Below are 60,948 nucleotides of genomic sequence, written 5' to 3' on the forward strand. Positions count from 1 at the left end.
AATAAAAGTCTTCTGGGGTCCGTTACAAGCTTCCGGTCCTCCTCCATCGGTTGCTTTTTCTTCCCGTGGGGTCCCATGTCTGTAACCCTTTTAGATACCTTCGCCATAGCTAGTCTCTCCCCTTATGGGGCCTCAATCAAGAATCTGGGAAAAATCAAGGATTGCCCCATTTCTGACGATACTCTTGCTTATGGGAAGTTCATCGATGCCCATAGTAAAATGTATGGGGATGTTTCCTTCGAAGAACGAACAGCTTTCCTTCTTTTTTGGCTGTCGAAATATCTATTCTTTAGCCCAACGCTCAAAGTGTCCAAGGACTATTACGACCTTGCCTTACTTTCGGCAAAAGGGAATCTTGTTGCCCTTAGCCCTCTTGCTCTGGCATCTCTGTACGGGAGTATTTCTTACGCTGCTCGACTAATGTCGAATTCCGAAGAGGATGGTGTCTTGTCAAGTCCGCTCTGGATTCTCCAAGCCTAGGTCGCATTCTACTTCCCTTTCATGTTTGAGAGCGTCCCTCCCTTCAATCCTAACATGGTTCCTTTGAAGCTTGGCATACGACTACTCCAAGCTGTCCCCTTGAAGGTCCCTGGTGATGTTCGACCTTTTCGGTTCTTTCTTCGACAACTTCTGTCTTATGAGGCTGATCGAATAGATTTCTTTCCTTATCGCTCAAGCGAATTCAATTTTTGTTTCAACTCTCGAACCTTAAAACGGTTCAACCACCGTGACTTTTGGACCTTTGTCCTATTCCCTCGGGACCTTCCAATCTGGCTATGTCTTAAGGGAATGTTCTATCCTGGCTTTGAACCATATTCCCCCCAATATTGCGCCGGGCAGTTCGGCCTTCGACAAGCGGTGCCTATGCCCATCCCTTATCTCATGGATTTCCCATCGATGGACAAGAAGATCTATAACATCAAGATTGATGGGCCGTTCACCTCTTGTGCCGAAATTACCACCATGATGTATCGGCGGTTTTCGGGGGACATCCCATCAGCACTTCGTTCAAGTCCCGGCGTGACTTCTGAGTTTACGACCTGGTGGACGTCCTTCGCCTTCGAAAGCCCTTTCGAAGATGCCATCTCATCCATCCTTCAAAGTAGCCGGATACAGCCCTTTGGTCCCGCTTTGAAGAAAACTAGGAAAAAGGGTGCAACCAAAACTCTCTCGATTGGTGGTCGCAAACATCCGACGACCGTTTTCGGTGAGTCTCTTTCTTCCTAATTTTCTCAGTATTACTGGCCCGGAGTGATTTTTGCTTTACTTTCGCTGTTAGGTGATGATTCTGACGACGAAGCCGATGAGGAGACGCTCACTTCTCTTAAACGGCGAAAGATGGTAGCGAAGAAGAGCAAATCTCCGGTGGAATCTTCGATAGTTCATCGGCACGTCGAAGCGTCTCCAACCGCTCATCTTGAAGATCCTTTGGTGGATCTTGATCCAAATGCTGGGGGGTCTAGCAATATTACCATTGCTGGAGGTTCGCCTGGATCTGCGGCTCCTTCGCCTACAGAACCTCAAGGGGAACCTTCTTCGCCGACCCTTGCCATTGTCCCGGCCCCGATAGTCGATGCTCCTTTAATAGCTGAAGATCCCTCAGCACTTAAAGACCCTTCATCTGCGGACGTTATTTGGGATCTTCCTGCTGCTTCTCTTCTTCTGTCGCCCATCGAAGACGTTCGAACTCATCTTGCTGGATCTTCTCGCTCTTCGGATCACCCGAGTATGCCTGAATCAAGCTGCTCGCCCGACTCGGAGATTTTCAGCAAACCGGGAATCATGCTATCTTGCTCCCTGGACCTTGTTCATTCAGGGGTAGCCTCCTTTGTCGACAATCCGTCGAATATTCAAAACATCCAATGCGTGATGGAGTGGTCGGTCAAAGAGGAAGTCGGTGTGAAACTTCCCGAAGGCCTAGTCCGCCGGCTGAAAACATTCTTGGAGCACTTTCCTACTCCCTTTATGCATTTTCGACGTTGTCGGGACAAGGTGCTTGCTCTATCGAATTTTCCCGATCAGCTCTTTTCTCCTAGCTCCGAGACCCAAGAAGCGGGCAACTCGTAACTCAAGGAGAACAGTCCCTTCAATCTGGCGTCGACGAGCTTGCTGCTTTGGATAAGAAGGAGGCTACCCCGGAGCAACAGAGGCTGGCGATAGAGAGAGAACTAGAGGAGACTCGAAGTCGGCGATCGACAGTACTTTCCCGTCGATCCTCTATAGAAGATCAACTTAAAACGTTCGCGGCTTCCTTAGAAGAGAGGAAACGAGCCGATTGCGCTCGGGTTGTGCAGGCAGAAGTAGACCAACGTCATACTAGGAATGTGTATATAGATAAAAATAAGAAGTTTGAACGTTTACTCTGTGAGCCGCTTGAGGGGATCAAGACGGTTTTGTATCCTGATTTTCGTCAATGAAATTCCCCCTCTTTCTCCTTATTTTCCGTATTGCATTCCGCCACGATCCATGTAATTGCCCACGTCCGAGTAACTGCCATCACAATCCCGAGTCGGTTACTTCAAAATCCCTTATAAATAATGATTGCCTCCAAATGCCAATTCAAACGAACTTTGCTATAAAGTTCACATGAGTACTCGTGCAGCTCCTCGCTTGTCGCGCTTCGACGCTTTCTCTCACAATGAGGCCAAAAGGGAACTTTCCTTATCATTCATGGATCACCAACCCAGCAATGGTCACATAATTTTGGGTCCGCATCTTACAAGTTTGCCACCTCCTTCTTTCTTGATTAATTGCTTTCCCCATTGTTTCGAAAAAGCCTTACCCTTTGAGCAGCCTATCATTTGTACCTCTGCTTGGCTGTCGAGTAATTATATATTTTCTTCATATCCAACCTTCGACCATCGGTTTTACAACTGGTACAAACGACTAGAAGGAGAAACAGCTACCACACGGGCACGGGCCAGGATAGATGTCATGTTGTCCTTCTGCGGTACATCTATTGATCCCTCGGAGTATGGCCTCGTCGGTAGTTTTGTTGCTTTTGGTCACCGTCATCGAACTGTTTCTTTTTGCCTATTGGTCCAGTGACCCCTACCCTTCTTGATATTTGGTTTCTGACCGGTCTTTCTCCATTTATCGACGGTGACTCTCGACCTCCGGACGACCAATTTTTCCTTGATATGTCCTGCTGCCTTGACCTGCCATATAGCGAATTCATGGATCGCCATGCTAAACCTTCGGGACCCATTCTTCTCGAGGAACATACAGCCTTCCTTTTATGTTGGCTTTGCAAATATGTCTTTTGTCTCCCCACATGTCGAATTTCCTCGGAATTCCTTGATATGGCCTATGAACCGACATGTGGTGTTGATATTGGCCTAGGCCGGATGTTCCTGGCTGCATTATATCGGGGATTGTCGGATGCTCAATCTTCGCCGATGGACAATCATCCCGCCCCCTTTTCGGGTCCTTTATGGATTCTGCACCATTGGCTCCGGGTGTACTTTCCTCATATGTTTTTCGATCAAGCACTCACTCCGACAACTGGGTCATCGAAAATTAAAAGGAATGATGTACCCATGGCGTTCAATCGGACCCTTATTTGTGCTCCCGACAACCTTACCCCTTTCGACGACTTTCTTATTGAGCTGTTGTCTCTTACCAGCTTTGATTTTTCCAGGCTGCCCGTCGATAATGATGTTTATAGCTCCTCCAGTGCAGATCCCGATTCTCGTCTTTTCTGGATAAGCGTGTTAGTCCCAAGTGACTTAGCCATGAATTTGTCTGGTGGCGGCGAATTCTCATCGGGATTCGAGATTTATAACCCACATTATTGTGCTCGCCAATTTGGGCTTACTCGGGGGATTCCAATGCCGGTGGTGTATTCTATGAATTTCCCCTTTTAAGGTTGCAAGGAAGAGGTAACCGACATGATGGGCTATATCGAAGTTGTACATGCTGTTCTCGGGCGCTTTGTATTTGTCGGCTTCTCTGGCCATCCTTGTAGCTCCTCATTTTTCGACAAGTGGTGGCTCTCCTACCGCTCCTCTTTGTTCTCAACCGGTGCAATGGACGTTCTCTCGAAAGTCCGTCGACACTCATTGGGCTTGCTGCATCCTTTAAGAAGACCTGCTTCTTTCGTTATACCGAGCATTATACTTGAGCAACCGGTCGATGAAGGTAAACCCTTTGTTGATATAAACAAAATGAAAGTGGGTACTTCTCTGCATTCTCGCTTGATGTAATTATTGATCTGGCTTTCTTCCCGGATGATTCATCAGCTTCTGACAGCCGCACGGATGACCTACCTAACAAATCGTGGGTTGTTCATATAAACATGGCGAGCGCCTCAGCTGGCCCGTCGAATAGTCTTTGCTGCGACTATCCATACCTTCGCGGCAAGTGGTTACGCCTGCATGACTTACTAGGAGGAGGATATACCGTCATATGTAACAAAACATATGTTGAGGACGAGATCAAAGCTCTCCTTGCTTTTTTGGCTCACTTGCCCTATTCGATCCAATGTCGTGCCCTTGGATTTGCTATTAATGAACTCTTCCTCACATTTGGCTCGACTTTAAGGTCCTTCGGGACAAGACAGCGTGAACTAGTGATCATCGATAAGTTGGAAGCGGATTCTCTCCTTGCCGACAATGAGCTGGCTTATCAACGCAGTGTTCTTGATACCCTGGAAAGTGACGGTTGTACCACCCCGCAAGTACTATCTGCACAATTGAAGGCAATTAAACAGCAAGAGGCAATTTGCGAATCACCGCACCTTGATATGATGCGGGCCAATCATCGAAAGGAGGCGATTGTTGACGCCAATTGCAACAGTGAAATGCAACTTCATAGTTTCGTCTTGAGTCTTGAACAGTACGTATTGTAGTCCGCTGTTGCTAGTCCCACATTAATGCCACCTGTCCTTATCGTCTTATTCTATCATTAAACCGCCGGTCTTAGTGTCAATTCTAAGTTCATCATGACATGATCTTCTCAAGATCATCCTTTTTCCATGCGGCATTTAATGAAAGACGTCGTTTCCGATTCTCCTTCCGAATTCAAATCGTCATGACGGTTCGACGTGGTTAATAGTCGGCGGGAAACCCGCCACTCGCGTCATTATGGTTACTTATGTGTTTCACCAATCGCGATATACCTTCTCGCCTCGATAACCGTCCACTAACTTTTACTACCTCGATCGTCGGAAGGTCGTGGGCGGATACTCGGCATCGTGGGACGAACCGTTCCTTGGCCTTTATTTATAAATAGGATCACTTGCCTAGAGTGCGTCCTCATCCAAACCCCTCTGCCTTTCATTCTTAGAGAAAACTTCTCAAAGTCTTAATGGAGCGTGCATCTTTTTCTACGGCTTCATCTCCCCCTACACACTTCAGCCGTGAGTTCTCGGCTATACGGAGGGAGATTATCTCCCTTCCGAGTTACACCTATACCATGCTGGTGGTGAAACCACGGGCCCTTGAGAAGCTGCATGTCCTGCTCAACCGCTCTGCGCCCCAAAATCTTCCCTCCGACCACCCGTTCCAGTCGGACTACGAAGAGTTCATTACACTCTTCGACTATGGGCTGGAGAAGTTTCGCCGGAATCTGGCGATCATGTCTCAGCATGATCTCACCGAACATGAAGTTTGGTGTAAGATCGAAGAGATTGAGAACGGCGAGGTGGTGCATAAGGAAATCTGCAATGTCCAAGAAGCCCTCCATGCCTCTCACGCTAGCGTCCTTCAACTTCGGAACATTGTTTCCGACCGCCTGACTCTCGGCCAGCGACACCTGCGAAGGCCTCTGAAGGAATCCGAGCAGCGGGAACACGAACTGGCTGAAGCCTGCGAGACCCGTTCCTTGGCCTCTATCGGAGCCCCTTTGGAGGGTCTCAAGGCCATGTTGGACTCCACCAATGGTCTTCTCGGGGGCCGGAAGGAGCACCTTCGGCGGCTGGAGGGCGATAAGGACAAGCTGGAGGCGGCACTGGAGGAATTGGCTGAAGCTCACCACCGTGCGAAGGAGGAGAACGCCAAGTTGGAATGCCGGCTACGGGGCTTCGTTGTTCGTTTCGGGGAGCACTTCCAGTGAAGTTTTGCTGGGGCGAGCAAAAGAGAGAGAGAAAGAGAGGAAGAGAGAAGGAGAGAGAAAAAGAGAGAAAGAGAAGGAAAGAGAAAGTGAGGGATGTATTAAAGTTTTATGAATGAATTGAATTTTCTCACTCCTTGTCCTCTGACTCTTCCTGCATTTCCCACATCGACGGGTAGAACTTTTTCAAATACTTTCCGTTGATCAAGCGCCGTAGTTCTCTTCCATCGATTTCCATTACTCGATATGCATTCCCTAGGAGGGCGTCTATTATTAAGTATGGTCCTTCCCACTTCGACGATCATTTGCCAAACTTCTCGCTATCGAGGTTCATAGGCAAAATAGTTTTCCACACCAAGTCCCCCACATCAAAATGCTTAGCTTTTACGTGTTTGTTGTAAGCCTTGGCAACCCTTCGCTTCTGAGCCATTAATTTTTCTAGTGCTGTAGCTCGGTTCTCTCCCAATTCATCAATGTTGGCGTACATCATTTCATCGTACTGCTCTTTAGCCATACCATCTTGGAGCTTTACCCTTAATGATTGCACCGTAATTTCCAGGGGTAGCACGGCCTCTTGCCCATATGTTAGCATGTAAGGAGTGACTCCGGTGCTTGATCTTTTGGAAGTTCGATAAGCCCATAACACCGTCGACAACAATGAGTCCCATTCCCTTGGGTTGTCCTCCAAATGCTTTTTAATCAATCCGATGATTATTTTGTTGGAAGCTTCTGCTTGGCCATTAGCTCGAGCGTAGTAGGGCGTCGAATGAATCATCTTGATACCCCTCGACTTAGTAAAATCCAGTATTTCTTGGCCTGTGAAGACTGTCCCTTGGTCGCGAGTGATGGTCTCTGGAATCCCAAATCGATGAATAATTCGCTCTTCGATGAACTCCCTAACTGTTTTTTGTGTCACGCTTTTGTACGACGCCGCTTCGACCCATTTTGTGAAGTAATCCGTGGCCACTAAAATGAAACTGTGCTTCTTTGACGAGGGAGGATAAATCTTCCCTATTATGTCCATTGCCCAACCCCGAAAAGGCCACGGCTTGATAATTGGGTTCATCGGTGCGGCATGTACTTGTTGGATTGGTCCATGCCTTTGGCATGATTGGCACCCTTTCGCGTAGTCGATGCGGTCTTGGGTGATTGTTGGCCAAAAATATCCATGTCGCCTTAACAACCACTTTGTTTTTAATCCAGGCTGATGCGCACCACGGATCCCTTCATGGACTTCCGTCATGACCAGCATCGCTTCCTCCTACCCCAAGCATTTGAGAAGCAGTCCGTCGATTGTCTTTCGATACAACTCGTTGTCGATCAACAGATATTTTAGGGCTTTTCTTTTGAAGTCCCTACCGCCAGAACCCGGGTTTTTCAAGTAGTTTATCAAAGGGGTCCTCCAATCTTGTTGGCCGCTGGTTTCTCCTAAAGTTTCGGATTGCTCAATCATCATTACCCGAGCATCTATCGATGGTAAGGTCCTTACCTAAGTAATGATGTGGTCTGCTAGTTCCTTCGATATACGATATCCCAACGCCATTTGAGCCAATTCGTTAGCTTCTGAATTTTCACTCCTCTTGACATGGATTAGCTCGTATTCGACGAACTTCGACAACGGTTCTTTCGCCAGGTGATGATGTCTAATAATGTTTTCATTCAAACATTGATACTCACCGCTTGGTCGTTTGATCACCAGCTGAGAATCGCCCTTCACTTTAATTGACCCGATCCCCATGTCAATTAAAACATTCCGCCCCACGATCGGGGCTTCATATTCGGCTTGGTTATTTGAACATTCAAAGCCAAGCTCGAATATGAGTTTTGTTTTTTGTCGAAAAGGTGATATAACCATGATTCCTGCGCCCTCTGAACCGGATGCCACTAACCCATCGAAATATAATATCCAAGGTGCAATACCAAGATAATTTTCATCATCCTCGACTTTTAAACCTGAAGGGTATTCGGTAATGAAATCGGATATTGCTTGCCCTTTTCTTGCTTTGAGCGGCACATAAACCAGATCGATTTCTATTAGAGTGAACGCCCATTTTGCAATCCGGCCCCTAATGATTGGCCTGCACAACATGTACTTAATTACGTCTGTTTTACAAATTACATGTACCGTAGTCGGCAGCATATAATGTCGTAATTTTGTACGGGCGTAGTACGGTGATAAACATAATTTTTCGATGGACGTGTATCTTGTCTCGGCATCGTTGAGCATCCTACTTAGGTAGTACACGGCCTGCTCTTTCCCTTCGTCGCTTTCTTGAGCCAGCATACTCCCGATCGTTGTATCGGGAGTCGATAAGTACAACTTCAATGGCCGTCCCGCCTTTGGTGGCGTCAGGATCGGTGGCGTGATAAGATATTCTTTTAACCTGTCGAAAGCCACTTGATGCTTCTCTTCCCACACAAACTCTCGCTCATTCTTCAATTTGAGCAATGGAGAGAAAACTTCGATTTTTCCCGAGAGGTTAGCTATAAAACGCCGCAAGAAATTTAATTTCCTGATTAACATTTGCAGCTGTTTTTTATTATCAGGAGATGGCAACTCCGAAATAGCCTTAGCTTTATTCATGTCTACCTCTATACCTCTTTGATGAACCAAAAAACCAAGGAAATTGCCAGCTTTTATCCCGAAAGCACATTTCAAAGGATTCATCTTTAACTTAAATTTGCGCATTCTCTCAAAAGCTTGCTCTAGGTGATCCGGATGACTTACCTGATCTGTCTTGACGATGACGTCATCGATGTAGACCTCCATGAATTCCCCAATCATATCGTGGAAATATAATTCATTGCCCTTTGATACGTAGCACCGGCATTCTTCAATCCGAAAGGCATGACGACCCATTCAAACGTTCCAATGGCCCCGGGGCATCTGAACGCCGTCTTATGAACATCCTCCGCTGCTATAAATATCTGGTTGTACCCGGAATGTCCGTCCATGAGGGACATCATTTCATTATTGGATGCCGAATCGATCAACATATCGGAGATGGGCATCCGGTACTCGTCTTTCGGGGTGGCCGCATTAAGGTCGTGGAAATCAACACACACTCGGAGTTTGCCGTTCTTCTTCTTGACATGCACAATATTTGACAACCATTCGACATACCTTGCTAATCTTATGAATCCGGCCGAAAGGAGACGCTTGATTTCCTCCTTAACTTTAAGGATCACTTCGGGAGCGAACCTTCTAGCGACCTATTGGTGTGGTCGAAATCCCCTTTTAATTAGCAATCGATGCTCAACTATGCTCCTCGAAAGACTAGGCATCTCATGGTAATTTCAGGCAAAACAATCCTTATATTTTCTCAATAGGTTTACCATTTGAACCTTGTATCGCCGATCGAGTAGTTGGCTCACATAAGTAGGTTGAGGACGGGCCTCATCTCCGAGATTGACCTCTTCCAGTGGGTCTTGAGCTTGAATTACCTTGTCGTCCTCCTTAATTGGGGAGTCTTCAAAATCTAAAATGCCATCTGCAAGCTGTGCGGCTCGATCACTTTGCTCGGCCCCGTAGGCCGCATACCTCTCGGCGAGGTTTTGCGCAAATGACCGACTTTCCATCAGAAAATCGGTCGATTGATTCCACCGATTCCTTTCTTGGGATCCATTCGGTGCTCCCTTGTCGAAACGGCAGAATGCAATATCTCTTGAGTCCACTTCAGGCGGCTTAGATATGCGAAGGCAATCATCTGGCATCACTTTGTCCCGGCCGGATATACGGGTCCAGGTAACACAAGTCCGGGGATTTGCTTTTACATATTCCACTTTGTCCACATTCCAGAATGCCAAGATCTGGTGAAGTGTTGATGGGACACATTGATTTCCATGTATCCAATCCCGCCCCAACAACAAGTTATAAGATCCGTCGGCGTCGACGACGCAGAAGGACGTCATCGATGTTTTAGATCCGACGGTCGGGTCGGCGACATATACTCCCTTTACTTCGGTAATCTCGCCGGTGAAATCAGACAACCGTATATTCGATGGGATTATTTCGTCATCATTCCTTCCTATTTTCTTGAAGAAGCGGTACGGAATGAGATTTAACGTTGAACCCCCATCCACCAGTACTTTCATTACTGGCCGCCCGTTGATCTTGGCATTTATATTGAGCGACCTCAAATGATTTGAGAGATCTTCCATGGGTTTTCTGAATTCCATGGTTTCTTCATCGTTGAAGCAAAACCGAGCCCCTTCCTTTTCTTGCGTCGTTTCCTTGTCGCCACCGTCAGCCGAGGTCGACTCAAGTCGAAACTCGTGTGGTAATTTAACTCATACCATACAAGAGCTTAGGGGGGAAACCGACCTGCTAGCAGGGGTTTTAAATCGGGATTTAGACGCAGATGTTTTACGTGTCTTTGTACCCTTGTCGTCTTTTTCTTGGAGTGGGTGTGTCTCTTCCGGTCGTCGCCGCCAAACCAGATTTCTTGGCCTCCGCAGTTTGGTGTGGTTAGGAGCTGTTGCCATTGAGCCACAACCGGCTGGAATCTCCTGTTGCCGTAGTATGCGGAACCTGTTCTTTCTCTGCACCCTTCTCTTTTGAGTTCGGGTCAAGATTTTCTCCTTTTCTTGGTCCTCCGTTACCTCATACCACGATCCCTCTACAAGGTTGCTTGGTATCTTAAGAGTGCGTCGACGATGTGGCTCATGGAGGCCTTGTCGAAAATTTCTGTCGAACTCCTTTCCCCATCCATAGTGGACTCTTCCTTGAGGATGTGGGGTCGGTGGACCATAGCTCACGTAATAATCAAACTTGCCGCTTGGCTCACCTAAAGTACCAATTGTAGGGTCCCCTTCGTCGTATCTCCGCTTAAATGACTTATACATTCTCCGATAGTTGGGATTTCTTCGAGGTCCGGCACTTTCAATGTGAAAAGACGTCTTGTCCTTCTGACTAATTCGACCGCCCATTTGGTACCCTTCCTCGGGTGTACTCATGTTTCCCAATTTTCGCCCGCAATGAGCGCATAAATTTGTTGACGTATGCCCTTTACTCGATTGCTTTAAAGACACCATTCCAGTCATTCTTGGAAAAGGATCAATGTCCACATCCATCGAGAGTTTCCCTTTATCTTCAGCGAAGTTGATCTTTCCTTGTCGAATCGCTTCTTGAATGTTCTTTTTAAGGACTAAACAATCCGATATGTTATGGCTCCATGAGTGGTGCCATTCGCGATACTTCTTCCCTGCTAATTCTTCTTTGGACGGTATCTTCTGTCCTTCTGTTAACTTGATTTGTCCGTCGGCCAGCAATATGTCGAAAATTTCTTCCGCCCGATTCGCATCGAATGAATAGTACACTGCCTCTTTAGCTTTAGCCATTATAGTTGATTTTTCTTTCATCCTTGCTGGCTTCGGTGCTTGGCAAGTATATGGCTTGTCGATGGTTAATTGGGCGACGGCCACTTCGACGAGCTCCGTTGATTCTTCGTCGAAATCGGGTGGCTCGACAAAACTTACATCTCCTCTTCGGGTATGCCTTTTGTCTTTTTCCTTAAGCGGACTCTCGTGCTTCGTTGCCATCGTAGACAATTCGAACAGATCTGCACATGGATGCCCCACCATCCGATCTCGTATTTCGAATTTCAATCCGTTGAAAGCAAATTCAATGAACGTCTTTTCTGGTAAAGGAACTAAACATTTGTTCCTAGCTTGTTTAAACCTTGCAATAAACCGGTCGACAGTCTCGTTTGTCATTTGCTTCATTGTTGACAAATCCGCTACCGACAAGTTCGACACCGTTATTTGAAATTGGCCATGAAACAAACGCTCCATCTGCTCTCATCCCATGTCAACACCGAATTGGGTGGTAGTGCGGTATACCATGTAAAGGCTGTTTTCGACAAGGACAATGGAAAGAGCCTTAATTTCCAGTGATCAGCATGTGTAGCATCTCCACATAGTGCTAGAAAACGATTGATATGTTCATATGTGGACTGATCATCCTCGCCAGTAAAAAGTGTGAACTCGGGTATTTTAAACCCTTTGGATACGAGATCGTATCTATCCAATCTGGGTACGGTTTTCGGTAAACATTAGCCCAGTATCCTACCATTAGGTCAATGTATACGGGTACCTGGTCAAACACCGGCTGATGGTATTGCGGTTGATATGGCATTTGATATCTAGGTTGTGGCGGATGATACATGGGTTGCACAACAGGTTGAAACATTGGCTCGGGACCCGGTGGTTGTAAAGCCTGATTCATCTGCTGATATCCAGGTCGTATGGCCCGGTGTCCATACTGTCCTTGTCCCCGGGCTTGGGGAAATTGATCCTGCCCCCTAGCCTGCCATTGCCCCCTAAAGGGTACTGCCTCCTGATTTTCGATGATCATGGGTACCGGTTGTTCATTGACAGGGACGGGGTTATCTTGGGCAGCAGCCTCCCGACGAGCAATATTCTCGTATTGTCGAACAGGGTGTCTCGGAAACATAACGGTATCCGCAGGTATATCTTGTCGAATAGGATGTCTAGGGAATATACCCGTGTCTGCGTTTATCGGGGATCTAGGTTCGTTGGCCGGTAATGCTTCCCCTCGTTGCAGAATCCGCGCAGGTGCTAAAGGCCGAGTGTTCCGTCCCGCAAGGCCTATATTTGGCGGTGTCGTTACCGGTAAACCGCTGCTTGCTTCTGGTACGAAACCATTCCCTTCTTGAGCATGAGGTGGGTTAGTTGTAGTCCCATGTTGTCCCGCAGCACATTCGTGATACGTGTTGATGATTAACGGCCCGACAACCTCGGTCATCCGCTGAACCATGTGATCAGCAAACTCATTATGGACTTATTCGATGGTACGCCTTATCGATGTTAACATGACAGGCGTCATTTCTGGACTTCTACTTGGCTCCTCAACGTTACGTCGAGAGACCTCGACATCCTCTTGATGGGCCGTGGATGACTCCATTCGTTGTATTTCTTCCCGGGGTTCGTCTCCACCACCGTCTATGTTGTTACGTCCTCGTGTGCGTGGCATAACACTTCTCTCGAACCGACACCAAGGGTCCCACCGGGCGTGCCGAAAAAGATTGTTGCGCGTCGAAATCCTTCGACGGGGCTTTTTTTGGTTATGGGTTCTAGGCCCAAATCGACTATGGCCCAAAGAGGGTTACTTACACGAGAATCTTTTATCGAACTTATTCCGTTCGTTTTCCGAAAAGGAGTTCGGGTCGATTTTGGACGAGAGAGTGTCAAATGCAGTAGATTTACACAAAAGGACGCGTTACAAACAGGCTTTCGACAACTTCGATGGCCCAATATGCACAATAGTAACAATGTGTGGCAAACTTCGACGCGACCCTGGAATTGAATCGACGGGATCGGGAGATGATATAGTACACAATGCTGGAATTTAATCAACAGCACTGGACGGGGGATTGTAGGACACAATACCGGAATTGAATCGACGATCTTGGACGGGGGATTGTAGGACACAATACCGGAATTGAATCGACGGTCTTGGACGGGATGGGTGAAGGGTGCAACACCGGAATTTAATCAACGGTATTGAACCTAATGAGTAGACGCCGGAATCTAATCGACGACACCTAACTCTGGATATGATACTCGCCGGAATTGAATCGACGACGGGAATCTGAAAACTATAGCTAGGCTAAGCTAAAGGCTAAAGGCTAAGAGCTAGTTTGAAAATGCAAGTGTTTTGGATTTGTTTTGTGTGTGTTGTATCTTGCTATTGCAAGGTATTTATAGGCAAGCTCTTTGGTAACCGCTGAGCGGTTTCTTCCTTTGGCCCCACGCTTTGCTCTTTTCCATAAGCCACGTGGATGACGGTTTCCCATTCTTCGCGTCTTTTTTACCTCGTGGGGATTACCGCCAACCGCCTCGATCGTGGCCTCCTTCCGCGCGCTTTTTCTTGCTCTAGAAGGAAGTGGCGCCAGAGTTTACCCCGACACGTGGCACCTTTCTGATTGGTACGTGCCTTGCTTCGGTGTTCCTTCCCGTAGCTGATCATCGCTTCCTCACGTGCTCGTCACGAGTCTTTCTTGGATTATTTTAAGTGTCAACACAAACATTGATGCATTAGCTTCACTGTTCATTGACTTCCGCATGCTATACTCGACTTCGATCGACTTCGCTGTAGTTCATTCGGTATCCCTATCACTAACTTTCTAAAAGAAAATTTGCGCACTTAATGTGGGATCAAGACAAGACGGGCGAATTATATTTTCACCTGAAAACCCAGACACGAGGTCCATGGGAGAGTTCACGGAGGGCAGGGCGGATGGTGCGAGGGCTGTCTCCCCCACGTCGCTGCATGGTTCCCAGTCAAACTTGAGTTTGGTCACGTTCGCATGAAGCGCCTCCTGCACTTCTGCTCTGTTCATGTACGCCCGAACGTAGTCCTCGCTGTACGGGTCAAACTTCATTATCTGCAAAACAAAGAGAAGGCACGAACCACATAATAAATAGTTTGTTCATATACAGCAGCCTATCACGACAATGAGACTTTGAACCGCAACTCACGGAAGCCTTCTTGGGGAGCGAGGTCTGGTTGGAGGACGAGCCCAAGGGAGCGTAGATGTTGTCCGGGTCGAGGGACGAGACGTCGTCGTCCGCATCAGCGGCGGCGGAAGTGCATTGGCTCGACTGATGAGAGGTGGGTTCGCGGAGAAGTCGCAGTACTTCTGAATCTCGTTCCACGTTTGGTCCGATATCAACGCGTGCGTCGCTAAGCATTCGTACATCCCTCTCAGATCTGCCTCGTCGTCGATCACAGTGTTCCCGATCTGCATAACCGGTCAATTAAAAGTCCACACGCACCCTATCGACCCTGGTTTTCTTTGTTTCAACATTTATATTCTTTGGAGTATGTACACCGAGAGAATTACCAAAAACATCCTAAATTTATTATAATTGTATCAATTCAATCCTAAACATCTTTTTTGCCAATCGGCTCTAAAAAAATTTTGTGCCAATTCAGTCGCTTGATTAATTTTGGTCTATCGACACCGATGTGGAATTTTTTAATAGTATTTTAATATTTTTTCATTTTTTCATTTTTTTTCTTTAGTTTGTTGTCCCAACACTTAGAGCCGGCGAGGGTGTCGTAGCCCTCGCTTGGTCTAGGCGAAAAAAATAACAAAAAATTCAAAAAATCAGTGAGATGTTATTAAAAAAGGAAAATAAAATAAAAAAGTAAAAGTAAAAATTATTATAATAATATTAAAATCGTTCTTGTCTGCGTTGATCGTATCACGTAGGGCGACTAGCGTTCACGTCGGCGATTTTCAGCCAAAGTTGGTCGAATAGACTCAATTGACAAAACGTGAAAATGTTTAGGACTCAATTAGTAAAATAAAAAAAGGCTTTTGACTGAAATGACAAGAGTGCATATGTTAAGGACTTTTTGGACAATTTTGCCCATGCATGCGTCGAAAACTAGTGAATGATGATCATTTGCATTTCTTTGAGCTAATGGATGAAGAACATTTGCATTTCCTTTCTCCTGTCAATTGCACAATCCTTCACGTATTGTTATGTACAACAATGTCAAACTTTTCAAGCAAAGTACTTTTCGCATAAATTGATTTGGTGTTTTATAGAAAAACTGAGAAAAATTCACATTTGAATTGACAATTCACGAAGTCCGATTGACAAAGCATTGTGTGATATAATTGTATAAAGTAGGATAATTTTCTAATAGGGGGAGAGAGATCTTACAGTAATCCCTTGGAGCTTAATAAGGGTCCGGTTTGCGTCCTTGTTGTGGTAGAGGATGTTGTGAGCAAACTGAGGTACATAATGACCCGCATAGCTCTCGCCGGATAGGTAAAGATTCCTATTCTTGTGTTCGGGAAATCTCTCAAGCCAATTAAGAACAAACACATAGTTGTCTTCTGCTGTTTTCCGATCTCCATTGGTGCTATAATCGGATGTAGTGTTCGAGTACGAGAAACCGACACTAGTCGGAGATTCTAGGAACAACACATTCGCGGCTGCCACATAACAATGATAGTGATAGTCAGTTAAATAGTTCGCAATTACATGAATCAGACAACATATGATCGTCATTCTATACCAATATTCCACGCGAATTTATTTCGATAAAGAGTTTTGCCGTCGCTATGGACTCGAAATGGCCCAAGTTCTTGCATTGCGCCGTAGGAAAAGGATGAGCAACCGGACCTGAGATTAGAGCATGAAACTCCTGATCAATATCTGTTTCCAAGTGCACTCGTAGAAAGCTTCAAGATAGTAGACGATACATAATTTTATAACTCGAGCTTACTCTTTGTGCAACCAGCCCAAGAAGATAGCATTATTAAACCGCATATCATGATAAGTCATAACTCATATCCCTGTAAAAATATGTTGACTGTGAAAAAAGGCATCCTTCCAAGTTAGATTTTAAAGAGAATAAATAGTGTTAAGATCTTCCGTTTCGTTGGCCATTATGAGATATGCTGACCTTGCGGGGAGGGAGATTTCCTAGGACAGATTAAATAATGGGCGATATATACATTACTGAAAGTGAAGCGAACTTGGCATTTTGTACCCTGAACCTGGCAATGACATTGGAGATCGAGCAGATGTGAGAGTCAAGAACACATGGTACCTCCGTCAAGCCAAAGAAGAAGAGGAAGAGAATCCTTATCACGCGGCGCTTCGGCCAAGTAGTAGAAAAATGCTCGACCCGCCATTTCATCAACCGTGACATAACCGCCGTAGTGGCCGAACTCTACCTGCGCCTCTCCGGGCAATCTCCGGATCCGGTCTTTCCCTTTCAGTCCCTCTTGAGAATACAGCCTAGTCTCGTGTTCATCCTTTAATCCATGGCGGTCGATCGCATGAGAATGGCTCTTGTCGACCCCGGGATTCCGGAACTTCGCTCTTTAATAGTGGATGTTAATGCAAGATATACGTGCCATACGAATTGGCATATGACTATATATGGATGACGTGGCTCATTTTGGATCGTGGTTCTATAACCTATGCCTATTGTCTAATTCTGTCCTACAAAAGTAAGTAAGCGATCGTATTTCCAAGGGATCTACTAGTCTTTCCTCCTTTCTTCAAAAAGTATTCCCAATTCTCATATATCTATTCCTTATGAAGCAACTTATGCAGATGAACATGGTTGACTAACAAATATTAGATAAGGTCACAAAAGAAAAAAAGTCGAATAGATTTTATTTGAATAATTGTCTGAAAAATCTTAAACCTATTATACGGCAGTCAATTCAGTCCTAAACATTTCGTACGATTTTTAGATATATTATTCAGGCTAATTTTGGCTAGCAATCGTTGAAGTGGACGTCGGGCATCCTACATGGCAAGATTGGCAATGGCATTACTTGGATGATTTTTGCAATATATTAAAAAAAATAAATTTATCTCCTTTTATTTTTTCCTATTTCCTTCCATCGGTCATCAAGGCCTCAATGATGGCTGATGGAGTTCGTCAACCACAAGCAAGGGCCGGTGAAGGCATTGCAGCCCTCACCTGTAGCCAGTGACTTGTGACCGATGAGGGAAATAGGAAAAATGAAAAGAAAAGAAAAGAAGACAAAGGAAAGACAATTTAGAAAATTTATTAGAAATTACAAGGGTCGTCCCCTAAGGATTTTCGGCCATAATTGAACCAGAAGGACTACTTTGGAAAGTCGTTAAAATGTTTATGACTAAATTAGACAAATTCAAAAGTTTGTAACTGAATTGGCCATTATACAATAGGTTTAGGATTTCTGGGGTGATTTTCCCTTTTTCATTTGAAACAACGAAACTTTCACAAAGTCTATCACTCGTCAATTATAACCAAAAGTTGTATTTTTTGTTTGTCCTTTTTTTTTTGTGTGTGTGTTAACACTACTCTATCAACTTGTGCTTCACTTTATAGCATATTCCACTTGTAACTTTTACGTAGGTGGTAATTATTTTCATTTTGTGATAGCCAAATAAAGAATTCTAGATTTATTTGCATCTGTTAATTTGTGTACTTCGTTTGTGGAAGAAGCCTAGTTAAGAGGAATTCCAATAAATAAATAAGGTGACTGCAATATGCCCGCAAAAATAAAAATAAGAAGTCCTGAACACATTTTTACATATGATATACTACCGAACAACTATATTGAAATATTTTCTTTTTATGGTGAGACTCGATGTGAGCTCCACAGATTCTCGACATTTTTTTTTTTTTTTGTGGATTAGGCTGATCCTTAACGAAAACAAAAGCAGAATGGAACACATTCCAATTAAATTAAACACCGTAACGTTTAAGCCCTAAAGAACAAATAAGCTCGACTCTGTCTTTGTGTTTGTCTCTCTCCGCATCAATTTCTTCGTTCAAAGAGAAACAATGAAGTTCTTCAATTCCTGAATAAGTGAAGTATTATCGCAAGCGTTAATCCGTCATCTTCAAGCACTGGTAGGGTCTATTTTGATGGGAGAAGAGAGCCAGCAAGGAAGTGAGAGATGAGAGAGAGAGCTCTCTTGGGCTGATAGCTCGGCACTTGATGCCCCGCTCCTCGCACCGTCGCAAACGTCAAGTCTCCCGCATACACTTGCACATACCCTCCGACCTATATGCGTCAAAAGACGGTGCGGATTACTTTTGGTTCAGCAAACCGAGCCAATCGATCCCTTGAGGAGGAGGCGATCCAAGACAAAAACAATCAAGGGTACGTAACTAGAAGGGGTCAATGTCATGAAAACAAATAAGCCGCCTCACCTCGCCTCCAAGGAACCAAGGACGCCATGGATTCTTTGTGCGTGTTGAAATATAAATAACGCGCGGAAACTAACCAGGATCTTGCAAATAAGTCAATGCAAAAGCACAGAAAAATAACGAGGAACGATAAAGGACACCAGAGATTACGTGGTTCGGTCCGAATATCGGTACCTACATCCACGAGAGTGCCAGCAAGAACAATCCACTATAATCGGAGAATCGCATTTACAATCGCTCAATAACTCTCGTGTTTCCCGCACCTAGATTATACCCAAACCCTAAGTGTTTACAAATAAAACAACTCAATCGGATATACGAAAACTCACGAAGACAATTCTATCGTGTTGAAGCACGTTCGCACGGCCAACAAAACGAGAACCCAGACGATCGGAAAGCATTCCTCTGTGCAGCTCCTTCGGCTTGTGCCGCTCCTTCTCTTCTCCTTCATATGGCTTTAATAGGGATGAGTCGGAGAGCCACAAAAAAGCAGAACCTTTACTATCTTTCTCTTCAATGGGTCTCTCAAGATAACATATAATATATATGTAATCCCCTCTTTGTCGCCCAAGTGTGGCAGATAAAGAAAAAAATTCCTTTTTTTTATTTGTTCTTTCTGCCCCATTACTAAGATGGAGGGCGCACAAGATATACTCCAAACAATAGAATATTCGTGTGCACTTCTTTTATTCGGCCGGAGGAGTCCACGAAGCTAATCCGATCAAATCTTGCATATTTCAAGATTTTTTTCATCTCCGTAGAAATTCAAACACGAGACACAAAATAACAATTCTCCACCTTGGCTCGATGTTTGAAATCAAAGTCATAGTGCTTATTATCCATGCTGCTCTCCTGTCGCCCTAATGGGCGATCACTCTCTATAGACGCTAATAGTGCTCAAGCAGAGCTTGAGCTTCGCCAAAGGAACAGGCTTAGTCATCATGTCCGCGGGGTTCTCTGCTGTAGCAATCTTTTTCACAACAACCTTACCCTTCGCTAAGACATCTCGGATGAAGTGATGCCTAATATTGATATGCTTCGTTCGTTCGTGATAAACCGGATTATATGCCGGATAAATCGCACCTTGGTTATCACAGTGTATATCAGCACTTTTCTGTTCTAACCCAAAGTCCATGAGCAAACCTTGCAACCATATCGCCTCTTTCGCTACAAAGGTCGGTGCCATGTACTCCGTCTCGGTCGACGACAAGGCTACGTGGTCCCGTAAGGACGCCTTCCAACTAACCGCACCACCCGCAAGCGTAAACACGTACCCGGCTAAAGACCCGCACTCATCCAAGTCACCCGCATGATCGGAATCCACAAAACCGGTGGTCTCACTGCCATTACTGTCCCTCCGGTATACTATACCAACGTCTGATGTCCCCTTCAAATATTCGAGGATCCATTTCACAGCTTCCCAATGAGTTTTACCCGGACGCTTCATATAACGACTAACTACACCGACAGCTTGTGAAATATCAGGCCTAGTGCATACCATAGCATACATAATACTACCCACGGCACTAGAATAAGGAACACGAGACATATGTTCCTCCTCCTCCTCAGGTTGCGGCGATAACTTAACTGAAAGTTTAAAGTGCTTCGCTAATGGCGTACTTACGGACTTCGATGATCGCATATTAAAACGTGCGACAATTTTCTCAATATACTTCTTTTGAGACAAACGTAGTAATCCTGCTGATCTGTCACGCAAAATTTCCATACCCAAAATTTTCTTCGCAGCACCTAAATCTTTCATCTCAAACTCAGCACTTAATCGCCTCTTCAAGACATCAATATCAGACATATTTTTCGCTGCCATCAACATATCATCAACATATAATAGCAGATATATCAAAGACCCGTTCTCCAATCTCCTAAAATAAACACAGCTATCCATCCGACTTTTTGAATAGTCTTGACTAGCCATGAAAGCATCAAAACGTTTATACCATTGCCTAGGAGATTGTTTCAGCCCATATAATGATTTCTTTAACAAGCAAACATGGTCTTCCTTACCCGGAATAGCAAACCCCTCTGGCTGTCTCATGTAAATCTGCTCCTCCAACTCACCGTGAAGAAACGCCGTTTTTACATCAAGTCGCTCCAACTCGAGATCCTGTGCAGCAACTAAGGCAAGTAAAACACGAATAGAAGTATGCCTTACCACGGGAGAAAACACCTCACTGTAGTCAATGCCTTCCCGCTGGATATACCCCTTCGCAACAAGCCTCGCCTTATATCTCGTTGCCTCGACACCGGGAATGCCCTCTTTCCGTTTGTAGACCCATTTACTTCCGACAATCTTCTGACTCTTGGGTACTTTAACTAACTCCCATGTCTGATTTCGATGGAGTGATTCCATCTCTTCACTCATAGCCCCTAGCCACTGCGACGACTCGGAACTAGCCATCGCCTCCGAGTAAGACGAAGGTTCATCTGTCTCCACCTCGTCACCTACGGTCAAAGCATAAGCAAAATCTGTATAAGCATAACGTCTTGGTGGTTTAATTTGTCTTCTCTGTCTGTCTGCGGCTATACTACACCGCAGCTGTCTTGGTTGTTCATTATCACCTATTTCGGGAATTGCGGCCTCATCTGCAATCTCAACATCTGTTACCTCCGAGGTCTCCGGAGTCTCCACCTGAAGCTCCACCTCACTACTAACACCATGATCCGTCCGCTCCGCTGGTTGTGTCTCGTAACTCCTCTGTCGAAGCATTGCAATCTCGTCGAAAATCACATCTCTGTTGATTAGAAGACCGGGTGATCTGGGATCGGTGCACCACGCCCGGTAGCCTTTCACCCCATGTGCATAACCCGGAAATATGCACTTCTTTGACCTCGGCTCAAGCTTACCATCACTCGCTTGAGCATACGCGAGACATCCGAATATTCGTAATCCGGAGTAATCAACAGGTTTTCCCGACCATACTTCCTCCGGAGTCTTCCACTCGATAGCAGATGATGGAGATCGATTAATCGGGTAAATGACCATGTTTACCGCTTCGGCCCAAAATTCCTTGCCTATTCCAGCATGCGAAAGCATGCTCCGAGCCCACTCAAGTAAAGTTTTGTTCTTCCGTTCTGCCACGCCATTTTGCTGCGGTGTCCCAGGCCTTGTGCGGTGTCTCACAATCCCTTCTCTCTCGCAGAACTCGGTAAAATCTTTACCACGTAACTCCATGCCGTTATCGGTTCTCGGGCACTTGATCCGTTTATCCGATCGCTTCTCAATCAATGCCTTAAATTTCTTGAACCGATCAAACACATCAGATTTGTGCTTCGGAAAGTATACCCATACCTTCCTGGAATAGTCGTCGATAAATGTCAGCATATAACGAGCACCTCCTTTCGAAGGAACAGGAGACGGGCCCCGCACATCCGAATGAATATATTCTACCGGTTGCTTGGTCGAATGAATACCTGTAGCAAACTTAATCCTACGCTGCTTCCCAAAGATGCAGTGCTCACATAAATCTAACTTACTTGTCTTTTGACCCTTTAACAACCCTCTATCACTCAGCATCGTTATACCCGCCTCACTCATGTGCCCTAGACGCATATGCCATAAACGAGTTAGATCGGAATCCGACTCACCCGATGAAACTGCAGCAGCTCCCGTCACGGTCTCTCCCAGTAGATGATAGAGAGAACTCACTTTCTTCCCTTTCATCACTGTCATAGCACCTCGAGAGATCTTCAGCACTCCACCTTCAGCGGTGTACTTACACCCGATATCATCGAGTGTCCCCAAAGAAATAAGGTTCTTCTTGAGCTCCGGTACATGCCTTACGTCCGTCAATGTGCGCACTACGCCATCGTGCATCCGAATCCGAACTGTCCCTATCCCCACAACCTTGCGGGCTGCGTTATTCCCCAACAGAACTCTACCACCATCTACACCGCGGTAAGTAGTAAACCAGTTCCTATGAGGCGTCATATGATAAGAACACCCCGAATCTAGCACCCATTCATCTCCCGACGAACCCGCAGTCACACACAAGACAGCCTCTGCATCACTAGTGGTCTCTTCAAGAACGTTCGCTACCTTGGTTGTGGCTTTCTGCTTATCATCTCTATTTCTCAACTTAGGACGATCTCTCCCGATGTGCCCCTCTTCGTGACACTCAAAGCACTTCACGCGTCCCTTGGACTTTCTGTGGCGTGACTTAGATCTGCTTTTACCTCTGCTGCTATTGGACCCTCGTTGTTGCTCTCTACCCCGAATCACTAGTCCTCGCGCTACATCCTGCGCTAGGATGTCATCTCGCAACTTTCTCTGCCACTCTTTAGAAAATAAGGCGGACTTTACCTCTTCCGAGGTAATCGTAGTACACCCCCGCAAGAGTGAATCGGTAAAGTGCTCCCATGACTCTGGTAGGGAAGCCAACAACATCATGCCCCGCTCTTCATCATCAAGTGTCTTACCGACGTTCTTTAAATCCATCATGAGTTTATTAAATTCATCTAGATGGGTTCTGATAGACGTACCTTCAGTATATCCGAACTGGAACATCCTCTTCAACATATATAAGCGATTGTTCAAACCCTTCGTTACATAGAGTGCCTGAAGTTTTGCCCACAATGCTGCGGTATCCTTCTCCTCACCAACCTCTATTAACACTTCATCCGATAAATTCAACAGGATTAAACTTCTAGCTTTCCTCATTACCACATCCTTTTCAGCATCTGTCATCGTTTCGGGCAACTCGGTCTTGCCCTCCAATGCTTCTGCTAAACCTTGAGTTGTCAATATCGCCTCCATCTTGAGACTCCATAACCCAAAGTTGTTCCTCCCGTTAAACTTCTCAATTTCAGCTTTTACTCCAGACATAATTGCAATAACAGGATATCCAGATAATAATCAGACAAGCAAAAGCCCCAAATCACAATCTAGAATATCCGAACCCGGTGCTCTGATACCAATTGTTGAAATATAAATAACGCGCGGAAACTAACCAGGATCTTGCAAATAAGTCAATGCAAAAGCACAGAAAAATAACGAGGAACGATAAAGGACACCAGAGATTACGTGGTTCGGTCCGAATATCGGTACCTACATCCACGGGAGAGCTAGCAAGAACAATCCACTATAATCGGAGAATCGCAGTTACAATCGCTCAATAACTCTCGTGTTTCCCGCACCTAGATTATACCCAAACCCTAAGTGTTTACAAATAAAACAAATCAATCGGATATACGAAAACTCACGAAGACAATTCTACCGTGTTGAAGCACGTTCGCACGGCCAACAAAACGAGAACCCGCACGATCGGAAAGCATTCCTCTGTGCAGCTCCTTCGGCTTGTGCCGCTCCTTCTCTTCTCCTTCATATGGCTTTAATAGGGATGAGTAGAGAGCCACAAAAAAGCAGAACCTTTACTATCTTTCTCTTCAATGGGTCTCTCAAGATAACATATAATATATATGTAATCCCCTCTTTGTCGCCCAAGTGTGGCAGATAAAGAAAAAAATTCCTTTTTTTTATTTGTTCTTTCTGCCCCATTACTAAGATGGAGGGCGCACAAGATATACTCCAAACAATAGAATATTCGTGTGCACTTCTTTTATTCGGCCAGAGGAGTCCACGAAGCTAATCTGATCAAATCTTGCATATTTCAAGATTTTTTTCATCTCCGTAGAAATTCAAACACGAGACACAAAATAACAGTGCGGAGGCTCATCCTGCTAAGAGACCTCTGGGTTGAAGTCACCGGCACTCTTCCATCCGTATCCCCGCTGCATTTTCAGTCATTCGTTAGTCATGCAACCACTTCAATCACCAACAAACAAAAACATTGAATATATACCTGAACACCCAAACGCGGAGTCCATTGGACATGAATTCTTGCAGGAGAGGGATGATGGTGAAAGGGCTATCTCCCCAGCCCTTGATAACAACGCTGCACCCTTCCCAGTGGTGATCCAGCTTCGTCACGTTGGCATGAAGTGCCTCTTGCACATCTTCTCTGTTCAGGTACGCATGCATGTATATGTCACTACACGGGTCTAAGTTCATGATCTGCGAGAACAAAACGCAACCCGAAATTCTATTACCTTTGCAAATTTGAGTTAAAGGTTTTGCTATATCCTCGTTCAAAAGTGCAACATTTTTTAGGGGAAAAGAATAGAGCAAATGGATTTGAGCTCACGTTGGTCTTCTTGGGATGAGCAGTCAGGTTGGAGAAGCACAAAGGGGCGTAGATGTCGTAAATGTTAATGGGAGAAACATCATTATTCACATCCGACATAGCCGATTTGCATTGGCTTACTAGTTCGGTGACATTTGGTGAAAAGTCGCAATACTTTTGAATTGCATACCATGTTTCATCGGATATCAACGCATGCGTAGCAAAGTACTCGTACATCCCTTTATGGTCCGTCTCGTCATTGATTGCTGCATTTCCAATCTGCACGCATGTTCAAGTAGTCCTTTGAATTATACGCCTATGCCCAATGATTTGGCCATAGCAAACGCTTAGTTGTTAGTTAAAATCCCATCCCATTATAGCAAATGGGAAAATAAATTAATAGCCAAGACGTGCATGATGATATGTAGCTTTTAATCATCCATTAGAACGCAGAAAGCCAACACAAAAACGCACGCAAGCTTAAAGCATTTCTCCAGAAAAAAGACTCATTAATTTGCGGAAACAACTTACTATAATCCCTTTGAGGTTGATAAGGGTCTTGTTTGCCTTCTTGTTGTAGGTTAGGATGGTGTGAGCGAGCTCAGGTACGAAATGGCCTGCGTAGCTCTCGCCTGAAACGTAAAACTCCCGATCCTTGTACTCGGGAAACCTCTCCAGCCAATTTAACAAGAACACATAATTGTCCGCTGCTGTTTTCCTGTCTCCATTTGCGCTATAGTCCGACGTTGTGTTAGAATAAGAAAATCCGACACCAGCCGGAGACTCTAGGAACAATACATTCGCAGCTGCCCTCACAAAACAAATAATTTTGATCCGCCCTATCAGCGAAAAGAAAAGGTGAAATACTTTAAAAACAACTACACTATATTTTTAAGTACTTCACCAATATTCCATGCAAATTTATTTCTGTAGAGAGTCTTCCCGTCGCTATGGACTCGGAACGGTCCGAGTTCCTGCAGTGCTCCATAGAGAGATGAGCAACCGGGACCTGAAAAAAAATAAAATAAAATAAACAACTAATGCTTACTCGCTTAAACGCACCAGAAAAAAAAAATTCAAATATGCTTTGCAATATAATGACGTATAAAGATAACCAATAGAATGAGATAGATGGCTTATCTGTGCTTACAAAGAGGACGGTGATATATTAATTGGACCGATTCAGTTGTGCCATATTCTATATCACTCTATTCAGATGTTTGAATTGACAAGATGAATAAGGTAAATTAGAAAATGGAAAATCATGATGAATAAGGTCAACCTTGCTAGCCCTTGTCTCTGACCAGTGGCCGGAGTAAGAAAGAGAAGAACAAAAAGAAAGAAAATAAAAGATTTGAAATTTATTAAAATAATATTAAAAATTGCCATGTCAATACCGACTAGCCAAAGTTCACTGGATGGAATGTGAAAAAATTTTGGTACTGAATTGACAAAAAATAAACTTTTAGGACTGAATCAGCACCATTACAATGGGGCTATTACTACCATGCTATTATATATCTTGGCTATAAAAACTATGATAAATCCCCTAGTGAAGAGAATGATATACTTGTGCGGGAGATCAAGCGAAATTATGAAAATTAAAGCACTCACCTACATTAAGCCATAAAAGAAGTGGCACCGAGACCTTATTTCGCTCCGCTTCGGCAAAGTAATAAGAGAAGGCTCGACCGGTCGATTCATCGACGGTGACATAACCACCATAGTGATCAAATTTGACTGGCGGTTGTCCAGGCAACCTTTTGATTCTATCTTTCTCCTTCAGTCCTTCTTGACCATAAATCCTAGTATTGAGAATTTCATGATGGTCACTCACCTGAAAAAGGCTCGTGTCGATCCCCGACTTCTCCAACTTGGCTTTGTATAGAGAATCAAGAACATCTCCTTGCTTCTTTCCATGGATATGAACAAGCGACAACAAGAAACATCAAGAGAAAAAAGGAAGAGAAGAGCGTCCTCTAGGGTTTCTCTCCATTCTCTCCGCTCTCACTCCTCTATGAACCGCCACAGTTTAATATATAGAATTGGATTTGAATTATTAGTCGGAAGAAAGAGAAGATGGCAATTGGTGATTGAACGGGAAAGTCTCCACAACCTGAGTGAGCTTGATTAGATCTAGGTAATGATATCCATGCAATTAATAGTTTTATTTCATTTTCGGAATCATGTCGATTGCCATGCAACTCCAATAGAAACAGCGTTTGCTCATATGGAAACACATGCAGCTTACTTACTATAGAAATACTTTCCTTTTATTGAATCGAATCGAATCATATATGATTTGCTACCAAATATGGATATCGTGGCTTAATATTGATGATGTATCTACAACTAGAAAATTATTCTACAGCTTCCTTTTGTTACCATTTTTTTTTTCTCTTTGATAACCATATTTAGTGTTGAAAGTTATGATTTTCAGCTCTTAATGTCTTCACATGGGCCTGATAACCACTAAATACACACAACTTGATTAATTGGTTTAAGTCAAAAATCACTCAATATGGTAAGTAAGAATGCCTTACTTAATTAACTGATAAAAAGACAATGGAAAAAAAGATTTTACTGGTATATTTTCAAAACATTCCAATAATGCTCATTATATCAAGTACAATCTGAAAGCAATAGAACTTACTTAATTTCATATGTTATCAAATAACTTTTGTATTTCATTTTCATCATTTTTCAGGGCTTAATATTCGTTACTTAAAACTTTTTTGATCCTCTGCTAATGCTTATTAACCTTCCTCGCCAGCTTAAATTTTTCACCTTGTATATGAAATTACCAACTTTCTTATGCGACTAGCCAACTTTTATCTGTTCAAGTTTTGTACAAGCTAGTCCGATTTACTAACTCTCATTTGAATTGATTGAAATAGCTTTAGATTCCCCTAAAAAATTCAAATGTTCTAAAATAGCCTTTACTGAGACTTCTCATTACTGGTAAGCATGATTGTTGACGCCTAAATTTTGACTAATCTATTTTTTGCATAAAAATTAGAACTAATTTTAGTTCTAAATAAAAATCATCTCACATATTTATTTTTAGCGTACATTGCATTGGCATATAATTGGGCAAACAGAACACTTAATTTAGCATGCGTCTAGACTAGGCACGGGATGGAAAAATACACCGAGAAGATTTGAAACTTCGGGGACTGTATTGCAAATACTTAAAACTTCGGGGATCGTATTGCAAATACCAAAAGAAGATGAAGAAGGGAAGATGAAGAAGAGAAGATGATGAAGGGAAGGTGATGAAGGGAAGATGAAAATGGAAGGTGAAGAAATGAAGATGAAGAAGGGAAGATGAAAATGGAAGGTGAAGAAATGAAGATGAAGAATGAAGGGTGGAGAAATTTGGCTATAAAAGGGAGAGAGCTCTTGAGAGGAGTTTTAGAGAGAAAATTTGAGGGGGGAGTGAAAGAGAATTGAGAGAGTTTTGAGAGAGTTTTTGAGAAGAATTTTTAGAGAGGAAAAAGAGAGTTCTTAAGCAAAATCAGAAGAGAAAATTCGAGAGTGAAGAAAAGAGTTTTAGTCGAGCATCATCTTCGACGAGTCCCGACATTTCGCCTCTCGTCACCCAACAACGCCATTGCTTGCCATTTTCGACGACAGCCGTGTTCTTCCAGCTCCGATATCTTGAAGGGAACTATAACGTGTATGTGAGTAAGATTTTGTGTAATAGAAGGTAATCCTTTCCATCTCGATCTACAAAAATGTAATCGTTTGGTTTGAATATTTGTTTGTCTATTTTAGACATGCCACGTGTTCCAAAGTTTAGCATTAGTACATGTTAATTTATTTTTGTAAATACTCGTGATTGGCTGCGTTTCCTTTCTTTCTAAATCATCCGTGGTGTATATCGCACAAAGTTCTATGTTTTATATTCTCATAAAAAAGAAGAAAAAATCAAAAAAATTGCATCTTTGAATTTCAAGTAAAATCCATCAAAATTGCCAAATCAAATATTTTTCATGAAAATGGTACCGAAAGGGCGTTAGAGTAATCTAGCGTAACCAAATCCCCGAATTCAAAATCTCGGTTTCGCAGAAATAAGATAGTTTTCTCCCGCTATTTTATTTAGGTTTCTAATCAACCTACCGAAAATGATTAGTGGCGACTCCAATTCAAAACACGTTGCATGTTAATTATTTGAACCTTAAGTTGCGATTTGGTATGGACTTGGGAGAGTCCGAGTTAGGTTAGTTAATTAATTAACCCGATAATCCATTAGCCTGGAATTTAACTCGTTTATTTTTCTAGGTCGCGACAGCTTGGCGACTCCATTGGGGACCCAAAGAGGACTTAGGCCAGATAATTTCATGAAAAAGAAATCACTTGATTTGGTAAACTTTGGTTGAATTCTCATTCTTAGGTGTTAAATGTTTTTGCAGATTGGGAGTTATAAGGGGAGGAGTGATCGGCTAACCCTTTGTTTTGCAGGTTTGGTGAATTGGAATTGTGATTTAACTTTTGAATCATTGAAGCGGTGTTTGCCTTTAATTGTCGTGCATGATTTATCGTATTTGCACTACACTGCACACAACCCGTGACCGGACCTAGGTCACACTAATAGTTTTAAGATGGTATTTAGATGGTTCTTTAACCTTGGCAGTAAGGCTTCGCTAAAGGTTATCCCATCCGGATCCCGAAATTTTTTTCAAAAAAATGGCTCAAGGGTCGTTCTTATGCACGTGAGGCTACGATGCATGAGAATTGCCCTTGTCGACCGAACCAAGCCGAAGTGATTGAACCCGACTAGTCATGACTATTGTACGCGAGGCTGCGACTAGTCATGATGATTACGCGCGAGGCTGCGACATGTCGTTTCGTTCATCATTTCACTTTGCAAAAGCCTTTTGGATAGATAGAATAAGATTTAAACTCACAATTCATGCGCATGTCTTTGTGATTGGCATTTTCTTCGTATGAGAGGTAATTTCTTGTCTCTTGTACCCTGTTATCTCATTTTTATTTTGGGCCAGTCCATGGTTTAGGTTGATTTTTTAGAAGTTTCATTGTCTTATTTCCAATTTCGCACTTTTCTTCCGTAGCTTTTACAATTTCATCGGTTGTCCTCAATTCTGATTTGGCTTATTCCTGTTGTGAGATTTTTACTAAATTCTACGATCGAGCTTTGAGTAAGTGCCAAACACGAAAGTTATAGACCTATGTTTCAACTAATATTTTGCAAAATTTCAGAATTAAATTCATAATTTAAGATGGCCCTTCGTTTTTTCAACAACATGCGGTTATAACAGTTTTCTGAACGTGATTTTTTTGGAAAGACACATTAAACTGATTTGATCCGTGCATTTCTAGTCTGATTGGCCAACATAAAAGTTGTTCATCACCTTCTCAACTATAAGCTCGTAAAATTTGGACATGTTTTGATCAACGTGCGAATTAATACGAATTTTTTCGTAAAAGAGGACAAACTGAAAGTTACATGTTTCAATCATTTGGTCATAATCACTTTGTTCGTTTTGAGTCTAGAGGGATGTCATGGGCCGGCTCGCTATTCTTGCTCCCTGTACTCATTTTGGGTTTGTTACTGCGTACAGGTAATTTATCACGGATCCTCCATATATTACTCGATCGGTCGCAAAGAGGATGGCCGACATTAACGCTGCCGTTAGTGCTGCCCTAGACGAGAAACTTAGCTCCTTGACTGAGCGCTTTGAAGGGATGATGTCCCGAAAGATGGAAGAAATGATGGTCGCCTTCACCGCCAAACTTCAATCATCCGCTGCCAGCCCGCCGCTTCCTGCTCTAGTTCCTCCTACGGACAACTTCGGTAAAGCCTTGGAAGCTACTCCCTATCCGACAATGCCACTAGATGATGTGATCATCACGGGCGTGAGCTCGAGCACGCCGCCCGTAGTCCCAATCCCTCAAGCCACCCCCGTGGCCCCGGGATTGAATGGTGATACGGCCAAGCTTTTGGCCCGGATGGTTCTGGAACTTGGAGAAATAACATCCCGGACATACAATCCGATCCAAATGAATTGATCTTTTCAATTCAAAGTTCGCAAGGAATACGTACAAGGGTAAAGCGGTATCGTTTCAACTCGTTTATAACATGAGAACGTACATTGACGCTTTCCTTTTTGATTTTTACAGGGGTCACCGCCTTTCCGGATAGGGAAGTATCCATTCTCCCCGAAAAATTAATGAAATAAGAAATTCCTGGAGCCTTTGACAATCTCATGTCTTGAATCGGATAATGAAGTTTTGCAACTCATTTGCATGAGCGGGGGCAACTCCCAATCCACGCCCCTAAGAAGTTTCTTATGTGCTTGCGAATTCTGTCCACCAAGATAAAAAGTTGCTGCATTTTACATGCTCAAAAACACTCATACATTGCATAGTTTGCGCATGACTGTTCCTCATGTTTAATTTACCAACTCTGAATAAGGAACATGAACTACATAAGATACATCGAATGTATGGAATGGGGCGAGACAGGATGATGAAAGGCAATCCTTTCCCAAACACGTCCAATTTTTTCAGGCGAGATGAACGGTGGTAAAATTCCGCATTCCCCAAGGTAAAGAGTTTTCTCGCCAAAGGTACGATAACTGAAGTGACGGAGGCGTTCATTTCTCTATCCTAAACACTACAGGTTATCCATTGATTAACCCTTTTGCGCGGTGGTTTCATTTCTTTACCCCTGTCAAGAACCACCCCACATCGGGGTCCAAACGAGTTAATTCCAGCAGCAACACGAGGTAAATGGTTAGAAATTTTCTTGCTCGAACTAACATTAATCTTCGGGTGTTTCTTTGCATTTATACTCGAATTTTAATTCAAGTGCCTTAGGATGATGAAGAGCATTCATTTCTCTATCCTATACACTTCATTCTTCGCATAGCCCACTTGAGCCCGCAAATTCATTTCTTAAACCCCTGTTGGTGATCATTTGCTCATTCCAAAGGCGAAGATAGCATTTTCCCAAGGATTAGAATTGGAGATGGTCGGGTCAACAGAGAATTCCCGAATGGACTCATTTCTTGTATGCTAGATTTTTTATGTTTACATAATTTTTCTTTGTAAATGTTTATGTTTGTTGTAATTCCTGGTTCAAAATCATGGGATTGTAAAAAAAAGGAGAGGCAAACTCAGCTTAAAGGAGAAGGGCCCGCTCTCGAAAAAAGAAAAAAAAAGCAAAATAAAGAGATGTCGAAGAGCTCTCAAAGAAAAAGGAAAAGAAATCTCTTCTCGAAAAAAAAAGAAGAAAAAAAGAAAAATGAGAGTCGGGAGTAAGAAAAGCAAAGGCTGATCTCATATGAAAATTTCAAGCATAAGAAAAGCAAAGTGCCTACTAAAAGTAAGGCCAATGCACATTCATTTGTAAAGTACTTCTGAATTTTGAATGTACATTTTTGCATGTTAAGTTGTAAATTCCATGTACATGTTTGCATTGTGTCTCTTGCAAATCCTTGACAGACACTTGTTGTGAAGAAGACTCCCCAAGAAATCGGTTTGCAAAGTGCAATTTTCAGTAGAAAACTACCATCCCTCATTCAATGATGGTATTCTTTCTGAAGACATTTCCAGAAGACCAAGATCGGTGACTAGTTGGCGATGATGACCAACGTCAAGCCCCTTCTCATTTAATTTTTGAGCCAAAACGAGCCTTTTCGTTCCTCGGTCCCCAATCCTAGCCACCGTGCAACCCTTCAAAAGTCTTTTCTGACTAGGGCACTTGAGTTAATAATGTAGGGCTCAATTATTTTAAGCATCGCTCGAAGAAGTTCGAGCAAGATTATTTCTCTCTCATTTTTGCGGGGTTCTTGACTTGTAAACCCGGAGCAGATAACGAAGAAATTCATTTCAGTAGCCTTGACTCAACTAGAGTCCCCTTTGTAAACCTTTGACCTAGCCCTCATTACGGTCCTAATCAAGACCTCCAGATCGGCTCGGTCGTATCAATTGCGAGATTACTTGGATTCTTATCGAATGCGATGATGGAAAGATTGAGTGATTTCTCTTGAATCCTGCAGATAGGATAAATAGCTTTTCTCGAGAGTGAGAGAAAGCCCTTTCGGACTGAAGTCCCCCCATTTAACTCACATTCGAGGTATTCGTAATGTGAGAACCTCCCTGGACAAAATTGGTAATGCAAACTTGACAGAATGGTTATGCATGAACCATAGTATGAGTGATTGCATTATACTCATTGTTGAATATGTTTGTGTGTGTTACCTCTAACATTCTATGATAGGTAATACATTCCCGATGTTCGAGTTCCCTCCCAAGGTCTCGAAATTCATCCAAGGATTATTGAATGAGCAAGTTTTGCTGGCAAATGCCTACCAGGTACGATACGAGCAATCTGTTTCGTTCCTTGATTAATCGTTTGGAGAACCCAGGTAAGTTTTCTGAACCCCTTTTCAAATTAACAACTCTTCTGATGATAGTTGTTATGATTCAATTCGAGCAATATGCCCCTTTTGTACTTATCGATTCCATTCGATGGTGCTCCTATCAAATATTGTTCAATTCGGGCAATATGCCTCTTCCATCAAGACGCGAAGACATATGCACTGGCGATCTTGACATCTTATCAAATCATAACGACGTAGCTCTTATGATTTCGGTCTTAGATCACGAAGACGTATGCACCGGTGATCTTGACCTTTAGTCGGCTCATAATGACATAGCTCTTACGATTTTCGGCTCCTCTATCAAATCATGAAGACATAAGCACCCATGATTTTGATCCAAACCAAATCATAACGACGTAGCTCTTATGATTTTGGTTCCCCTTTGTCGAATCGTGAAGACATATGTACCGGCGATTTCAACATTTAATCAACTCACAACGACGTAGCTCTTGTGAACTTGATTTCACTTCTTTCGACTCACAACGACGTAGCTCTTGTGATCTCAAACGACACATATATCTTGCGCTGTCTCGCATTAGGGAGAAGTCTCCGATAACGGATAGGCCAAATACCTTAAGGTCCTCGTGTTTGCAAGAAACTTGGAAATTAAGGGAATCGTCGACTTACGAGGTATTTGATAAAACATGTATTCTCGTATGCGATCCATGTGCGGGTTTCTTTAACAAAAAGAGAGGAGGAGAAGTTTTAGCACATGTTATTTACGGTCTTGCATATCATGCATCACTTCATAAAAATGGGATTAAAACTCCCGCCAAAAAGTTCATTCATCATTTGCACTGTCAAAATTTAGGGTTCAATTTTGTCTTTGAGCGGAACCTCTACGAGCCTCCACTCAAAGAGGGGCAGCTGTTGACGCCTAAATTTTGACTAATCTATTTTTTGCATAAAAATTAGAACTAATTTTAGTTCTAAATAAAAATCATCTCACATATTTATTTTTAGCGTACATTGCATTGGCATATAATTGGGCAAACAGAACACTTAATTTAGCATGCGTCTAGACTAGGCACGGGATGGAAAAATACACCGAGAAGATTTGAAACTTCGGGGACTGTATTGCAAATACTTAAAACTTCAGGGACTGTATTGCAAATACCAAAAGAAGATGAAGAAGGGAAGATGAAGAAGAGAAGATGATGAAGGGAAGGTGATGAAGAGAAGATGAAAATGGAAGGTGAAGAAATGAAGATGAAGAAGGGAAGATGAAAATGGAAGGTGAAGAAATGAAGATGAAGAATGAAGGGTGGAGAAATTTGGCTATAAAAGGGAGAGAGCTCTTGAGAGGAGTTTTAGAGAGAAAATTTGAGGGGGGGAGTGAAAGAGAATTGAGAGAGTTTTGAGAGAGTTTTTGAGAAGAATTTTTAGAGAGGAAAAAGAGAGTTCTTAAGCAAAATCAGAAGAGAAAATTCGAGAGTGAAGAAAAGAGTTTTAGTCGAGCATCATCTTCGACGAGTCCCGACATTTCGCCTCTCGTCACCCAACAACGCCATTGCTTGCCATTTTCGACGACAGCCGTGTTCTTCCAGCTCCGATATCTTGAAGGGAACTATAACGTGTATGTGAGTAAGATTTTGTGTAATAGAAGGTAATCCTTTCCATCTCGATCTACAAAAATGTAATCGTTTGGTTTGAATATTTGTTTGTCTATTTTAGACATGCCACGTGTTCCAAAGTTTAGCATTAGTACATGTTAATTTATTTTTGTAAATACTCGTGATTGGCTGCGTTTCCTTTCTTTCTAAATCATCCGTGGTGTATATCGCACAAAGTTCTATGTTTTATATTCTCATAAAAAAGAAGAAAAAATCAAAAAAATTGCACCTTTGAATTTCAAGTAAAATCCATCAAAATTGCCAAATCAAATATTTTTCATGAAAATGGTACCGAAAGGGCGTTAGAGTAATCTAGCGTAACCAAATCCCCGAATTCAAAATCTCCGGTTCGCAGAAATAAGATAGTTTTCTCCCGCTATTTTATTTAGGTTTCTAATCAACCTACCGAAAATGATTAGTGGCGACTCCAATTCAAAACACGTTGCATGTTAATTATTTAAACCTTAAGTTGCGATTTGGTATGGACTTGGGAGAGTCCGAGTTAGGTTAGTTAATTAATTAACCTGATAATCCATTAGCCTGGAATTTAACTCGTTTATTTTTCTAGGTCGCGACAATGATGGAAGAGGAAAAATATAACTTGTATCAACATTTCCTAAACTGTAGTTTTTTTTTCTTTTTTTGGTAAAATCGAAGAATTTTACATGTTCATTGTTTTTTTTACGAGAATCATCTAAGATTCGACTATTTTAATTAATTAATTATCATGACCCTAATTTAAAAGCGTATATTAACAAAGTACATTTTTTACAATGTTTTCTGAAGTTCACGGTGGAATAACTCCTTTTTTCTTTGTTCGAAAAATAATTCCTTTTAATCTATAATTCTTTAGTTCAAGATTCCTTAGGGGGTCTTTGGTAAATGTTGTGGACTCTTTATAATTGCAATATATATATATATTTATATTATGTTAGAGAACAAAAATTACCATATAGGTTCAAACTCATTACAAAAATATTCTTTATAGAAATCAGCTTGCATGTTAGTTAGTTGAAGAGAGGAAATAAAGTTCATATACAACACAAATGGCAAACAACATATGGCAGTGGGATAAAATATCATTATTCTGATTAATAGGGATTGTCTTGTATTTCATGACAATGTGTGGCTTTTAGATTTTCAATACATAGCAGTTTTCTTGGTTTCCATTTGTGATTTTAATTAATTATTTATCTTGAGGTTATTTTCTTCACAACAACAATCTCGGGAGTGTTATACTCGTTTAGAGGGTGGAAATAATGTAAGACTTTTTTTTTTTTGACACTATGCCCAAATGTAAAGAAGCTAATGGCCAAAACTAGGTCATGACTATACAATTAATCCATAAAGCTCGACTGGTGGAATGTCCAATAAACTTATCGATCATGACAGCCACAAGGCTCATCGATGCAATACCTGATGAGCTCATCCATTACAAATTGGCAGAGTTTTGACACGTGGTGACAATCGATTCACTTGAAACATGCACATACATTTGAAGACTGAGCCAGCTAGGATCCATCGACTGAGAACGTAGCTAAAGAATCAAGAGCAATTATAAATCATACGTAGAGTGACGCCCAAGTCAAACCAGTTAAAAATTGTTGCGGAGCAAGACCAAACACTACTTAGGGCATCGTCCATTGTGCAACCAGCCCAAGAAGATGGCATCATTAAACTGCATTTAATGATAACTCAAAGGTCTTATTCCCTACAAACGTATGTCGACGGCGAAAAAAAGCTTTGTTCCAAGAAAGAAATGAAAAATAGCAATACAGTTATGATCTACCACTTCTTTGGCCATTATTAGATATGTCGACTTTGCGCAGAGGGAGAGATTGCCATAGAAGTGATCAAATAATGGACAAATACTTGTGCTTAAAGTGAAGCGAACTTGTTCTTAAACCTGGCAATGACATTAGAGATTGAGCAAATGCGAGAGTTAAGAACTCATAATGCCTCCGCTAAGCCGTAGAAGAAGAGGAAGGAATCCTTATTATGCGTTGCCAATTTATTAACCGTGACATAACCTCCATAGTGGTCAAAGCTTGGCAACTGTAATGAAGCAGAGAGAATTCCATCGCTGAACATGGCATATTACCAATCTATCAGTTGATGTAAGCAAAGCATGCACCAGCACATCAGCCTCTTAGAAAACTCTAAATATTTTCTCCACATTCCTGTATAACCTAAATCACTCCATCCGCATATGAGCCAACTGAACTTTCTAAAAATAAATTTCAAGTTCTGAGACTAAGGAATAGCAACAACCCAACGATAGAATGTCCCTGAATTCCGAGGCAGAGCTAAAAGCTATAAGTAAACTTCCCAATGACAATTCTCTGAATTCTCAGCTGCCAAAATTGCCTTAACTGAAATTCCTCGTTTCACCAAAATCGATCAAAAAGTAGAAACAACCTAAGCTGCAAGAGAGGCTTTGAGGCATCAGACAACCTGGATCTGTTCTTAGCAAGCTCTCACCGCAGCGCTCAAGCTGCTCCTTCAACCTAGTAGCAAGAAGCTTCAGGCAGTCAGATGCCTCTGCCTTTGCCTTAGCAATTCTCTTCTTCTTGTCAGCAATTCGTACACTTCCTTTCTAATGTCAATGGCCTAACTTTCTAATTTTCCCTATCGAAAGACAAGAGAAGAATGATCAGAACGTGTTTATAACTCAACATAACATCAAGAGTCAAAGTCAAATCAGAATCGATGCCTTTTAATAAGCCAAAAGGAAAAGAAAACAAATTTGAATAATGATGAAAACCCTCACCAGATTTAGTAGCGAAGGTCCTGCGACATGGATTGACATATTTCCTAATGTCATCTTCCTTCGACAGGTTAAACAAGAGACGAACATGATCGGGAGTCATCCCTCCCTGCTTCATTGGAAACCCTTGTTTGTCACAGCCTTCCATCATCTTAAACACGTAGCCGAATTGCTGCCTCACATAGAGGACAATCAATAATGGAACTGATTAAAAAAACATTGCCAAAAGCTCCATAAAACTATTGCAGACACATACCTCACCCAGACCACCCCTGAGTTCTTGTGAGATCCTATTATCAAAATCTGCCCGACTGCATGAAAAAGATTATAAGGACTTCATTACACCACATCCCTTTTCTTTTGCTATAGAGAAAATCGGCCATTAACCTCTACAGATAATGATATTTCCGACGAAGACAATAAAATAAGACTTAGGATTTACAAGAATCATCAAATTGTTATGATCCAATCCTTAAGTATGAAATGCTAGTGATGTTGGATTCCATACAATAAGATCTAGCACGGCAGCATGGCCTATAAAGAACATGGGTAGCCAGACAAAACCAACATTGAATCCAAAATGTCAAAAAAAAGAATCTCAGTTACCTTTCAGAGCTAAACTAATTGAATAAATATAGTCCTCACCAGCTTTGGACATGTCTAAGCAATAAAGAATTAGCTTTTTCTTTTATACTAGAAACTGGGTCAGATATCCACGCAAAAAGGTCAGATTTTTATGCTCAGTGTACTTGTTAAACAATGAGGTTCATCTGGACCAAGGTTGGAATCTAGTGTTGGAATTTTACTAACAATCGAGGTTGTGCAAAATTGTATTGATAACTGGAGTAAAAGAACAACAATTGGCTACCAAGGCCATAGTACCATCAAAAGGTACCTATGCTTCGACATTTGCTACGTAACAGACAAGTCAGAACTGGATCATTTGATCAGTAACTTTCGATTTCTTTCCCTAGTTTAGAGTTGAAATCAACAATAAGCAACTTTTCTCAACCCAATTTGGAATACCCCAAAATTACTCCCTATTGATTACCCCATCCCACAATCTGTCCCTACAATCCATTCAACATTTAGCATTGGCAATTCGTGAGGGCAATTCTAGTCCATAGAAAGATTCAACTTACAGCTTCTGGTCATCTTCGATTACAAGCTTCTTTTGGCAACCAGTGATGGGATTCACTATATTGAACTTGATGATTATAGACAGGGAGGGAAAAAAAAAAAGGACGCGTTAGAGAATTGCGAATCTCGAGCGAAAGTCAAACCGAAGTAGAGGCGAGTAAACGAGAGTTGAGAAAGTACCTTCATGTTGATCGTTGGGAGAGTTGGAGGGGGAGCGCTTGCATCGAAGGGCCGATTCGCTCCAAGAAGCCGCTTTTGGCCGCCTGAGTAGAGCGGGACTTTCCAGGCGGATTAGGGTTTCGTCTATGCTTTTTTATATACAGTGTTGTGTCCGGCGTTGACTCTTTACATAGACTAGAATGACCAATTTTCCTCCTTTTTTTAATTCCCTTCTTCTTTTGTTGTTTGTAAAATGCCGAACCCCCCAAAAATATTTAAAATAAAAATAAAAATAAAAATATTCCGTAAGGTAAAATCTAGGGAGAAAGTGTCATGGATTAGGGTTTTGGCCTGCGCTTGTATATTCGGTGACATTTGGTGAAAAGTCGCAAATGCTTTTCCAGTGCCCAAATGCGAGTTTTTGTGTGAAAAGTGAAGAGACATTCTTCGAAGCCTTCGTCTTCCGCGAACTGTCAGATTCGGGCGGAGGGAATCTTCCAGCCGCCGGTGGCATGATGGGACCGTCGCTCGCCGACGGGAGGTCGCCGAACCAAACGGGGCCAACATAGGTAGATCAATCCAAAAGAAAATTTAGTTTAACCGAGGATGTATATGAACTAATTAAATATGTGTTGACACCTAAATTTTGAATTTTTTTTAAGCACAAAAAAATAAAACTAATTTTAGTTCTAATAAAAAAAATCATCTTTACCATATTTAATTTTTACTCACGCATTGTATCTTGCATTGGAGTATCGGCGGCACAAATTTGAACTTAAATTTGACAGGCAGGAGGCCACACAATTGTCAAACACGGCAGATTTTGGAGGGCGACACTTGGAGAATTTCTATTTTTGCATATCATCCCCGAAAGTTTTTTTTTTCTCTGGTCAAATTAAGTGCTCCCTTTTACGCCTAGTCCAGTACAGGAATTGTTTAAAATTAAGAGTCCACCGAAGCCAATCCGCCACTGTTCAAGCTCGTTTGGTGCTCCTGATTCACACTATCTCGAGCTGTTGTTCAAGAGCAATTCTTTTATTGTTTGGCCTCTGATCATGCACGGTTTGGTGTTAATTTTGCTACTTTTCAGTCCCGATCTTAGCAGTTGTTTAGTCCTCTGTTCAGTGCTGATTTTTACCGCTGTTTTGCATCCGTTCAGCCCTTATTCTAGCTGCAATTTGGTATTGGAATCCCCTGTCGATTAGTGCTGGAATTTGCTGCTGTTCTAGTCTTATTTTGTCACTGTTCTTAGTCTAAAAAGTGCTATTTTTTGGACGATTTCATTAGCTCTGCAGTGCAGATTTTTGCTAGCCGTTCGGGATCAAGTATCACACTTTTGAGCGCAATCTCTCCGCTGATTAGGTGCTGTTTGAGGTGCGAAATAGCTGTTGTGATTTTGCCTCACTAGTCCTAATCGTGTATACGAAACCTCCCTAGCTGATTGGTTCGAGAATTCGCCTGGTGCTCAAAATTTTCTGCTAAAGCTTTGGAATTAGGTAATGATTCTTATCTCGAGATATGCTGGAAGTTGGTGCCACGATTTGAATATTTGATTAACTATTTGAGCTATTTCGTGATCCAACGAAATCTTTTTAAGTCGCAGGTGATCAATTAGGAAAATATTTCCTAATTCGCAACCGCACATATGGATTTGATTCTATCCATAGGGCTTTAGATGGAATCATTGACATAGCGGGTATTTTGAATTTTTAGGATCTATCTATCGGGCTTTAGATCGAAACTTGATTCGAAAGAAATTGCGAAATATTCAAGAGGATTTATTTGCTTCCATATTTGAATTGAACTAATTGGATTTGCTATCTTCTTGCAATATTTGAATGCATGTTGAAAATCTCTAAAAAAATATTGCATATAGGTAATTGCTGCATATAGATTAGATTTACGTTTCATTCTAGATAGAATTGCCATGTTTAATTGAAATTGCATTCTAGGATAAAATCATATAGATAGGATTGCATGTTTATTTGATTCATAGAATAAATTAGATTAGATCCCCATTCTAGGTTATATTATGCATATTTAGATAGATAATTATGCCCAAAATAGCTTATCTTCGATAGGTTAGGGTTTAGGTTCATTTAAACTCTAAGATAAACAAGATAACTATTCCTTTGGCATAGTTTATTTTAGGGTCATAATTAAATCCGAAAATAATAAAATGTCATATGTGTCATGTCATCATGCATTTGTCATACCATTTGCCATGTCATTAGTTCATCATATAGAATTGCATAGTATGGACTTTAATTAATTCGAACCACGTAGTCGATTTAATTAGATTTAATATTATTTGCGTTATAGTTTAGTTTAATTGCATGTTTGGAATAGTCATGTAGATTAGATTAATTTCATATGCATTCATTCTTGCCATTGCATTTGAATAAAAGTCAAGCATTGCATATAGGTTAGACTTCAATTAAAAAAAAAGTGAAAATCAAAAAGAGAAAACAAAATTGCTTGGCGCATGCTCCCCGCTTACTTTGAATTCTGGATGTTCATTTAATTGATTGCGCACCCGCATGATAACCTATGTTTGTGGCTTAGGTTAAAATCAATTAAAGCTGCTTGATCAATTTTTTTCATGAAGTAAAATGGTACCGAAATGGCGTTAAAGTAACTAGCGTAATCAAGTCCCCGTACCCAAAATCTCCGGTTCGCAGAAATAAAATAGTCCTCTCGTTATTTTATTTAGGTTCCTAATCAACCTATCTTAAATGATTAGTGACGACTCCAATTAAAATCTTGGCATGTTAATTATTTGAACCTTAAGTTGCGAATTGATAGAGATTGGGAGGACTTGACCTAGGTTAGTTGCATTAATTAACTTAGTAATCCATTAACTCGAAGATTGATTTTTTTTAGGTCGCGACAATATGCGGGCAGATTGGAAAGGAAATAATTAATGACGAGATGGACCGAGGAGAGACGTAGGGCTGCTTTGTTACGCGACGGAAATGGATGTATTAATGTTTTGTGCCATACATTCGTGGCGTGAGCTAAGAAGCAAAACAACAGATATCTGTTCCTTTCTGGCCGGAGGTGCTATAATACCATAGGACATTAACCTGAAATCAGAAGGAAAAGCGCAAATAATTTTCCCTCCTCTTGCGGCTATCCTATGATATTTCTCTACCTTCTCGGGAGCCGATTACATGATTATCCGATTCTGGCCCTTGGGACTTGTTGCTACCTTCTTATTATGGTGTGGCACATCAAATCAAATAGTAAAAAGGAATCAAACAGCTCTTCCGAGAGGGATTTTTGAATGATTCATGCCGGTGGGGTAAACTTATCGAGGTCTAACTCCCGACAAAATACCAGCTCAGGTCTAAAGGCAGTGATCAATCAGCTCTGGTGAAGGAGTTAACTCTATATTCTCTCTCTCTCTCTCTCTCTCTCTCAAATACTCTTCACTTGCTAAATTTGGACAAATGTTAGTTTGGTCTTTATCTGGTGGCTAACTTCTCTCTTTCCTATTGCTGAACATCGTAAAGCTGGTACTCTCAACCAACTTTATCACGTAGTTGACTAGTCGCCAGCTCTTGAGATGGATGAAGGGCTGACGCCGATTAAATTTTGCTCGATTGCATAGTATTGTTGCAGCTGTACACATAAGAGTTAAAAATTCTCCGAGGCGGTTGGTGGATGTGAGGATGGTACTGTTCGTGGGTTTGACAGGCATGAAACCCTTGTTCAAAATTTAGTGGTTTGCATGCTGGATGTGCTTCCGGATATTGCATCTTGACGGGGATCATGATATTCAATACCCCTAAAAAGAAAGAAGCAGCTGATAAATGAGAAGATGCTAATTATTCAGGAAAACGGGGGGGTTATGTGGGAAAGGCGAGTGAGCCCAAACGTGATGTACTCGCCGGGGCACATGCGGAAGCAGAATGACACCGCGACTCTGGTTGTTGGAATAGACGGCGTGCTGTGCGTTTCGGATCAAAGCACGGGGGAACTCGTCACGAGTTACGTCATGGACCAACCGGTATCATCGGCTTCTTCTTCTTCTTCTTCAGGATAGAGAAAAGAAAGGGAAGAAGGGTCTCAGAAGATGCTCGGACCGACAGCATTCCTAGAGCTGATGCTCGACCTCTGATCATGTGTTTGCGGCGGGGAATCAAGAAAGTTGTCGCCACTCACCGCGGAAGGCAAATAAGATGATGGAAGTTTCACTAGAAGTGATGCTGCTCGTTGTTTGAAGTTCGTTTTAGGTTCTTTTTGTCTTTTCTTTTTTTCTCTTTCAATTGCAGAGAAAAGGAGCAAAAAAGAACGACAAGGAAAGGCAATGTGCATTGACGAGAACGTTGTTGTTCAAGCAAATTGAAAGAAAAATTATGATGATGTCGCTAAAATTGTGGCCAGTAGAAAATTTCTGCAATAAGTGGGATTTGTCTTATTTTGTTCTTTTCCTATGTTTTTTTTTTTTGGGGCCAGAAATTTCCTTTTCCTAAATTAACATTGCAATTATAATACCCATTTATTGAGTAACCGATCACTTGTTAAATAATAGAAGTTAGCATATATTGTCTTAAAAATCAATTGTACACCACAAACAATCTGCGACAACTAAATTAATAATACACGGCAATGGGGTTTACAAACATTTCGGAACAAAGAGAAACAAAATCAAATGTTTTAAAGAATTATAGCGTTTCTACGCAATGTTAGTGATGACATGATCGATTTGGGCCGTCCAAATAAAAAATGGACGGTCTTGGATTGATCCACATCACTCTTTTCAAAATTTCGAAATTTTTCGTTAAAAAATTTATCTTCCTTTTAAAAAGTAATATGGATGAATCCCGACCGTCCATTTTGAAATGAACGGTCCGGATCTCTCGATGTCACCCCTACCTTTGTGGCATGGGATCCGGTTCCGACTCGCCGTGCTTTTAAGCCCCTCCCTCACCCACGCTCGCACGAATTTCTTCTGCTCTCTCTCTCTCTCTTCGATCTCCAACGACCAGACCCCACTCCCCCTCTCTCTTCTTTTTCTCTCTGCGATCGCAGATGAGGCTCGTACGCCACTCCATTGCACATCTCCGAGCTCCTCTCTTCACGGCGACTGCCTCCTCTCGCGAATTTGGGGGATTATGCATTGCTTCCGGCCGTAGACCGCATCTCCCGCTGCTGCTGCCGCCGCGGCTTGCAGCGATGGCGGCGCCGGCCTCGAGCTCGGCTTCGGCGAAGGCCTGCTTGAACCCGGATTGCTCGGACGCGAAGCCGGAGAGACCTGGGAAGGGCGCGGACTGACGGCTCCGCGCCGGGGACTTCGCCGAGCTCTGCGATCTATGCGCTTAAGCCGGGCTTGTGCATCGAAACTTAAATTTTTGTTTTTTTTTTTCTTCCTTCTTGCGTCAAAATTGAATCTTTAAGCCAAGTTACCCAGCCTTCAAGTGGTTGTTACTCACGTTGAAGTGACTTTCCTCTATGCATAGCATGGGTTTTCTTATAGAGAGTGAAAGGTTACTAAGTATAAATAGGATAGCACCGACCTTCCCCCCACCCCCGAAGCTCTTTCTTCTTCTCCCCCCAACAAACCCAAAACAGAATCCTCCCGCCCAAACTTTGAAACCCAAAAACTCTGAAGATCGGCAATGGCGGCTTCCTTGCGCAGAGCCACGGTGCACGATCTCTGCCAAATGGAAGACTGCAGTCAGAGGTGCATCCCCGAGCGCGACGCTTTCTTGGTGCAGCGGTTCACGGTCAGCGTGCTCTGCTGGCCTCAGCTGCAATGGGTTGCGCAGGGCCATGATGGCCGGATCGTCGGCTATGTCACGGTCGATATGGACCAAAGGGAGGGGATTGCTTACGTCAGGTCCATTGCGGTATTGCCGCCTCATCGCCGGAGCGGCCTCGCCACCAAGCTCGTCAACTTGGCTCACTCTGACATGATTCGGGTATTTGCTTTGTACATTTCTGGTTTGCTTTCTCTTCATTTTTGTTGGCGAGTCTCTGGTTCTGGTTAGGAATGTCTTGTTTTGGAGATTTCACAAAAGCGTAATTAGTAGTCTGGGTTCTGTTTGTGCGATGCGTAGGATGATCGGAGCTTTAGGTTTACCTGTCTTTTGTCCTTTTCAATCGGGATCCTTCCTCTTCACGACCGTAAATTAACTTAATGTGTAAGAATTGTACCTATGATTTTCTTGCAAGATTTGCAGTTGTTGCCTCAATGCTGCTGGTTCCCTTTGCCAAAACTAGAGAATGGATGCATTATACGTATTAGTTACATTGTAAACAATGCCTGACAAACATGCCTAAGCTTACATAGTTCACATTACTGCGTACATAGCTGTAAAAACAAAATGATGATGGCTTCATAGAATCACAATGGCATTACAGGACAATGTTGGTGATGTCTCAAACTGTTATGAATGTGCTGGCCAAATATGAAGGAAATACTTGGTGAAGGCTTCTTTCGCTTTGGCATCATATTTGGCATCCATATTATGCGTCAAGTTTGTTAACTTTTTGCAAGATTTTGACGATTTGAAGTTGAAATTTTTTAGAACACAGTAACAACAATGCCATTGATTCTGACTGATATATACAGTGCAACCCTTCTGTAATGGCATGAGTGGTCCCTTGTAGCATGTTGTTATCTAGTTAGTATAGAACTGCATAGAATTCCATGGGTCTTAACGGATGATGATGCTCGGGTATTTAATGCAACTGCCCAAAGTTACCGTCAGCAATGAACCCCTATGCTGACTGGGGCAAACTATAAGGAAAAGATGAGCAGAAAGCGCTATATGACACTTCAAATGCAAGAAACCCTTGTCATTGTGCTTGTTCATTTAGTTGCTTCTGAAACGACAAATACAGAGTAGGAACATGATAAGGATGACTCTATGGCGATTGCTTTTAAAATATGATAATAACTAACAATGCCAGGAGTTTTTATGTATTTCAGGTCGTGTCTGAAATAGATATTGGCATCCACACCAATCTTAAGTTACATTACATAACTTTGAATATCAATGTAATCAAACTGTATTAGTTGCCTTGGACCATTGTAAAATTTGGCACTTGGAAGTTTCCTTGGCTTTTCAAGATTTTATTTCTCAATGTGTAATCATTCCCTCTTCTACACTATTCATGTACTGGGCTCTATTTTTCAAGTTAGAGAGGAGTTGTGGGCTTGAAGTGGATTGTACTAGATGGTCGAAAGAAAACGGCTGTTCATCCCTGTCCATTTGTTGGTTGAATTAAGGGGAAATATCGAAGAGCTTCTTATCGTGTAGTTTGAGGAATTCATTCTGTAAAGTCTATTTAATTAGGCTGAAATCACTTGTAAATGATTTCTATGATGGCTCAATTATGATAAGGTGCTTCAGACTCGACAATACCTCTGTTATGTGCACCGTTTCCACTGATACACATTAAATCTGGTTGATGTTATAATTCACTTTCAACTGTCGAAATTTCATGCTGCAAATACATTTGTTTTAGATGTCTACTTGTCAATTTTAGATAACTTTCTAGCAATAGACTCCTATAAAATATATGTGGAACATCTACGCATCTTGTATTCATTGTATAAATGCATGTAGGCCTGCGTGGTTTAGTTTTAGTTTGTTTGACTCTTCTAGGCTCTATCAGCTGGTAATTTATGGCGAAGATCTTTTTCTGGATGCTACGGGTGAGATCCTAGAAAGCGATTTGGGTAGGCTGCTGTTAATGAAAATTCTAAGCGTATCTACAGATCAGTTGTCCCTTGAAATAATTAGATCATACTACACAAGATCCTTTAAAGTTATGGTAAGATTACAAAGGTAATGCAGTTAACATCTTTCTGTATACAACTCAATTCAAATAATAATTGTAATTATTGGTTAAATTTTTTCTATATGCAGATCAATGGCTGAACTATGATGTATGTAGTGTGACTTCTATGTTTATCTCTCTCGATTTCATAACCCCACGATGATATGCTCCAGAATACCTACCTAAATTTTGGGAAGTAAATACGTTCTACCTTGCATGCAGGTTTATGACGCCGAATGTGCGAAAGTAAATGTGAGGCAGAGTAACGATGTTGCACTCAAGTTCTTCAGTAATAATAGACTGGGCTACACGGAACATGAATTGATGAACCTAAACCATGAAGAGGATGATGGTGAGCCTTTCTGTGTCTTGAGGAAGCAGCTGAGGGAAAGGCAGGATGTCGAAGATCAGCCTCGACCCGGTGCTGGTGATGGTGGGGGTAATCCAGGAGATGAGGAAGTTGGACCAGCGAACCATAGGCCAGATGACCTTGGACTGGAGTGGTTGTTCATTTAGGCCGTTTTCTTGATGCCAACTTAATCGCCATTGTCTCTCAGCACGTACATATGCTTAGCTAGCGTACATGGTTAGGTAGTGGATCTTGGTACAGCTCTGATTCTCCACACTGGCTCATTCAGCCAATTAGCCTTTCATTTTTGGTTTCTTCCTCAAGGCCACCTTCAGCTTAGTTACCCTGGCTGTTTGGGTTTTGTCAATAATACGATGTTACGGTGGCGGGCGCCACGAAGCTACATTTGGTTGAGCTTTTGGGGAAATGCAGTCGTTTCCCACTACAAGGTTTTTCTGCTCAAAGCAAATACCATTTGGTTTGTGACTTTTGGTAATAATCTTTTGCAATGTATGATATCCGACGAAGCATGATATGCATCTTGAAAAGTATTTGCGACTTTTCACCAAATGTCACCGATGAAGTAAGCCCAATGCAATTCGGCTAGCATTGACATTTACAATATCTACGGCCCTCTGCGGTTCGAAGACCAAAGTGAGCTCCAATTCATTTGCTTTTCTTTTCTTTTTTTACTTTCTTATCTTTTCCCACTCAAACTTTTGCATTTTGGAGGGATAATATGCAAAACCTTAACCCGAAGAACTTCGTCATTTCTATTTTATCGAAGAAATTGATGCGGAGTGAGGAATGTAAAAGCAGCGGAAATTGGTGAAGAAATAGTCTAACTTGTTTGTTCTTTAGGCCTTAAATTGTACATTACCTGGGAGAATTCCATCTCAAAAAATTCAATACACCAATCATAGATCCGGGGAGACCATGGTCAGACCTCGTGGGCTCTCCCGGCTAAATTTGCCTAGCACCATCACCAGCGATGATATTACTGCTGCCTTCGTTGGTGGTGGTGCAGGGTCGTTGCTGCTGGTCCTCACACCAAATCTGCTTCGGCTCGCTGAACCACCGTGCCATTTGCCGGAGCTTTGCAAAACTTCTCCGAGCGACCGTTGCTTCTCTCCCCCATTGCCTCATATCACAACTTGAAGCTTTTGGTCGCATCGGACATCGAGCTCCACGGCTTACTTAAAATTTCTCAGACTACTTCCTCTGTGATAAAACCAGGAGGGCAAATCTGAGCCAGAGCTGCCTTCTACTCGCTCACGTGTGAGGCACATAATCAATGAACATACGTCAATCTATCAGTTGATGTAAGTAAAACATGCACCAGCACATCAGCGGGTTTGAAACCACTAAATATTTTCTCCACATTCCGATAGCCTAACTTAAATCACTCCACCCGCATGTGTGCCAACTCAACTTTCTAAAAATGAAATTTCAGTTGCTGAGACCAAGGAACAGCAACAACCAATGATAAGATGTCCCTGAATTCCAAGGCAGAGCTAAAAGTTATGAATAACTTCACATTAACAATTCCCTGATTTCTCAACTGTCAAAATTGCCTGAACTGAAATTGCTCAATGATCAAAAAGTAAAAACAACCTAGGCTTTGAGGCAGCAGACAGCCTGGATCTCTTCCCAAGCCAAGCTCTCACTGCGGTGATCACGCTGCTCCTTCAACCTGGTAGCAAGAAGCTTCAGGTTGCCTTAGCAATTCTCTTCTTCTTGTCAGCAATTCTCTTCACGCTTCCTTTGTAATGTCAATGGCGTAACTGCCTCCTCTTAATCTTAGGAGCTTTGACATATTTCCGAATGTCATCTTCCTTTGACAGGTCAAACAAGATACGTACATCATCGGCAGTCAGCCCTCCCTGCTTCATTGGAAACCCTTGTTTGTCACAGCCTCTCATCATCTTATACACGTAGCCGAATTCCTGCCCCACATAGAGGATAATCAATAATTGAAATCATAAAAGAAAGAAAAAATCGCCAAAAGCTCCATAGAACTATTGCAGACACATACCTCACCCCGAGAATCTTTAATTTCTTGTGCGATCCTCTTGTCAAAATCCGCCAGACTAATGTTCGTCTCTTTTCTTTTGCTGTTAAGACAATTGGCCATTAAACTCTACAGATAATGATATTTCTGAGGAAAACAATAATAAAAAAAAAAGACTAAAGATTTACGAGATTCATTAAATTGGTATGATCCACCTGCTTTGGACATGTATGGCCCAATCGCGGTGAGGGATCACAGGCCCTCGCCTAGGGGCAGAGGGAGGTCGCTGGCCCAAACACACAAAAAAAAAAAAAAAAAGCAGAACAAATATTTAAAAAATAATTAAAAATTCAGAAACTATTAAAATATTATTAATGATCACCCAATTTTTTTGGTAATACTCTCGAACATCCAAACAGACTAAATTTACACGTCACTGTTTCCATTCCTATAAATCGTGTAATCAATTTACAAGCATTGTCCCCTCTATTTTTCTTTATCTTTCTTTGGGGACCTGAGAGATGTATCTTGTTGCCCAGAACAGCATATCAAAACTGTAGGGTCCAATTCCCTGAAATGCCAATACTAAAATGGTGATTGGATTTTAGGGACAGCATATCAAAAGGAGTATTTTGGGGATATTCCAAATTGATTTGAGAAAAGTTGCTTATTGTTGATTTAAACACTAAACTAGGGAAAGCTATTGAAAGTTACTGATGAAATGATACATTTCTGAGTTGCCCCCAATGGAGAAAGTGTGCCTAGGGGTCGCGCGGGCATAGTCCCTAGTCTGCTTGTCCTGTTGCTTGGCCCTCACGGTCAACTCGTAGCTACTCGCCAAACGGACGCCGCTAACTCTCAATTGCTTCGTGGAAACTTTTATCGGATCCACCACTGCAAACCCGGTGAACCCGATCATATGCACCGGTACATCATAGTCTGATCCCTTTGAGTCTGAACTCATCCTATAATTACCAAAATGAGAAAATTAAATATAAGGAATGACATTTTTTTCTTATCAAAATCAAATTTAGAACGTGATAAAAAAATCCTAGTGCCCACGATTTTTTTCACATGCCACCGATTCAATGATGAATGATAATCCATCTTTGGTTAAATAGATAAGATCTAGCGCCGCAGCATGGCCTACAAGAACATAGATAGCCAGATAAAGCCAAAATTGCATCCAAAATGTTGAAAAAACAAATTCTCAGTTACTTTCGGAGCTAAACTAAATGAACAAATATAGTCCACCTGCTTTGGACATGTCTAAGCAATAAAGAATTAGCTTTTTCTTTAATACTAAAAATTGGGTGAGATATCCATGCAAAAAAGGTCAAATTTTTATGCGCCACGTACTTCTAAAACAACGAGGTTCATCTGGACCAAGGCTAAAATCTAGAGTTGGAATTTTACTAATAATCCAAGTTTTGCAAACTTTATCTACCAAACCCATAGCACCATCAACGCTTCGTCATTCGCTACGTAATAGGCAACTCAGAAATGTATCATTTCATCAGTAACTTTCAATTTCTTTCCCTAGCTTAGTTTTTAAACCAACAATAAGCAACTTTTCTCAAACCAATTTGGAATATCCCCAAAATTACTCCCTATAGACTACAGTTTTGTTAGCTGTCCCCAAAATCCATTCACCATTTTAGTATTAGCAATTCAGGGAATTAGATCCTACGGTTTTGATATGATGTTCTGGGCAACAAGATTCAAGAGGGGACAATGAAAAAATGAGTACCTAAAAGAATAAAAATTAAATTTTGCGCTTCTGATACTTAAATGCAAAAGCGAATTAAACGTCGGTATTTCCATTCATGTAAATCGTGTAATCACTTTACAAGCACGTTCACTAAAATCGATCGTAGCAAGTAATTCCAATTGGAAGACAAGCATCCATAGCAGTCTCAACATCACATGAGCGACAAGAGTAATAGTTCCATCTGTGAATACATAGAATAATAGCAGTAAACGCCCAAACACAAGGAACTGAACAGGGGCCAATACCCAGTCGATCAATTCAACAATACCCAAAATAGATCCAATCACAAAAAATGGGAAAAAACAAAGAGCCGAACAAAGAGCTTTAAAGAATTCCGCATAAGAAGAGCGACAACCCAACCAAAACATCCAACATTTCCCACCCAAAAAAGGATTCAACTTACAGCTCCTGGGCACCTTTGATGTCTAGCATGAAGATTTGCAACATAAAGATTTCTGTTAATCAATCAAGCAACAAGAACCTACAGAAATTAGCATAACCACACTATAAGTGATAGCTCATTGCTAAGTTCATGAATTAGGCCATATTAGGTTCGCGAATCGAATTACTTCCACTGAAATACTCGAACACAAAAGCCAAAAAAAAAAAAAAACAAACAAGTCCCTCAATAAATTATCGGTACTTCATTCTCCAGCCTTCTGCAAAGGGTATTAGATACTAACAAACGTGTCCAACTCCGATCTGGACAGAAATACATATTAGCTCATGGCTACGGACGCTGAGAACATCGCACCAGCCTTCGACATCATCCCCAAACTTACAAACCATTCATTTTCTACTAATCTCCGTGGTTCTATGCTAACTTTCCAACCATTCTTTTCGCCTCGGACTAAAAGCTCAGTGTCATCCTAGACAAACCAAACCTCCCAAAAATCACCAACACTGGACACTCGCGGGCAAAATTGCCAACTCAATAGCCAAGTTCTTGCAATTACCCACCAAAAACAGAAAAAAAGGTACAACAATTAGGGAGCTTTTTAAGATTTCCATTCATTGCTTCATGGTCCATCAATCCATCTCCAAATCAAGATATCATAACAAAAGAACAACGAAGTATTTAAAAGGACAATACTATCCAGAGCAGCGCACGGGAACGAGAACTTAGAACAGAGTGCAATCGAGCACCTGAGCAGAAAGCCGTCGCGCAACAGAGCGCCGGAGCAGACCGCGAGAACGAGGGTCGGAGCAAAGAGCCCTCGAGCGACGGAGCAGAGGGCGGGAGCGGAGGCCGAAGCAGAGAGCGAGCTGAGCACCGGAGCAGTCCGCAGGAACGAGGGCCCTTAACGGAGCGAGCGATCGAGCAGAGAGGGAACGAGAGATCCAAAAATTTTGAACTCGTTCGGGAGAGGGAGGAGGAGCGGTCTTCTTTATTCGGGAAGAGCAAAAAGGAGGAGAGAGAAAAAGCAGGTCTACCGTCTATGGATTGGGTAATTAATGTGGCCAGGAACAGTCAAGGAGGAAACTGTTTAATGTAAAATAGGAAAATAGTATTTTGTGTGCGGAAAGCCGGTGGGCTCCATTCGGCTGACGTGGAGCCAGGTGTCCATTCCCAATTGGTTGGGGCGCACTGTGACGGGGCGTAGCCGGACTACCTAATATTTTCTCATATAAAAAAACACGCACGAAAACCCTAATCCGCCTGGAAAGTCCCGCTCTACTCAGGCAGCCAAAACCGGCTTCTTAGCGCGAATCGGTCCTTCGTTTCTCTCAACGATCGATCAACATGGAGGTGTTTTCTCAGCTCTCGTTTATTCGCCTCTCTTTCCAATTTTACTTTTCCTCCAAATTCGCAATTTTCTGATGCTTTTTTTTCCCTCTCTATAATCATCAAGTTCAAACGAAGCGCTGCTTGCAAGAAGATGCTTGACATCAAAGGTGCCCAGGAGCTGTAAGTTGAATCCTTTTTTGGGTGGGAAATGTTGGATGTTTTGGTTGGGTTGTCGCTCTTCTTATGCGGAATTCTTTAAAGCTCTTTGTTCGGCTCTTTGTTTTTTCCCATTTTTTGTGATTGGATCTATTTTGGGTATTGTTGAATTGATCGACTGGGTATTGGCCCCTGTTCAGTTCCTTGTGTTTGGGCGTTTACTGCTATTATTCTATGTATTCACAGATGGAACTATTGCTCTTGTCGCTCATGTGATGTTCCAGACTGCTATGGATGCTTGTCTTCCAATTTGAATTACTTGCTACGATCGATTTTGGTGAACATGCTTGTAAAGTGATCACACAATTTACAGGAATGGAAATAGCGACGTTTAGTTCGCTTTTGCATTTAAGTATCTGTAGCGCAAAATTTGATTTTTATTCTTTTAGGTACTCATTTTTTCACTGTCCCCTCTATCTTTCTTTGGGGGACCTGAGTGATGAATCTTGTTGCCCAGAACAGCATATCAAAACTGTAGGATCTAATTCCCTAAATTGCTGATACTAAAATGTTGAATGGATTTTAGGGACAGCATATAAAAACTATAATCGATAGGGAGTAATTTTGGGGTATTCCAAATTGGTTTGAGAAAGTTGCTTATCGTTGATTTAAACACTAAACTAGGGAAAGAAATTGAAAGTTACTGGTGAAATGATACATTTCTGAGTTGCCTATTAAGTAGCGAACATCGAAGCGTTGATGGTGCTATGGGTTTGGTAGATAAAATTTGCAAAACTTGGATTATTAGTAAAATTCCAACTCTAGATATTTAAGCCTTGGTCCAGATGAACTTCGTTGTTTTAGAAGTACTTGGCGCATAAAAATTTGACCTTTTTTGCATGGATATCTCACCCAATTTTTAGTATTAAAGAAAAAGCTAATTCTTTATTGCTTAGACATGTCCAAAGCAGGTGGACTATATTTGTTCATTTAGTTTAGCTCCGAAAGTAACTGAGAATTTGTTTTTTCAACATTTTGGATGCAATTTTGGCTTTATCTGGCTATCTATGTTCTTGTAGGCCATGCTGCGGCGCTAGATCTTATCTATTTAACCAAAGATGGATTATCATTCATCATTGAATCGGTGACATGTGAAAAAAATCGTGGGCACTAGGATTTTTTTATCACGTTCTAAAGTTGATTTTGATAAGAAAAAAATGTCATTCCTTATATTTAATTTTCTCATTTTGGTAATTATAGGATGAGTTCAGACTCAAAGGGATTAGACTATGATGTACCGGTGCATATGATCGGGTTCACCGGGTTTGCAGTGGTGGATCCGATAAAAGTTTCCACGAAGCAATTGAGAGTCAGCGGCGTCCGTTTGGCGAGTAGCTACGAGTTGACCGTGAGGGCCAAGCAACAGGACAAGCAGACTAGGGACTATGCCCGCGCGACCCCCAGGCACACTTTCTCCATTGGGGGCAACTCAGAAATGTATCATTTCATCAGTAACTTTCAATAGCTTTCCCTAGTTTAGTGTTTAAATCAACAATAAGCAACTTTTCTCAAATCAATTTGGAATATCCCCAAAATACTCCTTTTGATATGCTGTCCCTAAAATCCAATCACCATTTTAGTATTGGCATTTCAGGGAATTGGACCCTACAGTTTTGATATGCTGTTCTGGGCAACAAGATACATCTCTCAGGTCCCCAAAGAAAGATAAAGAAAAATAGAGGGGACAATGCTTGTAAAGTGATTACACGATTTATAGGAATGGAAACAGTGACGTGTAAATTTAGTCTGTTTGGATGTTCGAGAGTATTACCAAAAAAATTGGGTGATCATTAATAATATTTTAATAGTTTCTGAATTTTTAATTATTTTTTAAATATTTGTTCTGCTTTTTTTTTTTTTGTGTGTTTGGGCCAGCGACCTCCCTCTGCCCCTAGGCGAGGGCCCGTGATCCCTCACCGCGATTGGGCCATACATGTCCAAAGCAGGTGGATCATACCAATTTAATGAATCTCGTAAATCTTTAGTCTTTTTTTTTTATTATTGTTTTCCTCAGAAATATCATTATCTGTAGAGTTTAATGGCCAATTGTCTTAACAGCAAAAGAAAAGAGACGCACATTAGTCTGGCGGATTTTGACAAGAGGATCGCACAAGAAATTAAAGATTCTCGGGGTGAGGTATGTGTCTGCAATAGTTCTATGGAGCTTTTGGCGATTTTTTCTTTCTTTTATGATTTCAATTATTGATTATCCTCTATGTGGGGCAGGAATTCGGCTACGTGTATAAGATGATGAGAGGCTGTGACAAACAAGGGTTTCCAATGAAGCAGGGAGGGCTGACTGCCGATGATGTACGTATCTTGTTTGACCTGTCAAAGGAAGATGACATTCGGAAATATGTCAAAGCTCCTAAGATTAAGAGGAGGCAGTTACGCCATTGACATTACAAAGGAAGCGTGAAGAGAATTGCTGACAAGAAGAAGAGAATTGCTAAGGCAACCTGAAGCTTCTTGCTACCAGGTTGAAGGAGCAGCGTGATCACCGCAGTGAGAGCTTGGCTTAGGAAGAGATCCAGGCTGTCTGCTGCCTCAAAGCCTAGGTTGTTTTTACTTTTTGATCATTGAGCAATTTCAGTTCAGGCAATTTTGACAGTTGAGAAATCAGGGAATTGTTAATGTGAAGTTATTCATAACTTTTAGCTCTGCCTTGGAATTCAGGGACATCTTATCATTGGTTGTTGCTGTTCCTTGGTCTCAGCAACTGAAATTTCATTTTTAGAAAGTTGAGTTGGCACACATGCGGGTGGAGTGATTTAAGTTAGGCTATCGGAATGTGGAGAAAATATTTAGTGGTTTCAAACCCGCTGATGTGCTGGTGCATGTTTTACTTACATCAACTGATAGATTGACGTATGTTCATTGATTATGTGCCTCACACGTGAGCGAGTAGAAGGCAGCTCTGGCTCAGATTTGCCCTCCTGGTTTTATCACAGAGGAAGTAGTCTGAGAAATTTTAAGTAAGCCGTGGAGCTCGATGTCCGATGCGACCAAAAGCTTCAAGTTGTGATATGAGGCAATGGGGGAGAGAAGCAACGGTCGCTCGGAGAAGTTTTGCAAAGCTCCGGCAAATGGCACGGTGGTTCAGCGAGCCGAAGCAGATTTGGTGTGAGGACCAGCAGCAACGACCCTGCACCACCACCAACGAAGGCAGCAGTAATATCATCGCTGGTGATGGTGCTAGGCAAATTTAGCCGGGAGAGCCCACGAGGTCTGACCATGGTCTCCCCGGATCTATGATTGGTGTATTGAATTTTTTGAGATGGAATTCTCCCAGGTAATGTACAATTTAAGGCCTAAAGAACAAACAAGTTAGACTATTTCTTCACCAATTTCCGCTGCTTTTACATTCCTCACTCCGCATCAATTTCTTCGATAAAATAGAAATGACGAAGTTCTTCGGGTTAAGGTTTTGCATATTATCCCTCCAAAATGCAAAAGTTTGAGTGGGAAAAGATAAGAAAGTAAAAAAAGAAAAGAAAAGCAAATGAATTGGAGCTCACTTTGGTCTTCGAACCGCAGAGGGCCGTAGATATTGTAAATGTCAATGCTAGCCGAATTGCATTGGGCTTACTTCATCGGTGACATTTGGTGAAAAGTCGCAAATACTTTTCAAGATGCATATCATGCTTCGTCGGATATCATACATTGCAAAAGATTATTACCAAAAGTCACAAACCAAATGGTATTTGCTTTGAGCAGAAAAACCTTGTAGTGGGAAACGACTGCATTTCCCCAAAAGCTCAACCAAATGTAGCTTCGTGGCGCCCGCCACCGTAACATCGTATTATTGACAAAACCCAAACAGCCAGGGTAACTAAGCTGAAGGTGGCCTTGAGGAAGAAACCAAAAATGAAAGGCTAATTGGCTGAATGAGCCAGTGTGGAGAATCAGAGCTGTACCAAGATCCACTACCTAACCATGTACGCTAGCTAAGCATATGTACGTGCTGAGAGACAATGGCGATTAAGTTGGCATCAAGAAAACGGCCTAAATGAACAACCACTCCAGTCCAAGGTCATCTGGCCTATGGTTCGCTGGTCCAACTTCCTCATCTCCTGGATTACCCCCACCATCACCAGCACCGGGTCGAGGCTGATCTTCGACATCCTGCCTTTCCCTCAGCTGCTTCCTCAAGACACAGAAAGGCTCACCATCATCCTCTTCATGGTTTAGGTTCATCAATTCATGTTCCGTGTAGCCCAGTCTATTATTACTGAAGAACTTGAGTGCAACATCGTTACTCTGCCTCACATTTACTTTCGCACATTCGGCGTCATAAACCTGCATGCAAGGTAGAACGTATTTACTTCCCAAAATTTAGGTAGGTATTCTGGAGCATATCATCGTGGGGTTATGAAATCGAGAGAGATAAACATAGAAGTCACACTACATACATCATAGTTCAGCCATTGATCTGCATATAGAAAAAATTTAACCAATAATTACAATTATTATTTGAATTGAGTTGTATACAGAAAGATGTTAACTGCATTACCTTTGTAATCTTACCATAACTTTAAAGGATCTTGTGTAGTATGATCTAATTATTTCAAGGGACAACTGATCCGTAGATACGCTTAGAATTTTCATTAACAGCAGCCTACCCAAATCGCTTTCTAGGATCTCACCCGTAGCATCCAGAAAAAGATCTTCGCCATAAATTACCAGCTGATAGAGCCTAGAAGAGTCAAACAAACTAAAACTAAACCACGCAGGCCTACATGCATTTATACAATGAATACAAGATGCGTAGATGTTCCACATATATTTTATAGGAGTCTATTGCTAGAAAGTTATCTAAAATTGACAAGTAGACATCTAAAACAAATGTATTTGCAGCATGAAATTTCGACAGTTGAAAGTGAATTATAACATCAACCAGATTTAATGTGTATCAGTGGAAACGGTGCACATAACAGAGGTATTGTCGAGTCTGAAGCACCTTATCATAATTGAGCCATCATAGAAATCATTTACAAGTGATTTCAGCCTAATTAAATAGACTTTACAGAATGAATTCCTCAAACTACACGATAAGAAGCTCTTCGATATTTCCCCTTAATTCAACCAACAAATGGACAGGGATGAACAGCCGTTTTCTTTCGACCATCTAGTACAATCCACTTCAAGCCCACAACTCCTCTCTAACTTGAAAAATAGAGCCCAGTACATGAATAGTGTAGAAGAGGGAATGATTACACATTGAGAAATAAAATCTTGAAAAGCCAAGGAAACTTCCAAGTGCCAAATTTTACAATGGTCCAAGGCAACTAATACAGTTTGATTACATTGATATTCAAAGTTATGTAATGTAACTTAAGATTGGTGTGGATGCCAATATCTATTTCAGACACGACCTGAAATACATAAAAACTCCTGGCATTGTTAGTTATTATCATATTTTAAAAGCAATCGCCATAGAGTCATCCTTATCATGTTCCTACTCTGTATTTGTCGTTTCAGAAGCAACTAAATGAACAAGCACAATGACAAGGGTTTCTTGCATTTGAAGTGTCATATAGCGCTTTCTGCTCATCTTTTCCTTATAGTTTGCCCCAGTCAGCATAGGGGTTCATTGCTGACGGTAACTTTGGGCAGTTGCATTAAATACCCGAGCATCATCATCCGTTAAGACCCATGGAATTCTATGCAGTTCTATACTAACTAGATAACAACATGCTACAAGGGACCACTCATGCCATTACAGAAGGGTTGCACTGTATATATCAGTCAGAATCAATGGCATTGTTGTTACTGTGTTCTAAAAAATTTCAACTTCAAATCGTCAAAATCTTGCAAAAAGTTAACAAACTTGACGCATAATATGGATGCCAAATATGATGCCAAAGCGAAAGAAGCCTTCACCAAGTATTTCCTTCATATTTGGCCAGCACATTCATAACAGTTTGAGACATCACCAACATTGTCCTGTAATGCCATTGTGATTCTATGAAGCCATCATCATTTTGTTTTTACAGCTATGTACGCAGTAATGTGAACTATGTAAGCTTAGGCATGTTTGTCAGGCATTGTTTACAATGTAACTAATACGTATAATGCATCCATTCTCTAGTTTTGGCAAAGGGAACCAGCAGCATTGAGGCAACAACTGCAAATCTTGCAAGAAAATCATAGGTACAATTCTTACACATTAAGTTAATTTACGGTCGTGAAGAGGAAGGATCCCGATTGAAAAGGACAAAAGACAGGTAAACCTAAAGCTCCGATCATCCTACGCATCGCACAAACAGAACCCAGACTACTAATTACGCTTTTGTGAAATCTCCAAAACAAGACATTCCTAACCAGAACCAGAGACTCGCCAACAAAAATGAAGAGAAAGCAAACCAGAAATGTACAAAGCAAATACCCGAATCATGTCAGAGTGAGCCAAGTTGACGAGCTTGGTGGCGAGGCCGCTCCGGCGATGAGGCGGCAATACCGCAATGGACCTGACGTAAGCAATCCCCTCCCTTTGGTCCATATCGACCGTGACATAGCCGACGATCCGGCCATCATGGCCCTGCGCAACCCATTGCAGCTGAGGCCAGCAGAGCACGCTGACCGTGAACCGCTGCACCAAGAAAGCGTCGCGCTCGGGGATGCACCTCTGACTGCAGTCTTCCATTTGGCAGAGATCGTGCACCGTGGCTCTGCGCAAGGAAGCCGCCATTGCCGATCTTCAGAGTTTTTGGGTTTCAAAGTTTGGGCGGGAGGATTCTGTTTTGGGTTTGTTGGGGGGAGAAGAAGAAAGAGCTTCGGGGGTGGGGGGAAGGTCGGTGCTATCCTATTTATACTTAGTAACCTTTCACTCTCTATAAGAAAACCCATGCTATGCATAGAGGAAAGTCACTTCAACGTGAGTAACAACCACTTGAAGGCTGGGTAACTTGGCTTAAAGATTCAATTTTGACGCAAGAAGGAAGAAAAAAAAAACAAAATTTAAGTTTCGATGCACAAGCCCGGCTTAAGCGCATAGATCGCAGAGCTCGGCGAAGTCCCCGGCGCGGAGCCGTCAGTCCGCGCCCTTCCCAGGTCTCTCCGGCTTCGCGTCCGAGCAATCCGGGGTTCAAGCAGGCCTTCGCCGAAGCCGAGCTCGAGGCCGGCGCCGCCATCGCTGCAAGCCGCGAAGGCAGCAGCAGCGGGAGATGCGGTCTACGGCCGGAAGCAATGCATAATCCCCCAAATTCGCGAGAGGAGGCAGTCGCCGTGAAGAGAGGAGCTCGGAGATGTGCAATGGAGTGGCGTACGAGCCTCATCTGCGATCGCAGAGAGAAAAAGAAGAGAGAGGGGGAGTGGGGTCTGGTCGTTGGAGATCGAAGAGAGAGAGAGAGAGCAGAAGAAATTCGTGCGAGCGTGGGTGAGGGAGGGGCTTAAAGGCACGTCGAGTCGGAACCGGATCCCATGTCACAAAGGTAGGGGCGATATCGAGAGATCCGGACCGTTCATTTTAAAATGGACGGTCGGGATTCGTCCACATTACCTTTTAAAAGGAAGAGAAATTTTTTGACAAGAAATTTCGAAATTTTAAAAGGAGTGATGTGGATCAATCCGGGCCGTTCATTTTTTATTTGGACGGCCCGGATCGATCATATCATCACTAACATTACGTAGAAACGTTATAATTCTTTAAAACATTTGATTTTGTTTCTCTTTGTTCTGAAATGTTTGTAAACCCCATTGCCGTGTATTATTAATTTAGTTGTCACATATTGTTTGTGGTGTACAATTGATTTTTAAGACAATATATGCTAACTTCTATTATTTAACAAGTGATCGGTTACTCAATAAATGGGTATTATAATTGCAATGTTAATTTAGGAAAAGGAAATTTCCGGCCCCCAAAAAAAAAAAACATAGGAAAAGAACAAAATAAGACAAATCACACTTATTGCAGAAATTTTCTACTGGCCACAATTTTAGTGACATCATCATAATTTTTCTTTCAATTTGCTTGAACAACAACGATCTCGTCAATGCACATTGCCTTTCCTTGTCGTTCTTTTTTGCCCCTTTTCTCTGCAATTGAAAGAGAAAAAAAAAGAAAAAAAAAACCTAAAACGAACTTCAAACAACGAG

The 60,948-nt window shown here is 42.1% G+C and overlaps 3 protein-coding genes and 4 pseudogenes across 3 annotated transcripts; 2 read left to right on the top strand and 5 right to left on the bottom strand.

The window, feature by feature from the left end:
• LOC115733339 overlaps positions 1 to 17,521 on the bottom strand; it is a 19,716-nt pseudogene extending 2,195 nt beyond the window's left edge.
• Positions 17,522 to 18,400: 879 nt separating this feature from the next.
• LOC125315190 lies at positions 18,401 to 26,887 on the bottom strand (annotated as a pseudogene).
• A 10,396-nt stretch (positions 26,888 to 37,283) lies between these two features.
• LOC115731906 (40S ribosomal protein S6-2-like) lies at positions 37,284 to 39,008 on the bottom strand. The gene is made up of 6 exons (XM_048278954.1): positions 39,003 to 39,008; positions 38,825 to 38,889; positions 37,939 to 37,993; positions 37,686 to 37,854; positions 37,531 to 37,543; positions 37,284 to 37,422 (listed from the first exon to the last, which is right to left on the bottom strand). Exons 1-6 carry the CDS (start codon positions 39,006 to 39,008, stop codon positions 37,284 to 37,286), a joined length of 447 nt encoding a protein of 148 aa, XP_048134911.1.
• Positions 39,009 to 44,482: 5,474 nt separating this feature from the next.
• Positions 44,483 to 47,352, top strand: LOC115742230 (N-terminal acetyltransferase A complex catalytic subunit NAA10-like). The gene is made up of 2 exons (XM_030676383.2): positions 44,483 to 44,908; positions 46,998 to 47,352. Exons 1-2 carry the CDS (start codon positions 44,606 to 44,608, stop codon positions 47,289 to 47,291), a joined length of 597 nt encoding a protein of 198 aa, XP_030532243.1. The 5' UTR covers positions 44,483 to 44,605; the 3' UTR covers positions 47,292 to 47,352.
• A 1,386-nt stretch (positions 47,353 to 48,738) lies between these two features.
• Positions 48,739 to 49,362, bottom strand: LOC125315053 (annotated as a pseudogene).
• A 3,190-nt stretch (positions 49,363 to 52,552) lies between these two features.
• Positions 52,553 to 55,669, top strand: LOC125315193 (annotated as a pseudogene).
• A 1,126-nt stretch (positions 55,670 to 56,795) lies between these two features.
• LOC125315191 (N-terminal acetyltransferase A complex catalytic subunit NAA10-like) lies at positions 56,796 to 59,665 on the bottom strand. Its single transcript, XM_048279571.1, has 2 exons — positions 59,240 to 59,665; positions 56,796 to 57,150 (listed from the first exon to the last, which is right to left on the bottom strand). The coding sequence occupies exons 1-2, from the start codon at positions 59,540 to 59,542 to the stop codon at positions 56,857 to 56,859; spliced, it is 597 nt and encodes a 198-aa protein (XP_048135528.1). The 5' UTR covers positions 59,543 to 59,665; the 3' UTR covers positions 56,796 to 56,856.
• Between the last annotated feature and the right edge of the window lie 1,283 nt (positions 59,666 to 60,948).

This window comes from Rhodamnia argentea, chromosome 5, assembly GCF_020921035.1.
Source record: "Rhodamnia argentea isolate NSW1041297 chromosome 5, ASM2092103v1, whole genome shotgun sequence".
In the NCBI taxonomy this organism is placed as follows: Eukaryota; Viridiplantae; Streptophyta; class Magnoliopsida; order Myrtales; family Myrtaceae; genus Rhodamnia; species Rhodamnia argentea.

What these genes read in the sequence shown, in the direction of transcription:
- LOC115742230 (XM_030676383.2), top strand. Translation starts at nt 44,606, where the DNA reads ATGGCGGCTTCCTTGCGCAGAGCCACGGTGCACGATCTCTGCCAAATG. An exon ending in CTCACTCTGACATGATTCGG is followed by an intron (nt 44,909 to 46,997) that starts GTATTTGCTTTG and finishes CCTTGCATGCAG; the next exon opens with GTTTATGACGCCGAATGTGC.
- LOC125315191 (XM_048279571.1), bottom strand. Translation starts at nt 59,542, where the DNA reads ATGGCGGCTTCCTTGCGCAGAGCCACGGTGCACGATCTCTGCCAAATG. An exon ending in CTCACTCTGACATGATTCGG is followed by an intron (nt 57,151 to 59,239) that starts GTATTTGCTTTG and finishes CCTTGCATGCAG; the next exon opens with GTTTATGACGCCGAATGTGC.
- LOC115731906 (XM_048278954.1), bottom strand. An exon ending in ATCGAAGATGACCAGAAGCT is followed by an intron (nt 37,994 to 38,824) that starts GTAAGTTGAATC and finishes TTTTTCATGCAG; the next exon opens with TCGGGCAGATTTTGATAATA. An exon ending in TCAGGGGTGGTCTGGGTGAG is followed by an intron (nt 37,855 to 37,938) that starts GTATGTGTCTGC and finishes TATGTGAGGCAG; the next exon opens with CAATTCGGCTACGTGTTTAA.